Raw genomic sequence first — 72,089 nt, forward strand, 5'->3', positions numbered from 1 at the left:
CAAAAAGCACATTTCAAGATCTAAAGGTAACTCTGCAGTCAGAGACTGCACCTATACAATCTATATGGGATGTGTCCCAGGAAAAGCCCTTGCTGTCCAAGAAAAACATTAGTGTAAGACTACACTTTGCCATTAAACACACTGGCTAAGACCAGGCCTTCAGAAACAATGTGCAGTGGACTGATTTATCAAATATAGAGATGTTTAATCACAGTATGCATTTTTGCTACAAACTGAGAGAGTGTTTTAAGAATTGAACCGCAAACCAACTATAAAGCATGGTGATGGTGGTACTTACACCTGATCTGGCAATATCCTTTTAGCAGACCCATTGCCCCTGATTCATCAAGCAGAATCGGATTATCGCTCGCGCATTCGTATTCGCGATCCGAAATCGTACGCCATCGCGCTATTTAGCAACTAAAAAAGCTTGCGGCCGGAGCCGCGCATCTCCGGCAGCTTTACACTGGCGAGCTTGCATTAAAAAAGTCACTGTTCCCCTAAAAAATCATTCTTTCTAATGGCACACACATTACCCATAGCTCTAAAAAAAAATGTTTGCGCTGTTTAAATGTTTTTAACATTTATGTGCGCTAAGAAAAAAGCATATTTTTAAATCACTTATTTCTTTCCACCATTGAGCTTAACAGATCCTCCTTAATCGCGCAGCTGAAATCTAATCGCCTTAATTGGCAGATCCGCGCCCCCTATTGCTTATTATTGTGAAGGCAGGAATCCGGCTGGCAGTGAGGCGAGTGTACGCGCACACTCGAGTCCGGACCGCGGTAAACCGCGATCGATGGCCGCGCGTAGTTTCGCGCTTTCAGCGAGCGTGGATTTTATTGATGAATCAGGGGCATTGTGTTTTGTTTTTTTTAGGCCAGTGGTATACTTACTTTTTCTACAGTATACTATTAAATTCATTTTTAAAAAAATGAAAGATTAAAAAAGGTAAATTTCTCTTGTGTTTTTATTTCAGTACATAACATGCATCTGAAGTCACTGTTTCCAATTTTTTAAATTAGTTGCAATTTCAATAAGGTGTACTTATTTTTTACACAATCATCACAGGATGATTCCCACAGTTGCATTTATTGATGAGCACAGCCGTGGCTTATCAATGAATGCAGCCGTAGGAATCATCCTGTAATTTACTTAAACTTCCAATGGTTCCGCAAAATCGGTTTGCCGAAAGTTTGCGGACCCATTGGAAGTTCGAGGAAATTTTCGCAAGACTGGCAGAGACCTTCATGCTCATTCCTAAATGCTATTTCCAGTAGTAGAACCGTCTGATAACATGGCTGTTCCTGCACTGATTACACAGCATGTGTTATGACTGTGACCAGAGGGTTGGCAACCTAATGTCCGACTACAGACAAAAGGAGGCAGAGCAGTAAAGTCTGACAGACATGTCAGAGGAGTGTGGCCTCTTTCAATATCAGTCTGGATACTAATGGGGAAGGGATAACAGAAGTCTAACACAAAGAGAGATTAAGGTTTCCTATTTTACACTAATTTGTCAAATGGGATTTTAGGTAAGAAATTGCTATTTGAGGGATACAGGAATCTGATAAGGTATACAACCACATTTAGGAGAATTGAACACTGGTAACTAAAAAACTTGCCAGCATTCTAGTATAACACCTCATATTTTCAGCATGCCTCCGTTACAGAGCAAGCAGTATCCAGAGTACTAGTACCTAGATTATTACTTTGAACTCAGAGGGGTATGAGCAGTGTCCCTTGTTTGTCTCCAGTAAAAAGATTTACCATAATGGTGGGCAAAGCCATATAAACTACTGATATGCTATGGCATACCACTAGAAGGGACTAACAACTGAAGCCGAGAAAAGGAGATAATGCCATCTCATACAAGGCCCAAGTTCCTCAGCATCAACACCCCAAAAATGGCTAAAACCTGCAAGTACAAACTATACCCACAGGGCACCTGAGGACAAAACGGCCTATCCAGTTATGAATTATCATCAACCTTTAACCTCCCTAGCGGTTCATTTCTTTCCGGTTTTATATGTCTAAAAGGGGTACATTGTTTTTCATGAAAATATATTTTATAGTATAATATAATAGTATAAGTATAATAAAGTTTGAAACACAAAATCATGTAGAAACAATAAATTGAATAAATTAAAAAAATCTATATATTTTTGTAAAAAAAAATGTTTTAACTTTTTTTAAATTAAAAAAAAAAAATACATATTATACTCATACTTTTCTATATACAATATAAATGTAAAATTAATGTTCTTGAAATCAATGTACTGCTTTTACACAAATAAATCCAATGTATTGCATTCAATACAGTTATTTTGTATTGAATGCAATACAAATGGATTTAGAATCTCCCGCCCCGTGGGCAACGTACACACGCGCCGCCGTCACTGGGGTGACTCATCGGGTGAACTTTTACTGAAAATTGCATTTGCCTGGATGTCTCTGGTTTTATCTGTTTAAGTAAATAAGTAATAAGCATGCAAAAAATATACTCAATACTCAATGCAAAATAACAACATCCAATCTTTGCCTTTGTTTAGAGGATTTCTCAAAAGATACTAAATCCTTGTAATACACGACTGTGGTATAACAGAGTCTCGCAGACCCCTTCTCAACCACTCCCCTTAGCTACCACAATGAGACAGACATCAGTACATGGTCAAATGGCCCGCAGGCCTTTATTATTATTAACAAAAGCAGCATTTAATAACATAAAAATAGCATAGGAGGCCCACTCTGACATAAAGGTAACACTTTCCAGGTTGCAGGTCCTCGAAGGCGTCTATCACACCAACTTGGGATCTGCGCTATCATGACATTACTGTTCCAAGCTGAATTACATCCTAGCTTGGAAAAAATATAAATTCCCAAACTAAACTTATTGCTTACCTAATCCTTATCAACATCGCTCTGAAACTCCACACCAAGGATGGATCCCCCACCCCATTGTAACCATCATCAAAACAACTGGCTTCAAATACCTCAACCAATTACAAGCCCACTAACCATCTAAAATGCCACCAATCCCTCGGACACCAGAAAATCTCTAAAACCTTGGGGAAAGTTGGTGAAAAGCTCTCACTGCCCAGCCTGAATTTTATATGTCCTCCCCTCTCTGACCCATTGATCTTTATAATCTGCCCTTTGCCCCTCAGCTCCTCCATCCACCAAACTTCCAACCAAACTTTCTGCCACCCAAAAACAACTTCCTTACCCTCATCTGTCTGCTCCCCTGTTCACCCAATCATGTAAGCCTTTCTCTTACACTCTCTCACTTGTTTTGCTCCAGGTCTATCTTTACAACTAGGAAACTAGATTTTTCAAGACAGAAATAATAGCCCTTGCATTTCCTCAAAATACATTTCTTTTACACCTACAAATTTTGCCATCACTGCACATATTACTGCTAAGGGAAAAGATGGATTCTTATTATCACAGGGTTTCACAGTGTTATCACAGGTCATTTTATTAGGAAATGGTTTGCGGTAACAGAGACCAGAATCACCCAAGAATATTTTGTTAAACCTTGCCATACAAAAAAAAACATTTCTATGATTGAAAAACATGACCATAAGCTTATTGTTCTTCAATAACATGTGCTATAATAAGGCTTTGTAACTTAGAAATACCTATGAGTACATATCACAGGATTCTCAAAAAAAAGAAAAATATATGTCACAAAATAAAAGCGACACAATGGCATCTGACTTTCCAGAAAAATATGATTAGCTTTCCAATGCATGGGCAGATTAGATCAATGAAAACAGTATTTCTACAAATCAATTTGTAAGATATTTGCATTACATCAACATAGAAAAAATATATAACAACTTGAATATCTCTGCATATCCTCCTCACTAAATTGTAGTTACATCTGTAAATTCAATTATATTGTAATAAAATAAAGTTTACAGCAGATACATAGAGTAAAACATATTACATAAGTCTATTACCTGTACCTTTGAGCAGTATGCTGTCAGTAGTTTTAATTTATCTAACATTTTATATACAACATTTGATAAGCATTATTTTAGCATCCAATTACACATTCTAAAAGTTGATTGCTAAAAAGCATTAAACGATAATTAGATAGGCTTGATTTACATTTAATGTGTATAGTTTAAAAGAGCAATATAGCTGGTAATTGGCCTTGACCAAAGTAAATAATGTCTTCCTTTTTACTTACATTTGGTTTGCACATAAACTGCCTACTGTGTTACACTGAAGTAAGAGGCAAGCAAAAAGCGCTATCTCCATCCATCAGTATTAATCTCACACTATAGCAAGGCTCCGTCCATTCATCTTTCCGACACAAATTAGAAATTCAAGAGTTTTAACAAATGAGCCTGCAAATGTAAACTTATTAGGCCATATATTTTTACTACACACTGTGCTGTGTCCTCCACAAAGCTGTCCCTTCAGAGAGTGTTTTCTTATTTTGTGTTATTGATGGCAGCTAACTAATCACATTTTTAATGTTGTCTTTGGGGAGGCCCATTTGAATGAACGTGCAAACCAAAGTGCCTAGAATAAATCTACCTTATTAAATGCCTAAAATTATGTGTCTTACACGATAAAGAAACTGGAAAGCATTATTACACTTGCTAACCTCCGTCTGCTGGAATCAAAATAGAGGGATAAATTAAAATAATATGTCAACAGCAGCATGCTGTACAGAATGTGTCTATGGGATGGAAACCTCCAAGAAAAATTGGCTAATTGGCATCTTCACTTCTATTCATTTGACTGAATAGATCTATATACAGTTATTACTATATATTAGTCACTGAGAATCAGGAAATAACAGTTAATTAAAACAATAAAAGATCCCCTTAACAGACAGACTTGAACAATTAGTTACTGCCACACAGAACAATACCTAGAAAAAAGTTTGGCTGAACGTAACCTTTGATAAGTACCTTGCATCCGTTTTGGTAATGACCACTGGTCTAAATGTAATAATACACACCATAATATGTTCATCTGCAAATGACTAGACCTTGGGAAGATAATGTGGGATCAGGGGCAATTTGAACTTTCATGAACCCCTGTCTGAAATAGTAATCTGGGGCTACCAAACCCTCCCCGCCACAATCTTCTCTGCTTGACCCTTGCTTGTATCACAGCAACTGTAATAGCAAAATAAATAAAATATAGAAATATTGTCATTGCGTAATTAAAAACACACAAAGAGGCATATTGTAAAACCTTTTACCGCTTTTGTAAAGAACATAGGGAACATAGGTGCATTTAATATGAAAGTAAAAAGTAAGTTAAAAAACAAATTGTATATTATACAACAGCGAATCAGATTTATGGCCATAAACCTAGATCTCTCTGAACAATACAAAGTCATTGTCACAGTTGTCCGAGTTTGGTGGACTCGCTGTGTCACTGAGTGGAAGTTTGTCACTCTCACCTATCTCCGGACCATTATTCAGGTCTATTCAGGACCCACCGATAGTCCTAAGAATAAGCTGTTTAAACACCAGAGTATAACACATAAGGAGACCCAAATAAGGCAAATACAAATCGGGTAAAATATTGTTGAGCAGGAGAAAGTCAAAAAGAATTATAGCTGAGACAGACTGCAGACACACAATGTCAGTGGACATGCCAAATGTCATGACATGTAGAAGGCAGAGCAGTGTACACACACAGCCCAAATTTTAAACATTTGATCTGCCAAGGATAAAAGTTTTGACCTCATTTTTAACACTGCTTATAAAACCAGGGGTAAAACTGAGTTGGTATAGCACTGAGCTAGAAAATGACCAGCAGATGGTAGAAGTGGGAAGAACCCTCTAAACTCACGTTGTGAAATCAAAGGAAGGCTTTGGCCTTCCCCTCTTGGCTCCTATCCATGGCTGTTATTGAGACCATTCTAAATATTTGGTGGGTAATAACAAGGCACAAAACATCAAGGAGAAGACCAAAATCATCATTGTTAGTTGGTATTTGCATAATAAAATGTCCTTGTTTTAGGTTTCTCAGGGAGCATCAATACCTAGTATGTCACTAACCAGTAACAAAAATCCAAGACATTCAGACATTGACATGGGTTGCATTCAACTCTTGAAGATTTTATTATAAAATGATGTGTGTATAAAGATATGTTAATTTGTGAGAGATCATTAGTTTTTAGTACTTTTCATCTGTAGGTCAGGGGCGTCCTAACAAAATATGAGACCTAAAGTGATTTTTTTTTAAAGCTGGGGCCTAAAAATTACCTTGTTGTAATGCACTATGCAAAGAACACTACATGTACAACATAAGCTGACATGTGGACACAGATATGACTCATGGCCATGTAGCTTGTTTCTAACAAACATACCAAATGTTTCTTAAAATTCAACGTTTGCTATAATATCACATTCACTGCAGGTTTGTACAGCGAAAGTGTAACTTTGAGCTTCTTCTACACCTATCATTTCACCATGAATAACTCCTGAGTGTGTTTCCTTGTTTTAGAAGTGGGAAGAACAAATAATTTCCCACATGTGTAAGAGGTTTATTCACTACAGACAATTATGTAAATAAAGAGGGTACAAAAAATACAGGAATTTAGAAATAATAGCTATGTAATACCAGTTTGGGTGCAATTCAAACAACAGAAATAATTAGTCTGTCCGGGTGTCTAAAAGCTCCTCTTCCTAGAAAAACAATTGGAAAAAAAAAGCAATGCAAAGCAGAACCTTCATACTTTACAGCATGCTGGTAACAATCACACCAAACCAATGAGATGAGTAAAATAAGAGATATGTTATTGCAAATCTATTTCCTGTTTTACTGTACATTTGAATAATTCCAAATTAATTTAAAATGTAACTTGGTGACGATAGTAAAAAAAAAAAGAACGATTACAATGTGTTATATTCATTAAATGCATGCCAAAAGGGGCATATTTATAATAATACCACTTGATGACTCAAAGTGGAAAATGTTTTAGGCAATATTACCTTTTCTGGGGTGTACTTTATTAATATACCAGAGTAAATTTAGTAAAGTGTGGTTAACAATGAGCCAGAAAATACTGTTATATGAAAATCCTGACTTGTATGTGGCCCTATGAAGATTGCAGTTAGACATGCCAGATATGGATTATTCTTACAAAGCAAGGATAAAGTAAACCAGTAATGAAAAAACACCATTTTTATTACATAATTACAGACCCAGATCAAGTGTATCAAACATAAAGGTAAAACAACATTTGTAAAATGGGAGTACAGCAATGACCACCTTTGTATTTTCTTAGACCTTTTTTACATGTTTCAGGTTAGTGAAAGGTTATGTGTCCCTTTGAGGGACAGTTAGTGACATGACTATGGACTTTTCTCTAGATTGTTGCTATAAAAATTATAAAAAAAAACATAAATTCACAATTAAAAAAATCAGATCAACCACTCCCTTCCTTATTCATCTATGAAGAATAAACTTAAACATACCTGAAACTAAAAAAAATTATAGAAAATCTGATTACCAAGTAGAAGAAGGATCAGTCACAACCTTTCTTTACACACAAAATTAGAGATAGCTCCACTTCACATGGTATACATAGAACTGATCACATATGCAGCACAGCCCTGTGAGCCTTGGAAATAGCAATGTTAATACTTGATCACAAGACATCTAACATTTAACTGCTGTGTTTTTTGAAAATCTGGTAGGTCCCTACACTTTATCTTCAATGGGAAATCCATACTACTACTACTACTATACAAAAATGATTTTGCAATAATATGCTAAACAGCTTATAAAACTTTTATTAAAAATTATTGCTGTTAGGTTAAAAATAAACTTTGAAGGTGTTTCCAATAATTAAATCTTCGATCACAACACCTTGACATTTTATGAATGAGGATATGTGATTTTTAGAAGATAGCATTTAATGTGTTTTTTCAATGCTGAAAGTAATAAAAAGGGATATAAGAGTGTTAGAAAAGCTTTTCTGGTCATTATTAAATATAAAACCACTGCATATAAATTCCATGAGAATATTTATTATCAAAAGCATATTTTTTTACATCATGTAGGTCAAACGTTTTCAAACAAATATAACGAATATAGGTGGAATTTTAGCTTTTGTCATGTAGAATATCTAAATACATAAATAATATATACAACTACAGAAAAATATATTGGTGTATTATAAGGTATTATGTCAACTTAAATTTATTAATAAGCTGCAAATTCTAACCATTGTTGCAAATTATGATATAAAATACCTCTGAATTTCTTCCAGAGCTTTTGAAAACATAGTAAATAAATAAATACTTCAAATTATCCATCTTAAAGTAGATTTGTAAAGCTATAAAATACACTTGTGTTGTATTGTTTAGCATTATGTGTATCTGGATAAAAGAACTGTCCTACAATCCAATGTTAGATGTATACACTTCATTATGACTTTAGAACAGTTGTTCTGGATGTAGCATTCATCACTAGGGAGAAAATAATGTAAAAATAACAGTGGAAATAGGTCCCACATTTAAAATGCAATCCCAAAAGAAGACACATTATGGCACCTCGGCTTGTTAGTAAATGCGGCCAATGTACTTTAGCCTCACATCTACTTAGTGTGAATAATTTAAGATGACTCTTACATGAAACATCAATTATATAGATCCAGGGACACACTTATAAGGTAGCTGATGGAGTTACAGCTCCAGGCCCTCTTATCAAAATAGACCCTCCTGCCTCTAAAGGTTCCGTATACCCCAAAAGTGATATTTCAAATTTTTGTAGAAAGTGGAGAGATAAAGTTTCAAACTATTGTCTCTAAGGTGCCAAAATGTTATTCCTGATTACACAAGTCTGCCTTAACAATGAGAGCCCCACATTTCCAGCTGGTTTACAATTTTATATTATACCACTAACAACACAGAACTTGTCTTGGACTAACAAAAACTTCTATTACAGTTGGTTCATTAACTCATCAGAACAATTGGATAATAATATCTTCAAAGGCAGAACCAAGCATGGATAAAACCTCCCTCCTTGCTGGGGCTTACTGCAGAAATCCATTACCAGTTGTCCTTGTGTGCCCTGGAAGTGGCGTCACATGCCACAAGCCTGATCCACAAAGTACTGAAAAAAACATTGTTTGCTTCTCTAAACATTTTTTAAGCTAAGACTAGATGAAGCAGGGCAGTCTAACAAGGGATTGTCTGTGATTACTGTATATTGTTTCAAAAACGCAGCCTATTGAACTATGGCAATCTCTTAGCTGAAATCTTTGTAGATGCAAATATCAATTAATATAAAACATATTTGACTAGGAGACACCAAGATGTTTGCCACAGAATCATCCAACATATTACCATTGATCTGGATAACTTTCAAATGGATCTTCCAAATTTCAGTCCAATGCTACATTGCAGGAGTTAATTAGGTGTACCATGAGTAGATTTACAGAAGTGTGTTCACATTTATCCAGTGGCAGCATTAAATGCTCATCCACTTAGCTGTGACATTGCAGAAAATGTACTGTCTAATAATCACAGATTTGCCCTGGTGTTGTTACCCAAGTCATTGCATAGTTTGTTGCTAAGAAAAATAAACTGAATGCTTGCAGGTTAGTTTGGAGTTGGATCCATATTGTGGAATAGATACGCCTTGGACATCTTTTGAGCTCCACTAACTTTAAATCATATTCTTAAAAGCTTATAAGTAAACTTGTGGATCAAACCACATTTAATTACTCAATAACACAATATCACTATGTTATTGATTGTCTAAGTATAACAGCATATTGCCACAAAATGAACTAGTGCCAGAACTAACTACACTGGAACTCAGAAACCAGATTTCTCTCCTATTTCACTTTTCTAGCAGCCATTGTGCATGATTAAGTCATATGCCATTCAGAAGAAGAATTGTACAAGTGAGTATTAAGTTGCTTACTGTCAGTTCATCTATTACACTGAGCCTTCCTTCTTTATTTACTTATAAACTTCAAGTTTCAATAAGTGAAACTTATTTGTAAAAAAGAGATTCTGTCCCTAAATGTCCCCCAACCCACTATTCATGATACAAACCCTACTTTAGTCCTCCATAGCCATGGTCAGACCAAGGGACTTTTCCTGCAAATGAAGAGGCAGACAGGGACCAGGAGCATGGGCACCAGTATCTCGGTGAAGTAAAAGTTGTCCTCCATGGACAAGGGATGGCAAATTTAGGAAGGAATATTTTTCTTCATGTAGTAATATGTAAAGACATGCAGGTTGAGTTAGGGGTGGGGTGATTTAAAAAATAGATTTATGCCTTGAGATAGGCTTTTTTCTCTTCTGCATTTTTATTTAACTAGAACATTTGTGCTGTTTCTGGATTGAAACATTAAGATTAGCAAGTAAACCATGTCGCACTACATATTTGTAGCTTTTCCATAGATCATCAATACAAAAGACATTAAAACATAATCAAGGATCGATTAACTATAATCATCTAAACAATGTAAACCATTGAATCAACAGCTTAATATTAGAAGCCATAAATATTTAAAAAGCCTGCAATATGTTGTGACTCCTAAAACCACCACATAGGAAAAAAAAGACAAAGTACATGTAATCTATGTACCTCATTATTGTTCAAATTGAACACAACAAAACTCCATTGCGCTGTGCTTTGAACTTAGACTTTAGTGCACCTCTGAAAGGACTAATTTGTGCAATATAAAGGAATACGGAAATGACAATTTTATTGTGTGCTATCCAGCTCACACAGATGGTTCATGTGAATGTTATATTATGGAATTGTAAAATATGACAGCATATGAGGGAAAACAGAAAAATCAGTTTCGGCTGTGCAAGTACACTTGCCTTTTTTCAGGTTTTAATTATGTGTTTGTTTGCCACGGTGGCCTAATTTAGTCAACTAGACGAGCCAACATTAAAAGCTGGTAGGTGAGGTAAGTAATCCCAAGGGTAGGATGCTAAGGCAGAGAGTTTAAAAGCTACATGTTCAGAAGCATAAACCAAGGCAAATTTGAAAAAAGGGTCTACATGATAAACAGTGAAAAGCAAGCAAATCAAATTTTTCACAATTAGTTGAACAACAACTGTGACAGACTCAGCGCTTAACATTTTCATTTGTGTGCTCAAATTTGGTTATCCGTCCTCTTTTATGCAAATGTGATGTGACAGGAGAAGCTGGGAGCACTCAAGCAGGCCGATCACTCACAACAGGGGCTGTGGTCTGTACAGCTGAGAGGACCGGATTAAATGGACTGAGCGCTGATGGATAAATGACAAGAACAGCACTCAAAGCCTCATAAACTGATTTCAGACTTCACAGGGAGGACCTGGAGAATGCAATTATGTTTCTGACCAAGCCCTTAAAGGCGAATTTTAAGCAAGATAAAAAGTACAAGCAAACATGCACATGTCCTTTCTTCTTGTTCTAAGCCGCAGAGGTGTCTGCACTAAAGTTTGCAGTTCCAGATGTTGTTTAGGAAAGTGCAATCAAAATGCACAGGAAATCGGATGTGTCCATTTTTGGTTTAAAAAGCATTAAATCTGATTTCAGGTAAATAGTTAAAACACATACAATGGTTGTATTATTTATCTGAGATTTCTGACATTCATACCGTTCTGCTACACAGCACAGATTGGCTGATGTTGCAATTAACATGTATAAGTCTTGTCTCTCTCTAAGCCTGATACTGAATAGTGAAATGATAAGCAGCACACTAATGAACTCACCAGGCCTTATGTAAAAAAAAAAAAGACTATCATGGGAAAACCTGAGTGATCTATCAAACCTGGAATGGCTTTTTTAAAAATAATTTTCCCTAATTGGCAAATTGTTTCAATCCCGGAACAGATCCATTCCAGGTTTGCTGGAACTCCCATGATAGTCTATCTAGTCTTGGAGATCTTTAATAAATCAAGTCCATAGTGTCACACCGCTCTCTTCTTATCTCAGCATGTTCCTTTAATAACACATGACAAATGCAGCACAATTACCTGGTCCCTATGCCGTATTTCAGATTCCTAGTCCAAGCTTTACTGTACTGATATTGCTTGAAATAAAATGAATGATGTACAAATACAGTGCTTAAATTTTTGCATCTTTTAGATCTACCTAGAATTTATTTTTACATTCTAGTTTGTGTCCACTGATAGTTATTAGTAATGTACGCAGGCTTCTGTTCCGAACACTTGTGGTAGTTCTCATTCTTTTATATAGTACATCCAAAAATAAGAGTAAAGTTACATAAATGTGTACTTCTTAATTATTGTTTTGTATGAAATTCTCTAGCTCTAACTTTCTAGAACATGACTAAAAAATGAATATGATAACTGCAAGCCAAAACCATAACATTATAATGTGCCTGAATTCTGGATTTTATACCCCACATGCTTAAAAATGATGTTAGAAAACCATTGTAGTTTTCTTTATGCAGTAATATTGCACACAGTAGATTTTAGAGGAGGAAGCAAGGAAATTAAAACATAAAATGTTACGGAACAAATAGTAACATCTATGAATAATATCATCCTATGTTTTGGACGCTGAAGATATTTATATACATATATATTTTTATATGTATACATATATCCCAAACTGATGAAACGTCTCGGCACAGAATTGCTGTGGTGCTCCGGAGACCACGTATTCTCTTACTGATTGATAACGCTGAAGTGAGAGACATTCTTCATAAGGCAAATGGGATTTCTCTTAAGCACTTTAGTTTACAAGAGAACAGAAAACCATTTTACAGCTTCTGTTCAAGAGTTCTGGCTTGCATTTAAACATCACGATCAAAACAAGCTACGGATATGAAGGCAGGCCTAAGAAGCCCTTGTTGCAGTTATGGTGTATTATCCATAATACTTTCACAGTGCAGTTCCATGTCCTTTTCGATGTGTAGTATTATGACACTGGCATGTAAAATAAAATCACGTCAGGGTCATTGGCTAATGATTTCAAATATCTTCTCTTTGGTTTAACATAGCATTCCAGGCCAAGATACCTGGGACATTTAAACATCCAGCAGCAAAATATTAAAGCATATTTAATGCTGCAGGCACCATTGCTTTCAGTGAAGCAAAACACTTCCTAAACCTTTAGGTATATACAAAATTGTTTGAAGCAATATGTTCTTTCAGGGGCAAGTTTCTTGTTCCTCAGTACATATGGGCCTAAAATTTTGTTGCCATTATTGCTAATTTAAAATCATGCACAAACTAGCAGTTTAAATTCCTCATTATCAGAAGACTACTGTATATCAAGGACAACATCAGAAGATTGGAGATACTCTCACCTGGATTTGTTTGATGGTTATCTTCACCAAAAGCAAAATATGAAACTCTGTTTACTTTAATTATTTGAGGACTAATCATGTGGAGACCTGGTCACTGGATATTCTCACAGTAAATTATGGAACACAACATGTTTTCAGACAGCACACCTAAACAAAGTCACAAACTGACATAAAGGCACTCACAATACAGTCCCAAAGTTGTGATTGTATTTTCCACTGCCTGAATGCTTTCTAGTCTTGTTCCAAAGTCTTATATCCAAACTCTGAAAGCTGGTTACCACACCTGGACATTAATATCAACTAAAGTATCACACCTGTCCTATCTCCCTGAACACCACCTGTCAGCTCAGTCAACCCCCAGCACACCAGGTCCTGTCTGATTGAAGCTTCAGCCTTAGGCAGGTTCTGGGGCAGAATGAAATGGCCCACCCAACCTTCGTTCCAGAGCCCAGGACCCTGACAGTTTTCATCAAACATGCAACAACGGGTTGTTCTACTAACCCTGATCTCTTTTCCCAATACCCTGCCACCTCTCTAAAGGTGATCGAAGCCAAAAATGGAAGAAATATAACCATCTATCCAGGACCCACCCCTGGATTATTGTAATTGACCTAAAAGATACTATTTATATATGGAACAATTTTTATTACCACAGTATTTTAAAGGATAAATACTTACCATTTATTATTCCTTATGTCACCATTTAATGGGAGATCTTCACCCCACATAAGGAGGGGCAAAGAAAATTACAGTCAGTATTGATAGCAATTTTATCATTCCAGAAAACGATAGGACATTAAAAGCAATAAAAAAACAGGGGCAGTGGAATGCAAAAAAAAAAAAAAAAGAAGTAAAAGATGTACAATTGCTAACTTTGAGAGATCAAACACCTAATCTATAATGTTGAATTAGGGCATTCTAGGAACTCCAGCTGGCAGCATTACAGAATACATCCACTGGCATTCTCATGTAAACATATCAAGATGAGTTCCCCTGGTGGAATGGGCCCTGATCATGGTTGGATGAAGACTTTTGGAAACATATGATGGTCTTCGGTATCCATAAAATAGTTTTAATCTTCAGTGGATGATGGGCTTCCTAGAAAATATGAATGAAAGAACTTACCATGGGAAGCACAGTGGAGACAAGTGGAGCCTCGTGTTATTTGTGAAAACCATAAGCAATGGTTGTTTGTCAGAAAAGTCCTGTAACTCCAAAACTTTTCTGGCTGATATAAAAGTAGTTAGGAAAAACTATTTATAAAGAACATGAGTTTAAATGATGAAAAAATAGTGCAATAAGTTACTGAAGTACCAATGGTAAATCCCAAGAAAAATTAGGTATTTTCAGTGTCAAAGTTTAGAACTGATTTATGCAGGTAGAACCTAAGCTTTTTAAGTATAAGGTATCTTGGGTCTTTGCTAGTGATGTATATGGTGTCATCATGCAAAAATAGAATTTGTTTTTCAGGGGTCTTTAGAAATAAGATTGTGGATGCTTATAAGTATGGCATGTATTAAAAAGGCAAATGTAACCCGTATGGGAGATGTACTGAAAACCCTTACAGTTTGATAAAGAACCCTAGAGCAAGTCCACAGTTTGCTGTAGCCAGCCATATAACCATGGTCCAGACCTTTTGGAACAATATGCTGGGGGCTGATCAATCCTAATATATATAATAAAATTTGATTAGCCACCATAATAATAGATTGCAAATTGCAAAGAGCATTTTAGGGGTATATCCCCAAACTGTAAAGTATAGTGGTTGAAATGTTATGGTTTTGGGTTTCCTTGTTGCTTTAGGGTCTGTGCAGTCAGTGAATATTCAATGATATCTGCATTGTATAAAAATTTGTTTGAAAGTAGCATAGTCCATGTGTCTGCAAGTTGAAGTTGAGGCAGAAATGGTACAGAAATTATGCAAAGCACAGTATACAGTCCACCAAATGTTGGCTTCAAAACAGGAAATCGAGGGGTAGGTACTAGCCTAGTGAAGGTCCTGATCTAAAGTCTATTGAAATATCTTAGTTAATTTTCTTTAAAAAAATGTTTACAACCTCAGTGGAAAAGCCTGTCCCTTGCCAGCATTTTGCAAAGAACAATCCCTGCTCTGTATGTTGAAGAAATATTTTCTCTGCAACCGGAGAGGAGGTAAAACGCCCCTTACCAAATCAAACTTAGGGCTCCTCAATCAGCATGAGCTGGGGAAGGTACAGATCTCTGCTATGGCTATGGTATGCTATGGCTGCTTTAAAAAAAAAAAAAAATAAATAAAAAAACACAAGCTTTAAGACTTTGCACACTTTTTTGTCTTGATGTACCTGGAATATACTTAGCCTATTTAAATCAGAATTTCATTAAGGTTTTAAAATCTGGTGGAAAACTAAATTCACTTCTTAGTAGCGTCAATTCGAATGATCAGATCCTAAATGACAAGCTCAAGTCTCATATTATGCACAATATTTGCATGGTCTATGCTTTCACTATAGTGACCTTGTTATATTAATCAGCTAAGAACCAAAACTCTAAAATATTTTAGAATGACATTGCTAAGCAGCATTTTCTATTACGGTAAACGACATCAATCTGAAAACATAAAATTCAACCTTATATAGCTCTTTAGACAGCAATTGGAAGGAACTTAAATTTATCTTCATAATATTACCGTAAATATTTCAAATACCTGGAGGCCTCATTACATGATTAAAGCGAACAAGGAAAAAAAAAAGGTTTAAACGCAGCACTAAGCTAAGGTAGCTGCTATATTAGGCATTATATGACAAGTTTCACTCTTGGGTACATTAACGGATAGAAATTTCTCTAGTTTTATTTGAGCAATAATGCCTGGTATATCTGATATACAATCTTTGATTCTCTGTCTTAGTTGCAATCCCTGTTTAATTAAAATTGCTTTCAATAATTTAAACTATGCAGAAAAGAAACAATTTTACTAATTTTATTAAAGGAAAACTGTACTGAGGGTTGTGGGTTACCCATCTTCGATTGCTAGTTGTGTGTCAACAGAAACAATATGCAGCTACGATACTCAGAACTTCCTATCTACCTATTCATTTCAGGGCATTGACTTTGAAAGTTGTAAAGTTTTGAGCCCTTTGGATTAACATTACCACAAAATAAGGCATGATTTGGTCATAAAGGGCCCTATTTAAAAAATAGGGAATCTGAAAACCCCTAGTGGGAATTAATTACTGCCATTGGAACACATAGACCTGGGGGAATGTCAGATTCCTTGCTTTATGAATAGAGCCCAAAAAAGTTTGACATGGACATTATTATTTTGTACATTTTGACTCAACTTTTGGGAAGGGTTACAGCTTTGTAATAATACATATATTAGTAATACTGTCAGAAATCTGACCTTGTTTTCTAATATTGTTTACTTAGAGCCACCTCTTGTTATACTCTGCCTGGAGCTACTTAAGTTTGGTCAGCTCACTAATTGGAACAGCCAAAATCTTTCCATTAGAAGAACTTTATTTTGCGTATATTGTCATGTTCCATAGCTTAGGGTATTGTTTCTGCTATTTAGGTTGCAAAATGCTGTTATTTTACTCTGTGTACATATTACGTTTGCCCCTTCTCCCATGCTCTATTAGCTCCAGCTTTCCTCTCCTTTGTGGCAACTATTTTGAAGTGGACTTGCATTGTGCACTGTTAAACAATACCCTTTGTACCAGCAGTTATCAAATTTTCATAGGAATTTATGTCTGAAGGAATAAAGTTCATCTGGAATCATATCATTAGCTTACAGTCCAACACAGACATACTGTACAGAGTAGATGTCTCTGGAGTCTACACTCACAGCCTCGTGATTGTCAAAATATATATATGCATGGCTAAATTAGCTTAGTTTTTTTTTCAATGTACTGCTTTTATGGCATCCTCATTCATCTCGACTGGTGTCTTTTCAATAATTCTGTGGGTCAGAGAAAATAAAAATCACAGAATATAGTGAAGTGCTGCACAGAACAACACAAGAATCTGTTCACCTATTTGAAGAAACATTAATAAAATAGATGACTGACAATGGCAAAATTACTTTTTATTGCTGCTTTAGACCATTTGGGGTATACTAATTTTCTTATCTCCAATTGGAAACATTGATTTTCCTGACCAACAGAAGATTTGACCCCTACCCTCAATGAAAAGCTGTTCTTTAATCACTATCAGGTCTACTAGCATGGAGTTGAAGGTACTCATACAGACCTTATGTATATGGTTCCACCAATAAATTAATGACACCAACATCATTTTTTCCAATGGGTGCAAGATGCATAGGTGTGTTTTTCTAAAGTTGGTGCGGAAGAAACTCTGCCTACAAAGGTAGGTTCTATCTGTGCATTGCATTAAACACCTCTTTTTTTAAGACATTTGTGAATTAAGTCAAGTCTCAGGTACCTGTGTGTTGCTTTAGGGCAGCACATCAATTATAATGTACTGCCAACACAGACATGAACTGTAAAACACAAATAACTTTTTTGTTTTTAACAGTACAACACAATGTAAGGCATAAGTATAGTGATGTGCACTAGTGTGAATGTGTTGCCCACTGTACTACACTGTGGGCTCTATTTATAAATGATTCCCTTGGCAATTCCCTCATACCATTCATTTCCTGTTGTGACAGCTGTACACTTTTGATGATTTGGCCACTAAGTGGCAGAATGAGTCATTGTTTCTATTCTGTATATTACTTTGCCTCAAAAATGTGTTAATTTTTTCATTTTGGTTTTATTATTTCTTCATATTATTTATGCACAGTTCATTAAAAAAAACAAACAAAAAAACAAAAACAAAATACAATCTAGGTAAAAAATAAATCCTTTATTGTTTAATTAGGGGGGAATTGTTAAAGATGCAACAAATGAAATGTTTTAATAGTAACAAATAACCAGTTGCATGGAAATCCTTTGCTTTGGCACCAATTGTTTCCCTGAATTGTGCAGCTTATTCCAAGACAAATAAGACTGGATCAAATGGTATATATATGATTTAGGATGTAGATGAAAAACATTTCTGAACAATCGTTTACAAAATTATTGCATTTCAAACAAGGTCCTTCAATTATTTATTTTTTTAACCATAATTTAATGAATTTGAAACTTCCTGTTGACAGTTACACAAAAAATGTCAGGAAAAATATAAATATATATACAGAATCTACTCAAACCATGACACAGAAAATTTTCTGACAACTACCTTATTATGGCTCTTGCATATTCCTTAGGAAAACCCCAAAGATTTTCTAGAATTAGTATAAAAGACTAGACCTGTATATTATCATCCTAAAACGTGTCCTGTAACATTTAGTTATTTTGGAAATTCATGTATTGCTACTGTCTTTGTAATACATACACTGTCCGTACCCCAGAAAGTGTCTGTAGTTTACAAGAACTATCAGGTCTTTTCTGATAATCTGAAAAATACTCACCAAAAGTACATGGGGTCTGAGCCTGTATTATGCTGGATGCAGTAGGATGATTTTGAATATATATGTGTATCCCACCGACCTCTGGACATTTAGAAGTACATTAACCCTCTAAATATGTTGTACGTGTGTCTTTGGTGCAGGGAAATTTATACACCAGAAGCAGTCTTAAAACTGAACTAATCTCTCCCTGCTTACTTGCTTCTTCGTGCAAGTAAGCATTAAACTAAATCATGTAGCATAAAAAGGTAATCACTTTGCCTGAATTTTACCAAGCCCTTCTCCCTGCCTCTTCAGTGCCTGAGCTGTGTAAGTTAGGACAGACATAAAGCAATGGATGCCAGGATAGTGTAGGAGTGTCCCTGAAAGACACAACTCAACATTTACAAGGGCTGTAAGGTTGCACAGCATGGATTGTTTCCATTGGCTAATAGTAGTTTGAATTCCTGCTGAAAGATGCTCCATGTGCTGCATAATATCACTAGGCCGGCGGAGAAGAGAAGCAATGCAAAAACTGAAAATGGCAGAACAGAAGAGGAAAAAAGAAAACTTCTGAAGAATATTAAGATGCTGTGAGTGGATGAAGAGTATTTTTTTTATATGTTTTCCCTTTTTTATGTGGCATTACTTTTTTGGCTATAGTATATATTATGTGGAAGTTTCTGTGTAAACAAATCCTCCTTTAAGTTTATGTACAATTTGAGAGCACAAAAAAGGAGAGTACCACCTTTCAAAAAAGTCCTAAAAAGACTTAATTTGTCTTTTATAACACTAAAAAAACATAAATATGTAAAAATAACACTTATATCTAAACTAGTTCTGGGCAAACAACCTGTGATTGCTAAATTTAGTGGTATTTGACTATATTTGAATTATATCTGAAGCACAGTTATATATATAAATATATATAAAAATAAAAACTATATAAAAGGTGTAAAGTATTTAATTTCTAAAGTTGACATTTTTCATGTTTATTTTTACCCCCATAATAAATTGAGGGTGTAAAATCAATGTGCATATCCCTCCACATTAAGCACTTTTGAAAAAGCTAAGTATTGCTGGATGCACAACAAATATACCCCATTAGGATAAAAATATGTTTGTATAATGTACAAATACAATAGGAAATTGTTATAAACAGAAATTGATTTTAAAATTAAATGTATGCTTGTGATTAAATAGAAAAATATACCAGCTAGTTTATCCGTAAAGCACACTCCTCAGCCTGCACAATAACCTGAGAACATGATTAAAACTTCTGTGAGCAGAATAGGATAAAAAAAAAAATATATCCATAAACAGACAACCTGCAAACATAAATGAAAAAAAAAACCATTAGGATTTTTTACCACAAGTTTTTCATAGGCATATTCAATGTATAGTGAAATAAACATCCTACAAATTAACATTTGCTATAGAATGCAATATTATTAATAATTTAAAAAAAAAAAAAAAAAGAAGATGTGAATAGAGCAAGCTTGTATTTCTGAATTGCTCGACTCTGTGGAGATCCGAAATGTTTTGCTGATAAAACTGTTACAGTTTTGGTTACTATAATTTTAGCCTAACAACTTGAACACAAATAAATTCTCAATAAGTATATCATTTAAGAGATAATCACATTTTTAAACTTTTCAAATTCTGTTCACAACTATATTTAGATATTAGGGTTTAGCCTAAAATTCAGCCCTTTTTTTATAATATATATATATATATATATATATATAGTTTGAAAATAGAATGAATGCGTACAAAGGGCAAATATATATAAGCACTTCATATATAGTTGCCCTGCTCCTTTCTTTGCAGTATAAAATAAAGGTTGAGATTTTTTTTTTTTCTTCTACACTTTAAGCATTTAAGTTGGTCATCTCAAAACATATCCTCTCCTTAAAGACTTGAAGTCAAGATACACTAATTATAACTAGAAATGTATGTTAGCTGGTTTCAAAGCACTGACTTCTTTTCATATGATACTAAATTTATTACATATATTAAACAAATGTTTAACCCCCTAGCGGTATTCCCCAGTGTAACTCAGGGTGGATTTTACCTGCAAAAAGCGGTATTCCCAAGTCACACTCGGGGTCGCTTTTAAGTTTAAAAAAAAAAAAAAAAAAAAAAAAAACCCACTTACCATGCTTCCCGGTGACGTTGGTACATGCCTCGGTGCAGGCGGGAGGATCAGCAGGAAATTTAAATAATTTTGTATTGGATTCAAAATAGCTGTATTAAGTCCATTACAAAGGAATATTCCGATTTTTGTGTTTTATTTAAAGTTTATTATTAAATTGAATACATTTATTCAGTGAGTTATGTCTAAGAATTACAGTCTACAATGAAAAATACATTTCCATGCAAAAAAATGGACTGCTTTTTGCATGGAAATTTGGATGGAATTAGACAGCCCGGGGGGGGGGGGGGGGTAATCTACTTTACATTCCACACCAACCAAAATAAAACAGTTAATTATTGTTAATGCAATACCTTTATTTAGTAACTCTTGGACCCCTGTCAGATGATATGAAGGTAATAAGTGCAACATCTGTAAATAAAAGAAAACAAATATTTTAGCTTAACACACAAAGTTAAACAAAAAAAACTTTATAAAACAATAACAATTTATTATTAACTCTCTTATGTTACGTTGCAAACATAATTGAGCAACTAGCATATTATTTCAAAAGGGGGAAGTACAAATTATTCATATGCCACATTACATTTCACAGGCTGAAAATGGAAAAAAATGTATGATTTTCTAAATAAGGATGAAGAAAATCTATACATTAATACTGTACATTTCTTTTATGAAAGTATATTATAAAATCTTTGATTGAAGTTAGGTTTATTAGATATTCCCATTTCAAGTTTACAAGCAAGAAGTGGGGAAAATCTCAAAATAAACTTCAGAGAAAAAGATGGGGAAAGGGGGGACATAGAGTTCATGTACACTATAGCAAGTGGGCAAAAAAAATAATTTCAAAAGCAAGACTAAAATTTTATTTAAAAGACTGAATTTTTGGATCCTCAATTAGCTCAGTTTTGTCTAGCACAATTTCATTAACACTGCATAAACTTGGATTTTTCCTAGTATTTGTGGATTCTCCTATTAGAAGTACATATATGGCCTGTTAATATTGGGGTTTTATCTGTGTTATTTTACTAGCAAAAAAAAATGTAATTTGTTGTACATGTTAACTGGGATTGACAGATCATACAAAAGCTTATTATCCCTGTGGAAACATAGAACTTAATTTTGCATATTTGTGTAATTTTATAGTGGTGAAACCAACAACAAATATGTATATCTCATCATCTAATAAATTAAGAATATACTTCACTCACCAATATCATTTAAGACGAGTAGAGTAAGAAACTTCAGTGTCCTCTTTTGCCAGGGTATTTTTGAAATCAACAGTTAGAAAAAATGCACTTTCCATAAAACAGGATTTTGCACTTGTTACGGTAAAGTTTAATTTGGCATGGCAGTATGAAATTTATACCAAGTATTGGGGATGAGACAACCATTGGAATGGTTTTTTTTTTTTTTTTTTTTTAATCCATTCTTTTGCTTTTCTTTTCTTTTTTCTTATTTTTTTATGTGGTTTATTTACCAACAGATCTGCATTGTCATTCTTTTTTATGTTTTCAGGACCATTCCATGTTTATTTCCTTTTCAACATACTAAAGTTGCAAAAACTTATATGCAAAGCAATTGTACAATGTTTTTAAAACCCATACGTAAAATACGTACACAAAATAAAGTGAACAGAAAGGCTACTACATAGTAAAGCCTATACATAACATAACACTATGTATTATGTATATATAACAGCTAAGATTTTTGTTTAGCAGTAATCTAGACTTTTCAAAACATACAGAGAGTATAAAGCAAACTGTTATTAGGAGTATTTCAACTTGCATTTGTCAAGTTTTTTTTTTTTAAATTACAAATTAAACCAAATTTGTACACCCAGCAAAAGTGTGAATAAATGTATTATAATGCATTGAGCAACTATTAACTGAAATGTGACAGAAGGCTTTCAAGCTTTCTAAACCAAGAGTCCGTTATATATGTTCACACAAACATGCGGAAAATGTCCTATGGAAAAGCGCATTAGGTGATCTCAAGGTCAGATGTAACATTTATAGCCGAGTCATGATGAAACCATTTATCTTCTCCACGATCGAGATTCATTGTCGTCTTCTTCTTCTTCTTCATCATCATCCTGCAGTAAAGAGTCATCTACAACTGAGTCTTCATGAAACTGGAAAAACAATGCAAAAACATTTTTAAAAAATGGATTCTTTATCTGAATAATTTTACACATTTAAAGTGAAAGCTTTTTTTTTTTTTTTTTTGCATTTTTGATAAAGAAGGGAAGGGATCGAATCCCCCAAGTGTTAAAAAAGGACTTCTGACAGTTTAAAAATAGACAGTTTAAAATACTTGTTACTGGTCTGATATTACGAATTGTAAAGCTTGATTATAGTAAATTATGCTGCACTAACATCTGCAACTTTAGGGGCCATATAAGGATACCATAATAAAAATAAAATTATATTCCACAGAATTCATTTCCAAAATTTAGGCCTCCTTGGGAGTGCTTCTAAACTAAATCAAATAACTTCTAACTACAAGTCAATGGGAATGCTGCTGATCATTCACCCCAATAAGCTTATAGCTGATAATTACACTAGCAGTGGTAAACCTGTTGATATGTAACTATGCTTGTCCACTTTGGAATCCAGAATTTTAGCAACCCTAATGATATTTACTAAATATACCGGATTAAAACAGATATGGGGAGATACCATTGAGTGATCTGTGTCTCATACCATTTCTCCAGAGAATGGAAGGGCTAAACAAGACAGCTATTTTTATTAACAATTCGAACAATGCCTCCTACCAGTAGCCTATAAGCATATATGCATTCAAACACAGGTAAAGGTAAAATCTAGGAACACTCACTTCTTCTTCCTCTTGTTCTGCATCTTCCGCCTCTGTATTGCAGGCATTAGGTACCGGTTTATGCCAGCCTAACTTTAAGTCCTGCCCTTTGAAATGTGCTCCATGGACTGCAGCCTAGAACAAACAATATGGTTCAGAGTTTAATTTAGGAAAATTATAAATAGGGTACAACTAAAAAAAACAAAAAACAAATACATGTATGCATTCCATTTTTCAAGTAATTAAACAGGACCTGACATTTTACCAAATGATTGAAATATATATTAGACAAAACTGATATCTGTAAACTACAGATAAGAAGCATACAAATTTTTATCACTTATCTCAATTGTGAGACTGGGTGATGTAAGCAGAAAAAAAGAAGATAACAGCTGGAAGATGGAGTTGCCTTCTGGAACCTCTATGTCAGAAAGAAGAACTCCAAGACAGCGCAGGACCGATTGGAATTTGATAGTGGAGGGAAAGAGGGCTCTTGAAAAAGTTTTTTTTTCCGCATTAATTTATGCTGGCCATTAAATTTAATATAGACTGGTAAACGTTACAATTTTGGTATAATCTCTTTTTAGAGATTACCAGAACTATATATTTTGTGATCTTTCAAAATAATCAAATAATATTATCAATCCAACCCCAGCACTAGATCTTTGTTTCTAAAAACAAATGCACAACCATAATTGTAACACTAATTGATCAGCTTTAAACCTCTTTAACAGTCAGTTTAGACCCCGACAAACGCACCTCAAGTAATAGGTGTGAATGTGTTGCCGAGGAGTTCACAACAACTCACATAGCAGATGCCAGGCAGGATGGTGCAGAAACACATACATTGGGCTGAGACTGTCTATATTTTCTACTGTTACTCCCGAGAAAGCACTAGCACAGGAAAAGGCTGTACAAAGCCTCAGAAGCATAGCCATATCTGACCACAGGATCTAATGGTTCAATGAAAGCATTTCCAATGCTGCCAAACATTAAAATAAAATGGTCAGCTATTGATATTTAAACATTTATCCTCAAAGTTTACAGCAGAACGAATTTTCAATTGAATTTTAAAAGCTCAATTCATTGTGCTTTGCCAGCAGTGACATGCAAGACATCTATTCTTCAATGTCAAAGTGCTGAGGCTGAACAGTAAGATGTCTCCAAAGAGCTTGTAGCTACAGAGGTCAGTGAAGGCTTGTGTTAAAGAGAATACACTGCTTTGTTGGACTGATGTAAATATTTGTCTCTAGCCTGCTTACACTTTTACTATAAAAGAGACTTCTCTCAAAAAAGCAAACATTTTTAGTAATATAGCAAATAGTAATATTGCACACTACTTACCTGTAATGCCTTCCCGTTTTCTCTGCACGTTCTGTGTTGTACTTGGCACAACATCAGTGTAAAGCAGTGAACAAACTTTTATTAGGAAGGAACTACCTTATTACTGTGCCATTACTCCTTCAATGTCTAGTCAGCAGAGACAGGAAGGAAAACCCTAGCAGGTATTGTAACTACCATCACCCATAGGATGAGATCCATTACCAAGATTTCTGCAGTCATAAGAGTAAGAAAGAATACATATGGCATGTGGAGAACATTACTGAGCTTTTATTTTGGTGTTCTCTCAGCAGTTAAGTAGCAAAGCAGGTGCAAGCATATGCATAAGAGCTTTTAGGAGTATCTACAACAGTTGTACCTACTCTGTTTAAAGTGTTTTTAAACCTCAACCTCTTATTTGCCTTTTTGGACTGCTGAACATACTATTAGGGCTTAACTTAAAAGATCAACAACTTGAAACACTAGCTTAAAAATACAATGTCAAATTTCTGAATTCTATTCAACTTTTTTTTTAGAAACATTACAATGAATATTTATACAGATTAATCTGGAGATATTACAACTGCCTATAGCTCTGTTTTAATGAACTGTTGCATACGTACACCTCAATTACAGATTCTAGCTTCTGTACCACGAAAGGTAGTTTATAATTTACTCTGTTATTCTATCATTTCCTTCTAAAACTCTTACAAAAGCTCTAAATGCTACTATGACAACAATACCATATTAATCAAAACTAAATTCATCAATAAGTAAATGCCGTATTCAGAACAAAAAGTATTTGCAATGCTTATTGTGACAAGAACAGGGAAGGAATTATAATCAAGAAGGTAAAGTAGCCAAAAAGACAAATAACCTTTGATGAACTGCCATAGTAATTGAAAATGGAAAAGATCTAGTATTAAAATACTGATGTCCTGCCTGGTGCCAGCTGAACAGTGGCTGCTTTGGAAATTGTATGCTCAAAATTAAAGTAACATGAAGCGGCATAAATCAGAGTTAGCAACATGCCCAAATAACTGGCAGAGTCACACAAGATTTATAGTACAATACTCAAGTACAGAATAATGTGAAGTGTAGAAACAATTACATGTTCAATGACATCTGAACATGAATTGTGTGATATTCAAGTCCTCGGGTATAAATTTTAAATCCGAACATATAAATTTATGATATCTTTCAAGCATTCAAAACTTATTACCATGCAGCATGAGTCTTCTGTTCATGGTCTAATCATAATGTCATGGAAGTCAAATTTGTAAAGAAGTATTTTTAGGTGACATTTAGGATCAGAAACAGTTTTTAATCTTTCAATGGAAAAAGGCATCTTATTACAATGTAAGTTTAGATTTTTCAACTGGCAAACACGGGAGGTGGACTGGTCTGACCTGACCAAAAGACAAAACAAAGTCATGGCATTTATTTTGGACAAATGTTCTTACTTGCCGAGTTGAAAGTTTATTAAGAGGACTAAACCTGCATTGTCAAAACCTAATCCTTTATTATAGAGATGCATATTTCTGCTCTGTGACACCAAATTTAGTTTATTCAACATTTGGTAATGACAGAGGTTGTCAAACCCCTTCACACATTCATGCATAGTTCAACCACATAAAAACAATAGGGATTTTGGGAACAGCTTGTGCTACCATTTATGGGTAATAAATGCAGACCAATGTTAGAGGATTCAAGGTAAAATGGATGAAAAAAATAAATGAAATGAGCAAAACACAAACAAGGTCAGTGCATTGTTTGAAAGCAATATGGTACGTATATGTATCTGTTGACTGCTTACAAATCACACCAAGCCTGCCATTTTATCATGATTTAGCAAAGGTTACAAAAGCAAACAAGGACATCATGCAAAGGATAATATATCATCTAAAAACATTGTGAAATGCTCCAAAAACTGGAAATATTGAACACCTTTTTTAAAGCTTAGAAACTTAATTGTTTGCTTACCACTCACATTGTTGGTAGCAGATAAAGTGAGCACAAGTAGCTATGGTAAGATGAACCAGGGAACACTGCAAGCAGTGCTTTAAATGATTGCCTGAAGCGAGTTGATTCTTGGCAAACTTTTGAGCTCAACAGTTGCCAAGCTGCTGACACATGCTTGCTGCTCAGCCAAATTATTAGCAATTTCCCATTCTCACTTTTTTCTGAGAACCTTGTCAGCCAAATGAGGACTACCTGTCTATGCTTTTATGAAAGTATTTTACCCTTTCTTCATTTTTCAATAACTTATCTTATAAAGACTATTTAAATTTTTACACTAAGTAATTTAAGCTAAGTATGGGTTAGATATCTCTATTAGTAAAAAAAACAAAAACAAAACGAATAGAAGCATTACTGTATGCATGAGGACAGCACAAGAAATGAAATAAGACAATCACAAACACAGAACTTCAACTTACTGCCTCTGCTTCTGCTCTGGTTTTGAAGGTAATTATTGCATGACGAGAGGAGTCATCTATTTGACAGTCTTCAATTTCTCCATATTGCTGTCACAAAACAAATACAATGTAATTTTATGATGATAAATGTCAGAGTAACAGCATTGCTCTCTACATGGAAATATACTTGGGAAAACACATTTGAAGACAAACTACTGATTGATGGACTGTAACAGCATCAATGACAAGCAGAAGATGCAAGAGCAAATACAATAACATACAAATAAAAGGAAACCAAAATCACATGATAGCAAAGGACAATCTAGTATGGTGTGGTAGGTGCACAGAAAGCTGGCAAAGGGAACTTGGCAACAAAATTTACTACAAGCCTGTAGTACATTCTCTCAGCATCCTATGGCACCGATCACCAAGCTGAATGCAAACTGATCATGCCAGCACAAGACTGGTCGGAATGCAACAGGAAGTGGGAGGAACTGGCAGGATCACAAGTGAAGTAGGATGCTAACAGGCCATTTAGCATCAAATCTGTTGTATTTTGGGAGACTGGAATCAAACACCAATCTTTTTCTTAAAGCCTAAATAACTGAGCCAAAACCACAAATTACAGGTGAGATTCTGGATGTTTCATCATTATACATCTTTTCTTTGCGTGTAGTCATGTAATTTAGGTCCCGCATTACAATTATCCATCAAGTGTAATGCAATCTGTTTGAGGATCAATTTACTGTTGGATTAGGAAATTAGTGATAAATATAAGCAATTCCCCGATCATGTAAGCTGCTCTTCTGATTAGGTCAATCACGCAAAGCACTGATTGTTTCAATACCTGTCAAGTAACAATGATGAAGAGTACCAAGATCGGCAAATATAAACTATTAAACTTAACGTTTTGCCTATTTTTTTCCTTAAAATAGATTTAATTTCATGTTTTTAATGATCAGTGCTCAATCCAGAAACTTCTTTTTGAGCCGAGTGGCAGCACCTGTAATGTGACCCAAAAACAACCGGGTGGTTAATGAAAAGGTCCCAGTGCTGCCCCCGGCTAAAACGGGCTGGGGAGAACACTGATGATGTATGACTTCCAAGACTTTCTGGATAAACCCAACAAACCATCATCACCACCCTGTACATTAAATCAGATCATCATGACCACCCAGGCTCCCCAAAACTCCATCACTTTTTTATATATTTATGTATTTCATCAGAAGACTCCAACTTTAACTTACTGCAAAGTGAGGCAGGAGATCTTCTCTGTCACCTTCAGAAAACCCAGATATCTCTAGAGCTCTTGGACGGTGGTCTAAGACAGCATGAACTGGTATGCCTCGGCCTCTTCCCCTTCCACGCGCCATTCCTCTTCCCCTTATATGTGCCCCTCTTCCACGGCCAGATGACAAGATACCGCGTTTTGCAGCCTACAAAAATGAAACCGACATAAAAAACATGGCAACACTCCCATCTGCAAGACTGTGACTGAATTGTATTCTGCACTTTCCACATCATTTGTAAATGTAAGAATAATGTAAGAACTTAACTATCTGAACAAACTATTGAGAGAAGGAAAGACAGAATTTTTCAGATTTAGATAGAGTACAAAGGATAACAACCCAGTTTCAGTTCAATGCCACAAAGAAAAAGTAAGAGGAAGTATCTCACAAAGTGAAGAAAAATTCCTTTTAGATTGTGGTCACCAGAACAGGGATGCCCTACCTACACCTCCTGCTTTGTGACAACCACAAGTCAAAGACAAAAAAAAAAGAAGACTTTCCTAAACAACAGCAGCAATCAATCTTTTCCCCCTCAGTGTAGGAAAATGCCCGAAGGAACAGCCAGAAGCCGCCTCCTGTAGGTATCCGGGGAGGCTCTGCACTCGCACACCATTCGCCACGGCGATCAGGACATGAAGGGGCGGGAAAAAAGGTGTGTTGCATAATAAATATAAATATATATATATATTTTTTTTTTTTTTATATATATTGTCTACCCGTTTATGTGTAGTAATAACTGAGTTTAGGTCCACGTAAACAAGTTAATAGTACACTACTATATATATTGAATTTATTCTGTTGTGGTAAGCCCTGACAGATAATCACTAGCGATTTCCCCCCCAAAAATGACAGTGTTTATACTTTTGTAGGAAGAGTTTAGAATTGAAGCAAGAAAACAAAGGAAGTCACTAAAGAAAGATCGACTTGATCTGTACTGTTGTAGTGCCACCTACTGTCTAAACTTGATAACACATTTCAAGTTCTTTTTTTAAATCCATGCTCTTTAAGTAAAACACATCAACTGATCCTATCCTTAAATGTAACAATACAACCTAGAAAAGAATAAACAATACACCTACCTCAAGCTGTAACTCTGTATATTTTCTTCTTAACTCGGCAACATCTTCACCTGCCTGAAGTTTCTTGTACAAGTCAAGTTCAGTGTCGAGCAGCTCTTTTTGCATCTGAAAGACATTCAAGAAAGTAAAAAGTACCGTCTAGAACAATATCTGGAAACAAGCATGAAAGCTAAACAAAGACCCTGCATGAAAATCTTGAGGAATGGAAGACCTGGAAACCTGGCATGAGACAGTAGTAGTAAAAGCCATTAATAGAACAAATTGATAATATTTTAACCAACATAACAGCAAAGTCAATATCATCTAGGGTATCAACTTCTAAAATTAGATTCAACAAAATAATGCTCAGTACATTTCCTGGAGGTAGTGGAGATATTACTGGGAGTCCCAACACTCACTAAGTTGTTCCAGTCTAAGCCTGGACCTATAAAGGGCTAGAGTTACCCCATGGATACATTTTCTTTACACCTTGACCAAAAGCCAAGCAGACATGGAACTACCCTATTTCCAGAGTGACATTGTTACCAAACACATCTAGACACTCTGATATGTAATGGGATTTAACCTGATAGATATTGCAAACAGAAACTAGACACAGGGAATTCTTTTTTTTTTTTCATCAACATTTCTAACACAGGAAGATCGGATCTGCAATCTGAAGCTAAAATCTCAAAACGGTTTAGGACAGGTCTGAATCTTGGTGGCTATGCAAGAGTACACACCATTGTTCTTGTAGAGGCACAGATCAATATAAACTAGATCATACCAAGAAAACAAATGTCTGTTTTAAAAAACTATACACAGGTTTCCGGTAGATGATGGATAATGATAAAATGTGAACAGAAATATAATTTGAATGCCTAATGTACATTATCTTTTGTCCTGGACACAACTCCATATTAGAGTGTTTTGTAAGATTTCAATATGAAACAGTAGCACAATAAAGCATCAACTTTCACATATACATTTACATAAGTATGCTAACAAAACTGCAGGGAGAAAAAAAAAAGGAAAAAATTGTACCTGAGCTTTACTTTTGCTACTCCTAAGAGCAGCTCCTGTTGATGACACAGCCTTCAGTTCATCTCTTAATTTTGTAATGTTATTAGTCAACAATCCCAGAGTTTTCAGGATTTCTGCTTTGTCTTCTGCCTTCATGTTCTTATTTTTCTCAAGTTTTGAGATGAGCATCTGGAGACAAAATATACTATGGGTTTATCAACCATTAAAAGAGAGAGGAAGGTGATGAGAATGGAATCTGCTATTGACGACTTGTTTGTAAAGGTGCCGGCACTATGACATTATACTGAAGGACCAGATAAGCATATACATATTTCAATAGCTGCCCAGCTGTAAGACAACAGCTTAACGCCCAGTGTACAAGCATGAATACCGGTGGGACACCAGCAGTTGCCAATGTGCCCCTGAAGGAGGGGAGTGGGAGTCCAGCAGTCTTGTTATTGCCTGCTAAATGTGGCTTCTCCCCTATAAAGTGTGATGGCTCTTTGTTGGCCACCTCAAACAATTTTTGCATCGCTGCAACCGTTCTCAAAATAATGAAGGCTGGGTCTGGGCTTTGGGTACAAGGCAATTGAGTCTTCAGTGAGAGGGGGCAGTCTGTCAACTCTGTTTGCAGGAGATCTGCATGATCTTACACTCATGGTCCTCTGCAAGCATAAGGGTCAGGCTGCCCTGTTTCACCCAAAGCTTCATGGAGAGTTCAGTGCTATTGATTATCATGAAGATGAAAGGAGCGTTACAGATCTAAAATTTTAAGGATCAAAAAGATTTCTCAGTTGGCAGTGCAACTCAAGAGTGAATATAGAGCTTTACTTTAAGTGCAAGGCCACACAGTGTAATCACTTACTTTCTGTGTCTCTATGTGCTTTTCCAAAATCTCCTGCTTTTTCCTTCTTACATCTTGCTGAAGTTTGAGTGCTTCCTGTAAACGCAAGAAAAAAGGAAAAAAAAAAAAAAAACTTTATTCAGCAAAGCAACAGGATAATTCTTAAGGTCATTCTGCAGTAGGGATATGGACTTTATATTATGTTTATGTGTATATTAACAAGTATGGATTTAAAATTGACTTTACAGGCAAAAATTTCTGGCATCAGATACTGGTAACAATTTCCTTCCAATAGAATAAACACACACAACAAAAAAAGTCATACCACTGGGACGGGAACTCTAATGTTCTCAGCACATCTTACAGAGTAGCACTTGAAAGGTTAAGCAAGAATTTAGCAGATTAGCAGTGGGGAAAATCTGGAGAATTATCGTCCAAAACGAGTGGCAAAAACCATTACAGATAACCCCAGGTATATGAAATGCTTGGTACATTGGATTTTTTTTTTTTAACTGATAAGAATAAATAAAAAAAAGGTTTTGATGACTAATGACTATATAAAGCCTTGTGTGGTAGCTAAAAATGTAGACCTCAGTAGAACATGAAGTGGTGACAAAATACATCAAAACCTCATATAGCAAAACACAGCAACTACCAAACTACCATAACCTATAAATCCTTAAGTGCGTGTCACATAAGCTTTATGCTTTGTTACATAAATAAGATTGTTTAAAGAACTCATCTTCACCCACTGTAAGAACAAACCCACAAGGACCAAGCAGTAAGATGCTGGTCTACCAAGAACATAATCTCAAAAAAAGTTCTAGGAACAAACAAAAATCCTTTGGCTTTCATTTCAGCACCTGCAGCTATTAGGCAATGGTGGTATTACTGTGCATTAAGCTATTACATAGATAGTTGGACAAAAAATGAATGCTCTAAGGCCTGCAATAAAAGGCAACTAAAGTGTAACAGACTATGAGAAGGAATTACAGTCAAAAAAATAAAACATGACATAAAATAACTAGATGAATCAGGACTTAGATACTTGGATGTCATGCAAATGAATTAGAGTTGTAATTTTAATAGTGCACAAGCATTGCTGCAGTGTACACACTGGATATTACATAAGTCTTAGATCTCCTCAACAACATAGAAACACATGTAAAATGGGGTACAAAAGAGTAAAAGGTTCAACATGTTATGAAAAAGTGATGTACTGTTCTTAGTAATACTGCACAAAACAAATGCAGCAATATGTGAGGCATTACCTCTGCGCTAACAGACTATCCTTGTATTATGAGAGGTCACATCACAATTTTCACACTGTGGTACATGATAAAAAGTGTAAGTACAACACCTGACCTAAAAAGGACTCATTGTCCTAGAACTGACTGTCTGCAACACTTCATAGACAAGTTCTGCAAGATCAGCATTATACATAAGTCTTCTACCTCTGCATACGACTATCACCATCTACAGAGGAAGTCATGTAATAGGTTTATTGTGGTATTAGATGAAAAGAATCCCTCAAAAAGTGTTTATGTATAACTAATATAATGTATGAGGCTGTTATAACATAGGCAGACATTACCTAATAATGTCATCAAGGAACTCCTGTTGTCAAACATTACGCTGGTATTGACTGAACACAATTGACTCCACAAAAAACAGTGTAACCAAACAAGAAACTTTGCTCCAGTGAGAGAGAAAAACAAAGAGGATAGGTAAAGGGCTGCAAATAAAATTTTAAAGCTACCACCAAGTTTCAGGCAACAGGTCTTCTTCAGTCACAGAAAACAAAGTACAGAATTACAAAGTACAAACAGTAATTACAGAAATCAGGGACAGAACTGACAGTCTGAGAAATATTAAAGAAAAGTAATTTCCAGAGCCAATTTAAATCTAGCGACTGCACCTGGAAATCAGGTATGATCTGTGATCTACTGGGCTGCAGGAATAAACAAGAACAATGTATATAAAAAAGGGATGAAATGACTTTAATAAACACAAGGAAATTAAGGAGCTTTTCCCATTGTTAATTATTGCGCTACATGTTAAGGTCACTGCAGCGACACCAACACATAAAAATGTCCATTTTCATTCACTTCAATGTTTAATGCACCACTAAGAAACACAAAATTACCTGTTTCTTTTTCTGTGCTTCACTGCTGTCAACTGGCGTATAGACCACAGATTTCTGAATAGCTTTTAAAGCGTCTGGGTTGTAAACAGTTTTTGTAAGTCCAGTTGAAGTGGATAACACCTGGAAAGTGAAATGTACAATAAATAAAAACAAATTATATATTACAACAAAATATGGATTTTCATTTTGGGCATGAAAGCTCCTGTTTTTTATTTGCAATATGGACAGTTGAGGACATTTCAGCAATACATTTCTATGCATCCCTAACAAAGTGATGAAGCCAAAACAGTCCTGTTATTGGGTGCATTGGTGGGAGAAGTCAGCCATTCATTACACTGCATCACAAAAAAATAAATATTGCCTGCTACTTGGTCTAATCCATGTGTCCTATACTAAATTAAGTGCGCTGAATCCAAATCTGAAGTCTGATTCTGCCTAGGACGTCAGGATCTTAAGTTAATTATGTGTATAGATGCGATTAGCTACATTCTCTTGTTCCGCAGTTACTATATAATCTCTTTACATAACTAACTTTTGCCTCATAGTTCCATAACATTACAAAAACGTAGTTTTATGTTGCAACAACATATACAGTTACACATATCAAATTCAAATACAGATAATAGGTCCTTGCTGAACACACATATACACTTCAGAAGTGTTTCAGGCACTTGTTTTTGTGCTTGTGGCTCTTCGTTGTATCCCGTTGCAGAAACCAGCAGTAGTCGCCCATCATGTTTAGGTTGCAGCGGCACTGATATCTTGTTTCCATAACAGAAATGTCCTGGTGGAACCTCTCCCCTTATTTATCACTCACATCACCCAAATTTTTGTGGGAAGAACTCCAGATGGGAATGTAAGAAATACATTTTATGTGACATTCGGCAGCCAAGTTGATGGTATAATGTTAGCATGTTGTTCACAAGTATGTTTTGGTTTTCATGTATGCATGGTTTTCAGCTCGCTGGTTGCCCAGAAAGTTTTGTGCAGCTAGCACAAATGAATCCAAAGCAGCAGGTTCAAGTGGGTTGAGTTTGTCTCTGAATGTGGCATCACGCATCAAATTGTGGATTTGGGGACCAACAAAAATGCCTGCTTTCAGTTTAGCATCTGTTATAACTTTTCCAAACTTTTCCTTCAGATACTGAGAACCCATACCATCACGACCCATCACGATCCATTGCAACGACAAAGTTTTTCATTAATCCAAGTTTAATATGAAGGGGTGGAAGGTAAACTTTCTTTGGATCAATGAGTGATTTATGCTTCACGTTGTACTGGCCAACAGTGTGTTCAGGTCTGGGTGGCCATTCTTTCACTTTGTAATGGTTGCCCTCATCACGACTGTTCAACGGGCACAGAAAGCACATATATTTTGTATATCCCAATTGCAGGCCAAAAATGAGTGCCACCACGTTCAGGTCACCACAAACGTTCCACTTGTGTTCTGAATAGGTAATCAATTTCAAAATGACCTCCATGGATTTGTATGTCTCTTTTATTCCCTCGGCATGAGCAAGAGAAACAGAAGATTTTACGTTACCTTTATGCAGCAATACAGCTTTCAAACTTGCTTTGCTCGAGTCAATTAACAATCTCCACAGCTCTGGTATGTATTTGCAACCTAACTCCATCATCAGACCACTCACGTCGGTATAGAAGCAAATGTCGTTTTCCAGCTTGTACTAACCTGCCTTTTTATAGCAAATTCCACTCCTTTAATCTAGAGGCTAAAAGTTCAGACTTTTCTTTTGACAAAGACAGGTCCCTTACTAGATCATCTAAATCTGACTGGACTATAAAATGTGGCTTACCGTCTTCAAATTGTGGTTCATAACATTCCTTAACATTGACATCATCCTCCTGTTCCTCATCTGACATGTCACTGTCAGTAACAGATGTAGGAGGGACTGGCACTGGATTCTCTGCATCATGTGGCCCTGACTTCAGAGCAGATTTACAATCAACATGAAGGGTTTTTGATTTGATCTTCTTTAAAAACCCAGCAATTTTACTAATACAGAAGTAGCAGTCTAAGTGATGGTCTTTTGGGTCACGCCAAACCATAGGCACATCAAAAGCCATTTTATTCTTTTTCCCATTCAACCATTGTGTTAGGCCAACGTAAAACATCTGACAGCAGATATGAAGAGCCCAGGTTTTGTCCTGATCCCCAATTCACATCCAAAGTTATAAGCTTTGGATGTAAGCAAATCTCACACTCATGGTTACGGTCTTGCGTTGATCACATGGGGTATATTTGCCACAAATGTAGCAAAAATTGTCCGGTTTAACACAGCTGTGCCTACTAATCTTTAGCTCAAAAACAGACTTACTATGGCCTGGCAATAAGATGGTTTCGCACTAGAGTCCTTGGTCCATCTCACCCTATATACCTATTTCTGACAACTTCCAGACAGCCCAGCCGCTGCTGGAACATGCATGCCACCAGGGGACATGATTCAGCTGAGGTGGCAGCAGGCATAGTGGTAGCTTTAACTGGTATAATGTTCCCAAGTAAAAATACATTACCCAAATAAATACAGACCATTTGAACAGCTATAACATGCCTATAATTTAAAATCTGTACGTGATAGGCATATTCTGAGTTCAGATTTGGAATCAGCACACTCAATATCTAAATCACGTGTTATTCCCAGTAGCAAAATCGTTGTTGTGCAGTTTTAACTGATACATGGGAACACTACACAAAAAAAGAAAAGGATGGTGCAGCTTAATGCTGAGATTTCTTATTTTTGTTTTGACTCTGCAGGAGATGGATACACCACCATCACCGTTACCAAGATTTCCCATGGCTGTCTGTCAATCATTCCTGAGCGTAGATTCAGACATGTTGCAGCTGACAATAATGGTAAATCTCTAAATTTGCACAGGTACCCCTGTAACTTAAGCTAGCGAATACTGGGCTCAAGATCAGCGTGTCAAGAGCCACTGTAGCTGTGGGTGGCAGGCACCACTGAAGGGAGGCAGGAGGGAGTGAACATGAGTCTGGTGTGTGTATGTGTCTAAGCTGCAGCAGTGGGAAAGAGATGAGCTTCTTAAGAGTATGGTGAAAAAGAATGTGGCGTGTATAAACATCAACACCCATTTCTGCTAAATAAACCCTTTTCTTGGTGCTGCCAAAAACAAAGAATAAAGGGCACGAACATTGAGGGAACCAATGGATTTAGGAAGGGTTTTAGAGTCAAGTATCCAGTCTTTCAAGAAATGGGTGTCACAGTTATTTCTCCCCCAAGGTCAGATCATGCAAATCTTACAGAAATTGCAAAAAAATCAGACGCCATCTCAAACATCACAGGTCTCTGCATGATAAGTGTTAAAGTTCATGAAAGCACAATAAAAAAAATTGAACAAGTATGGCTTGCTTGGAAGGGCTACCAGAAAACTGCCTTTGCCTACTAAAAAGAACATGGCAGAATAAATGGAGAAAATTCAAGACATTGCAACCCTACCAAGAAGTGTTTGTCCATCAAAAAGAAATGCAAGGAGTATATTAGGTTACAAAGAAACCATGGGTAACCTTTAAGCAACTGAGGGCTTGTTTCACATTGGCAAATGTTCATGTGTCCACTATAAGGAGATCATTGAACAGCAAAATGGTGTGTATGGCAGGGTGCCAAAAAAAAAAAAAAAAATAAGCTTTTTCTCAAGCTTTTAACGTGAGGGAACCCCACGCAATATTGCAATAATTTTGAGGTTCCTCTGGAAACCCCTGCTATGATTACTATATTCACAGCTAACAGTGCATTAGTGAGGAGGTCAGTAGGAAGAAGTTATTGCTGCACAAGGTGGGGCCCCACACAAAATACTGATTCACTTTTGCCAAATGCAAATATGTTATTGGATCATTTTTTTCAATAACTATTTGACCAAATGTATTTTTTTATTAAAATTTGTATATTAATTTAACTCAGTTTTCTTAATCTTTTACATTCTACATCTAACCATACCAAACCTAATTCAAAGGCTATTTACTGACCTTATCAGTGGTTATAGTTGTGTGCTTTGCAATAAACCCCAGTCTCTCCTTTATTGGTACTTTTGGTACAGCCTAAAATAGCAAAATAAGAAGTAAATGTAATGAAAGAAGATCAAATATAATATCTAACACTAGTAAATCTGCAAAAGTAGGACACAAAATTTTAAGAATTGTATTTCTAAATAAAAGTGTATGCTCATTAAGCTGAAAGGACATTTTGCATTATTAATACATGTAATCTGCCTTCCACCCAATGAATCCTTTATTAGTGATCAATTTAAAAATATTGAAGTACACTGTAAATGACATCAATATTACCTGTACTGCCTCCACGTTAGCACTGTGGCCCTCTGCTGGTTCAGCATCATTGGAACGAACAGGTCCTAGGCGCTCTTTCACAGACTGCTTAAGTGCCAGATTGGTGGGCTGAACATTCAGATGATCAACCTTAAAATCAATAAGAAAGTCAGGATACCATTACACAACCAAACACTGTTATACTTTTACTTTGATACTAACTGCAGCTTTGTGCCAAACATAAGTACTTATTTAATAGGAAAGTTTGAAATAGTTGTTAAAAGCATGTTATTGGTAAGAGGATCTGAGCTCTTTATTGACACAAGCAAATACAATAGCTGTCTGCAACAAGTAAGCACCCACTGGACCACCTCAGTATACATGTTAAAGAATTAGGATATGTGTTTATGAATAATAATGGCCTGGAAAGTAAGTGAAAACTACGAGCAGGAATACTTGTTAGGAGCTTCCAAATTTAAATTTTTTTTTTTTTTTTTTAAACTTGCTGAGGAAATATGAAAGTCAGCACACCGTTTTACTCATTAAACGACCATACAGCCAATAGGACAAAATGACATGGTGATAAGGAAATGAGACAGAGGGGAGGCAATTGTGATGGAAGGCAACTATAAAAGCATTCTGTGTGGTAATAATCTTGTAGCAAAGGCGACAATTGATAGGCAGGCTGTTTACACTATATCAGCTGGCTAAGCCACAAAAAATATAGAAAGGAGAATGGAAAAAAAAAAGCAATAGCATTGACAACACAATCATGTTCTGAATTGTTTACTGGTCCATCACACATTACACAGTAAAATGTTTTATAATTTTATAATCATTGCGCAAATACCTTTGAAGATGCTGGAGTTAGAGTTTGCTGAGAAAGTCCTTCTCTGTGCCAATACATCTTAATAAATCGGTTGTTTAAAACTGCTTCTGTGCTTGAGATAGCTGCCTTTGCCTCAGCATGTGTTGCAAACTGAATAAGAGCAGCCTCTGGATCTCCCTCATAAGCAACCTGGTAAAATGAAAAAAAAAAAAAAAAGTGCATGGACATTGTAATCAACAGTGCTTCTGACCAAAAGCAAGTAGCATATGATTAACAAACACAGTAACAACGCAGAATTTCAAATCTCACAGTTTAACTTTTTTTTCTTTCTCTATTTTAAGTGTAAATAATAAATCTATCGGTCTGGGTAACCCAGTTAGTATAACAAACAAGCCCAAGGTCTAAAGAGGAGGAGGGTGTATAGCTCTGCCTGCAATAGCAACCTTTCTATTCAAAACTGTTGAGCAGATGTACCCACTTTACTTACATTACAATCCTTAACACATTACTTGTGAGCTTTAGATGCACTTTTATATGTTCTAGTCATAAATTCAGAACAAAAAAAAAATATAACATATGACAGAAATTCATATCAAAGTAACCATTTCATTTTACATATTGGCTAACATCTCGTATAAAGAGGCTACACAGACATGAGCTTCGATTCAAGTTCATTATTTCAGAAGGAAAAAACAAAAAACTTTGGAAACAAACAATACCTGCAAATTAACCAGTGTTCCAAATTTACTAAAATGTTCATTTAATTTGCTAATGTTGTTCATCTCTGAAGGAATTCTTCTTAACTCCAACTTGGTATTCTCACTCAGAAAAGGGGCCTTTTTTTGGAAGTTGGAAGGGTTTCCTCTATTGAAGTTTGGTCTACAGAAACAAAATGTTTATACATGTTTATGGCAATACTACAATGTGTTGAAAAGCAATACTTCAGACGTACTTTACACCCCTTATGGATCTAGTTATGTTTTTACATATTTTACAAATTAAATTGAATAACAAAAGTGTAGAATTCTTGTGTAAGTGGTTTAATAACCAAACATACTTGTCAAACCAGGGTTTTTTCAGAGGTATTCCAGATTGTCCAGTTGGAAGATTCCTTTTCCTGGATTCAGACTCCACAACAATCCTTATATTACCATTGGATGGTTTATCTGTAAAAAGTAAAATATTTGTTATGACACAATATTTATAAGCACAAAATCAACACAAGGTAATTAAGAAAAAACAGAAAAAGCCACATGAGCATTATATCACACAAATTTTTTTTCTTTTTTTTTTTTTTGGGGGGAGGGGGAATTAAAAAGAATCTTCTTTCTATAATATAAACACAATGGTTTCTAATGTACTTGTAAATCCAATAAGGAGACTGTCACAAGAAAATTAAAAATAAGTTTTGTTTTTCCTGGCTCAGATATCTTTTCTTGCAAGCAGTTAGGAGCTATATATATGTGTATATTTTGGTTTGTACCTCTAGGTGGTAAATCCATGTCTCCCGAAGTTAAGCCTATTAAATTAGGCCTCTGGGCATGTACACGATGTCTATACACAGGTCGAGAAGTGCTTGTCATGCTTGGGGCTTCTGGATTGTAACCATCAGCTTCATATGTTTCTGGGAACAAAGGAATTGGTGCACCTGCAAAAGATGAAAAAAACAAATTGTCAGACCAAGTCGTAAACAGCTATCCAGTATTCTTTAATACTGTTTTACTGTAGTAGTAGGAAACAAAGGAGTATAACAAAGCTTTATCGAATCAACCACTGAGTTAAGCGTATATCGAGAGGATATCTGATTATTTTTCCAGTTTTACCAACTTGTTAAACCAGGCTGTAATCTTCCCAAAACATTATTGTTTCCAAATTAGCACAATAAGCAGTTTAAATATTTACAAACATTTTTGTAGGTTCAGCTTTTTCTTACTCAGCATGCTCTGGTACAAGACCTTCATACTATCAACATTAAGAACATTAGACAGAACAGTAGGGGTGGACAGAAAACTGGTTAATTAGTAAGATGATTTAGCATACTTATAGACCTTGTTAAGCAAAAAGACCAAACAGAGGTCAGAAAAAAGTATGTACACTAGTTTATGGGGTAGGAGGAAAAAAAAAAAAACTACCAGATTTCGGCCACCCAGAACAAATCCACAAGAATCAAAATCTAAAAAGTCAAAGCACACATACCTGGTGAGAAAAGGGAGGGTGGGGGAGGAGGATGGTGAATGCCAGTAGTCACGACAGTAGGAACCGAGCTGGTTGCAGAATTCGGGGGAGCATCCATGCCAGCAGGTTGCAATGGTGGAAGTGGAGGTGGTGGGCCTGCCAAGAGAAATTTATTAAAAAAAGAAAAATAATAATAAAAAAACACTTTTAAAAGTAAAAAAAAAAAAAAAAAAAGCTGTGCATGGACCTTTAAAATGTCAATTTCATGGATAAAAGGTACTAGGTTCTAGTTGGAGCCCAAAGTCTCTGCTTAAACATGTCTTAGTAACAAGGCAAGTTCAGAGAAAACTCCCAAAGAGAAAGACATTTGTAAGATTCATGACGGTCAGTGTTGGGAGCTTGCATCATGCCCAAGACCTTTCTTCTAATGCTAAGAGAAGCCGGTCCTAGCCTTTAGAAAACAGTGCCCTGGCCTGGCAAATACAACTGAGATAACATGCACTGCATAGAGGGACAAAGGGGAGAAAGTCATGTTTGCCAATATTTCGAAGTACCAGGTGGATTACAAGGGTGGTACTGTCAAGGGAGTAAAGCCATAAGGAGAGTTTATTACTTTTACCCAAATAAACATAGTGATAGGTTTACTTTTAGAACAATACTTTTATCCTAATTTAAAAAAAAAATTATAATGTGCTTAATACACAAAGTAATACCTGACACCGGTGGAAGGCTTGGTGGAAGTGGACCTGGTGGAGGAACTGGAGGTCGCAAGTTTACTGGAGGAGGAGTAAGAAGCGTGGGTGGGGGAGGAAGTCCTGGAGGGGGTGGTCCATCTACAACAGGTGGCTGCGCTGGGAATGGCAATATTCCAGGAAGGTTAACATCTTCAACAACCACAGGGTCACTACCATGATCAAATGGACACATATCTCCTCTCATACAAAATCCTTTTTCTGAAAATAGAAAAAAGTACATTGAGATAATGGATAATTATAAAAGGTGAGCTGTTATCTGAACAACTAATATTTTACAAATGACAATTCAGCAAATGACAGCCTACATTTTTTCTCAGTATATTTCTTTTAAAGCCCAACAGATGTCACAGAAGTTGATATTACCTAAGACTTGCACAGGGGAAAAAAAAAAAAAAAAAAAAATTCACATTTTCCTAATTAACATGAATGTTTTAAATCAGGGGTCGGCCAGATACAGCCTAGCCGGTAGTTCATTCGCGCCCAACTTCCCCTCGCTGATTCGGCCTAATGCCATCCGGGAACCTGCGGCGCCAGAGCTCCGATGTCGCGCCTCCTTGCTGTGGCTCCCCTGTTTATCGCGGCTGGCATTAATACTTGCCCCGCCCCAGTAAATAGGGAATGCTCTCTGAAGGAAAATCCCTCTCCTCCGCAATTCATATGGAGGAGAGGGATTTTACTTCAGAGGGCGTTCCCTGGTGGTGGGCGGGATTAGAGTCTGGCCTAGTGTGCTCCCACCCACCTCTGAAATGGCCTGGTGGCCATAAAAGTTTGCCGAACCCTGTTTTAAATAGATTAAATATTAATATATGAATTTAAAGATAATGATAAAGTTCTGCTTTGCAAAACGCTATCAACATGAGCCCTAAATGTGTGCACCTAAATGGTTAGACCCAGTACAAGAGAATTTAAATGGGTTTTAACGTGTCTCAAGCTCATAAGCCTCTGGTTCTCAACAAAAGACAAGAGAACGAAGTAAGAAATTTAATCCAAATCTCCATATGGACAGCCTGAGACATTAAACCACACAGACTAAAAACAACATCTACCGTCATAATCTCTGCAGCGCTTTTTGGGAATGGGGGGTCTTCCGTAACTACTATGGTCCACTTGGTCTTCATGGAATTCAGGCCAGTTTTCAGCTGCGTTGTTCCCATGATGTGATGGTGCAATTACTGTGATTGTGCTACTAAGGGCTGGAACAGGGTAATGAGCTGATCCAATGTGAGGAATGGAAGAGGCAGCCTGATAGTTACTTTCTGATGCTTCTGGTCGATCGAGATCATATTTAGGTTTTCCAGATTCCTTATCTGTAAAATAACAGTTTTGAAAGTTTTAAGCAAAAAAGCCACAGACATAAATCGTACACATACATACATGAAGACCTGGAAGAAAAACTTGACTAATAAACCGTGCCTAATAATTTGAAAAATGCCTAATTCCACATAAAAAAAGAATATAAAAGATAAAAGGATTTTTTAAAGAGTCTTTTAAAGTTTGGACAAAAGTATGTTTCTGACCTCTGCTCCTAGTCCTACTCCTTGATCTGCTGCGGCTTCTGTCCCTATCACGTGGCCTTTCTTTACTCCAACTGCGACTACGACTTCGGCTGTAACTGCGGCTTCTACCTCTTCTTCTGTTATACCGATCCCTGTAGGAGTCTCGACGAGGCATATTTCGGTCATACTCCCGCTTGCGAGAACGGTCATCTTTTTTACGGTCATCTCTGCTCCTAAATGTAACATCAAATACATATTTTTTTAAAAAAAAAAAACCTTCTGCGAATCTCCAAAATTACCAACAAATTAACCTTCTATATACTCAACATGTATTTAAAAACCTCTACAAAACTCTCTGTACGTTATTTTTGTTGCACCCTACTTAGTAAAAGAAAAAAGCCATATAAAAGATTAGTAAAGCAACCATACTATATTAAACCTTTACCATTCTGGGTGAACTGGGGCAGAGTACCAATTCTATCACGTGCCGGTACAACACCGGATGCAAAAAAAGATGTTACTGAGCTGAGTTTTCCGTATTTCCCAACTAACAGGGTTACACGTAAAATTGCATATCAATTCCATATCAATTCTTGAACTGTCCCCAATTAATGCTATAATACAGCATAAGGTTTTACCTTGTAGCTTTTGAACTCTGTACTTTGCTACCACCTAAACGTGATGTGGTATCAACATCTTGTTTTGCCTCCTGTACTCCAGATCTGAAGGAGTTTTGAGTGGAGTTGCTCTCTCTATCAGAATTGCTTCTTCTTCGGTTGTTTTCCCTGTTCAAAAGCAATATTAAAACAAAGATTAAAAAAATATTAAAACACATTATATATACCTGAGCTATAATACCAACATGAAATCATTCCAAGCGATAAAAGTATTAATTTGTACATTAGTTACACCTGCTAGTTTGTTTCTAAACAACCCAACAGAGGCAGTGCTTCTTCAACATTCTTCACCAAAGCCTCAGATAAGTCACATAATTTTCTCTCTTGAGAGAAAGCTCATTCATTCAGTCCTGAGCTCAGTGTACTCAGGTAAGCATGTTTTATTGTAGAAAGACATCACCTGTCTCTTTCGCAATAATTAACCCGTCTGATTGAGGTTTTGCTTTGCAGAACTATAGCTCTGTTTTATTCCCAAAGCAAAGGAGCATTTTATTATGACTATTCTCTATGAATTAGGACATTTTAACATCTGGGATTACTTCATTACAATTTAATGAGTCTGTACATTCAACCCTGACTGGTAGTACCCAAAACTGCTTCCAACAATGACTTACACCCCAGCCCTAAAAAAAAAAAAAACAATAGCAAAAGTGCATATTTTAAAAGACAAACATAAAAAAAAAATATTTACAGATGCTATAAAGACAAAGTTACCTGCTATCTCTATGGCGAGTACTCGAAGGCTGAGGACTATGATTCGTTCTCCTCGATCCTCTTCTCTCTCTTTCTTCATCTCTAGGCTTTAAGTAAAAAGAACAAGGGAAACAAACCAAGAGTAAGATAGACACAAAGGCTTATCAGATATTTGCGCTTAACAAACTTTCAGCTAAATTCCTACTAAATGAAGGGGAAAAAACACCACAACAATTGGGAGTAAAGGTAGGGGAGGCAAATCTTATTACGATCTCCCATAATGCATAATGTTCCATGTCCAAGTGGGCAATTGTAAACTGGGAGCATAAATAGGGTCTTTAAATCATATATAATGCAGACAACAGACATCTTGTGGAGACATCTAAAGGAAGTATTACACAGCAGAATTAGGGCTATGGATCAAGGTCTTGTTCACAAGATGTTGATCAGGAAATATATTTTCAACATTTGTTAAAATTCATTGCAAGTGGGTTTTGATAGCTTGAAATAAAGATCCACCCGATCCACAATGCAAACTCTTGTTCTGCACACCTATATGAATGAGGCCTAAGGGAGTGCTGTCTACCACACACAGACCCCATCTCATCTTCCCCAAACTATTAGCTTTGACTGTAGTCTATAAGATGGAAATGTAAAAGCATTACCTGTGTATATAATAAAACAGTACTTGCATACACAGGCTACAGGTAATATACATTTTATAGAACACTTCTTTTATCATGTATACTGGCCAGCAACAAACGCAGCAAGTTGCTATTTTAGAAGAATATCAAAAGTTATAACATTGAAATAAATACCTCTTCTCTCCTCACTTCTCTGTCCTGGTGTTCCAATGGATCTTCTCTTACAGTGACTGTTGACGTAGGCTCAGGGGGTGGGAGGTAACTCTTGGTGTTCACAGCTTCAAATAATTTATCTACAAACCCTTGGGTTTCTAAAATATGTTAAGAAATCAACATTATGAACAGAAACAAAAGAAGAAAAATTCAACTAAAAAGAACTTGCATATTTATTATTTAGAAAACCTGGGGCCAAAAATGCCTTAAAAGTCCAAATTGTTGAATGAAAATACAGATACAATACCTAGAGGTAGCAGGGAATCTGACACATAGACACAAAACACAAGGACCTAGAATCTTCTAGGTCCTTGTGTTTCAATGGCAGTAATTGATGCTCCACCAGGGTATGTTTCAGTAAACAACATATTCACAGCTTTATAAATAGGTCCAAAGATCTAACAAATGAACGCTTATACTATAGTTAAAGGAAACAACAGTAGGGCCTCGTCCCCACTATAAAGAAGTGCTTTGCCACATGGTATACACATTAAATAGAATGAGACGGCACACAAAACCGATAGAAATGTGTGTAGAAGCACCTTGACAAAACGCACTGCAACACCTACATGGGAACATCAGACATTGCTCACCATTTATTGTCTGATGTCCTTGCTTATCACAATTATGTAAAACACATGATGAGCAATGTACATAGTGGGAACCAGGCCTCAAAAATTAAAAGTAGGGGGAGCCACTTATAATTTGAATCCTTTAGGAGCATCAGTAACTTCCCTGAACTTTGCTTAATAGTAAACAATTCTGCCTTTACTCTTCTTAATGCTGCAATTCCACCACATGTATATGGGGTTTTCAGATAAAATGATCATTATCTTCACTAATTGGCATATTATTGGCACTTATTATAATATATCTATCTTAGTTCAGCTAAACTATTATACAACCTGACATTCACATTATTGTAATCTGGATTATTTACATTACAAAAAGTGTTTTTATTTTATTTCAGATATAAAGTGTTTAGCAAGTTCATTTAAGTGTAAACAAGTGCAACGATGTAGGTGTAGGTGAGTACTATGGTCTGATGTGTGTTTAGGTGTCCTGTCTGCACTCTAAACATATGCTCCCATCCAGGGCTGAACTTTAACATCATTTTGCACACCACTTAATACTAGGAAGTAAAGCTGCGTACACACTTGCAATTTTTGTCGTTGGAAAGGATCTTTCACGAACCTTTCCAACGACAAGGGGCTGCAAGATGCATGAACGATGCTGTACATACAGCACCGTTCATGCTCTATGGAGAGGGGAGAGGGGAGGGGGGAGAGCGACGGAGCGGCACCCTGCTGCGCGCTCTCCCCTTCCCTTTCATTACGATCGGCTGTCGTCCATCGTCCATCGTCCGTGGATCCGGCAGGTCGGTCGTCCGGACGATGGACGACACCGACTGTACACACGGAAGATTTTCGCCCGATAATTGGCCGATGCCGATTATCGGGCGATAAAAATCTGCCGTGTGTACGTAGCTTTAGTTAAGTGGACCCCCTGTCCCTGGAGCCTCTCACTGCCCTGTCTTCATCAGAAGATCAGCAAACAAAGATAAAGGCAGTAGGTCTGCTCAACTTCCTCTGTCTGCTAAAAGAGCTTAGAAGAACTTGGAGGAAAAGATTTTTGGATTCAACTGTAAAGCTACGTACACACGGCAGATTTTTATCGCCCGATAATCGGCATCGGCCAATTATCGGGCGAAAATCTTCCGTGTGTACAGTTGGTGTCGTCCATCGTCCGGACGACCGACCTGCCGGATCCACGGACGATGGACGACAGCCGATCGTAATGAAAGGGAAGGGGAGAGCGCGCAGCAGGGTGCCGCTCCGTCGCTCTCCCCCCTCCCCTCTCCATAGAGCATGAACGGTGCTGTATGTACAGCATCGTTCATGCATCTTGCAGCCCCTTGTCGTTGGAAAGGATCGTGAAAGATCCTTTCCAACGACAAAAATTGCAAGTGTGTACGCAGCTTAAGAGTTCATTTTTTTTAAACTGCATGTCTGCTTGTGTGTACTATGATGAAAGGCTGCAAACATGTTTCTGGATAAAACTGCAGGGCTATGTGTATGTTTCTGTGTATGGTGCAGGAATGTATGAATGTTTATGTATAGTGCATATTGAGTGGATGTTTTTCTGTACAGGGCAAATTATGTCTAAGGTTAGTGCAAGGTTATAGCTTATTTGTGTGTATAGTGCCATGTCGTATGTATGTATGTTCGCAATAGTGTAGGACTATGTGTATGTTTGTATTTAATGCAAAGAATATGCTAGTTAGTACAACATGTTTTAGTCTTATATTTTAGTGAAAGCGGCACCCCATTCACAATGGCAAAAAGTCTGTCAACATACACGATAAAGTCTGTTTATTAGCACTTTAAATGATCAAGTGATGGGAAACATTACGTGTGCCAATGTATTCTTGAAAAATGGATGCATGCACACGTCACAGAGTCAATATTTTGCTATTAATGTTAGATTTGTTGATGAAAATATTAAAACAATAACACGAACCTTAGAAGTAAACCTGGGTACACATGAGCAATAATTGTCGTTAGAAAGGATCCTTCACAATCCTTTCCAATGACTAAGGACTGCACAATGCATGAACGAGTGCTGTACATACAGCACCATTCTGCTCCATGGTGAGATGAGGGGGAGAATGAGATGAGGGGGAGAGTGAAGGAGGGGGAGAACGACGAAGCGGCTCCCTGCTGTGCACTCTCCCCCTTTACTTCCATTACGATCGTTCGTCATCTGTGGATCCGCCAGAAAGGTCGATCGAATGATGGATGACGAGCGTTGTACACACACCAGATTCTCGTGCGATATTGGCCCTGAGCCGACTATCGCACAAGAAACATTGTGTGTTTATAGCTTAAAAGGACACCCAGGCACATCACACCAGTGACTATCCTCAGAAGTTAGTGGAGGATGTTCTAGAAGATTTTGAAATTAAAAAGGAACAGGTTCTATGTATTGTGACAGAAAATGCTTCTAATATGTTGAGCAGAATTGAGAAAATTATTAAAGTAGATGAAGAAAGTGACAGACAGATATTTAAGGAAGATAGTTCTGCAAGTATTGGAGAATGTGAAAGTGAAGAGAATAGTGACATTTTGGATAACACTGTTGAAGAAGCATCTAGGCCTACTGCTATTCAACATATGCGTTGTGCTGTTCACACTCTGCAACTTGCAATTAGAGATGGATTGAAAGATCGTCATGCAGCTACTCTAATTGGCAAATTGAGGCAAGTTAACTGTTGCAGCCAGGGCCCCTAAAACAGATGCCATTTTGAAAAGACGTGCAGGAAAAGGAGCCATTTTGGATCAAACAACACGCTGGGGAAGCACCTTTTTGATGGTAAAGCGTTTGCTTGAACTAAAAGACTTTCTTAAAGAAATGGACAATGAAAATGTTTTATTAACTGAAAGCCAGTGGACAGAAGTAAAAGCACTGGAAATCTACTTTCTAACCCATTTACTGTCACCAAGAGTTTGCAATTGAAGATTTACCACCTGGTAAATTCTTGAAATTGATGGGCTCGATATATTGCCTGAACAAAAGTGGATGGTTAATAGCTGATGGCATTGTATATTCAATGAAGAAAAGAGAGAATCTCTTACTGGATAATCAGATCTTGTTAGCTGCTATTTATGTTGATCCAATGAGCCGAACTTTTGTTGAGCAATGACTGATACTTCAAAAAAGGCCGTCTATGAAATAGCAGTTCACATGAAGGGATTACTACCTGAAACACCACCACTGGATGAAGCTATAAGCACTGGTAACTCAGGATCATCCTCTTCAAATGAAGAATTAGACTTTGATTCCTACTTGAACAAAATTGAACTGTCAGCAGTAAAGCGACGTCACATAAGCGTGAAAGATAAACGACCAGAAAATGTCCAAATAAAGGGATTCCAGCTGGAGTAGAAGAAGTAGAAAAGTATGATCGCTCATCAAACCTGACTGTAGAAGAAGCCACCCTTGTTTATCCCAAAATTACTAGTGATGTGGCTTTTTAAACTGGTAAAGTTCCTGTTCCTGATTTTTATGCATGCTATGCTACTACTTTATAGCTACTTGATAAAAACAATAAATAAAACCTTATTGTTTTATTTTTTGTCTTTTAAATAAACTGGCCAATACATTAGAGCGTCAGCTTCCTAGCCAGTAGTTCTGTGGTTAAATAGTATGTTGCCTACCTTCAATCAACGGGGAAAATACATTAGCATATTAAATACAGAAAAGTCGAAGAATCAGAGCTACCAGAAACTGAGGAGTCAGAATCGAAGGATTTATCTACCGACTCAACAGCCCTGGTCATATGTATGGCAAGTTTGGTTGAAATGTCTCCATGCGCTTTCGAGTAATGGTGGAACATACACACATACATTTTAGGAGTTGATTTTAGGGGGGGTGCTTGTACGATCAAATGAGCTCTCAATGCAGGTGAAACAAGCCATCCTTATGCTGCAAAAACAGAAAAACCCATCTGAGAAACTGCTACAATATTAGGGGTGGCAAAATCTACAGTTTGGTACATCATGGGAAAGAAAAAAACCACTGGTGAACCCAGCAACGCCAAAAGACCTGGAAGTCCACGGAAGACAACAGTGGTGGATGATCGCAGAATAATTTCCATGGTGAAAAGAAACCCCTTCACAACAGCCAACCAAGTGAACAACACTCTCCAGGAAGTGGGCGTATTGATATCCAAGTCTACCATAAAGAGAAGACTGCAAGAAAGTAAATACAGAGGGTGCACTGCAAGGTGCAAGCCATTCATAAGCCTCAAGAATAGAAAGGCTAGATTAGACTTTGCTCAAAAACACCTAAAAAAGCCAGCACAGTTCTGGAAAAACATTCTTTGGACAGATGAAACCAAGATCAACCTTTACCAGAATGATGGCAAGAAAAAAGTATGGAGAAGGCGTGGAACAGCTCATGATCCAAAGCATACCACATGATCTGTAAAACATGGCGGATGCAGTGTGATGGCTTGGGCGTGCATGGCTGCCATTGGCACTGGGACACTAGTGTTTATCCATGATGTGACACAGGACAGAAGCAGCCGAATGAATTCTGAGGTGTTCAGGGACATACTGTCTGCTCAAATCCAGCTAAATGCAGTCACATTGATTGGGAAGCGTTTCATAATACAGATGGACAATGACTCAAAACATACAGCCAACGCAACCCAGGAGTTTAATAAAGTAAAGAATTGGAATATTCTTGAATGGCCAAGTCAGTCACCTGATCTGAACCCAATTGAGCATGCATGTCACTTGTTCAAGACTAAACTTCGGACAGAAAGGCCCACAAACAAACAGCAACTGAAAGCCACTGCAGTAAAGGCCGTGCATTAACCCCCTAGCAGTAATACCGAGTGTGATGCGGGGTGGATTTTACATGCACAAAAAGAAATATTCATATAATATATATATATTTCTATTACATAATAATTATATATGCTACTATACAGTTACATTACATATGTAAATTTTTTTTTAACAGATTTTTGTGTTTTGTTATTTAAAGTTTATTATGAAATGTATTAAATATCAGTGAGTTATGCTTAAGAATTACAGCCTACAATGAAAAATCAATTTCCCTGCAAAAAATTGTACCGCTTTTTGTATGGAAATTTGGACGAAATTAGACTGCTAGGGAGGTTAAAAAGGAGGAAACCCAGCATCTGGTGATGTCCATGAGTTCAAGACTACAGACTGTCATTGCCAGTTTGGTTTTCAACCAAGTATTAGAAATAAACATTTTATTTTCAGCTTTTTAATTTGTCCAATCACTTTTGAGCCCCTGAAATTAAGTGATTGTGTGAAAAAAAGGCTTTAGTTCCTCATATTGTTATGCAATCTTTTTGCTTAACCCACTGAATTAAAGCTGAAAGTCTGCAGTTCAACTGCATCCGATTGTTTAATTTAAAACTAATTGTGGTAATGTACAGAACCAAATTTAGAAAAAAGTTGTCTCTGTCCAAATATTTATGGACCTAACTGAATAGATATAGATATATATACTACACATACATATAACAAGCAGATTTGTACAAGGAAAAGGTACCTCTTTGAAGAAAAACATCAAGTTGATCTATGCAGAGTGCCTTTAGTTCTCGATCATTTTTATCCTTTTTCACCAATGCAAGTACATATTTCGCAAGAGCCGAAGGATCGGCATCACAGCTGCAATCCAAAAACAAAGTACAAATAAAATCACTGAAAAGAAAACTGCATTTATCTAAACATAAAACAAAGTCCAAATGCATGCAAACATTTAAGAAAAAATTGAGAAATATACAATTTTTACTGCTGTCCCAGTGCTAACACAATGGGGTTTCTTCCTATCTATCCAGGGACAAAACGAAAGTCTCCACAACTAGGTCAGACACAGCACTACACATCTGTTGGCAAGGTTTGCTGGGACAATATGAGGAATGCAGGATGCGAATTGTAGGAGTGCAAAAGTTGCAAGGGATGTGCAAGGGATGACATGGATATTGTAAGTAAATAAAACCAATTATTATTATTGATTTATAGCTATTGCTACAATAAATGCCATGAAAGCACTGGGAGCTTCCACAGATGTTGACCATGTAAAATGGTATTCGCCTGCCTGTTATCCTGACTTGACCAGTCCCAATACTTTGAGTCAATCTCATGCAGTGCTCAAAACAGACATTTTTTGGTGAGATGGGTGGAAGAAATTGTAGGTGGGGGGCAGCCTGTATTGTTACCCAACTCTTCAGTAACCTCCCAAAAGCCGGGTGGTTGCTGAAAAGTGTCGGGTTGTGAGCCCAGCTAAAGAGGGCTGGGGAGAACCCTGCACATGAACATATTCATAGAACTTTTCATTCTATTGCTTTGCTTGTCATTGTAACATTTTTAAAGATAACTTATTTTTTTAATAACCCTCTTCCCCCACACACCATCTTAGTAGCACAGTCTTAGTAGCATCTAATGAATGTTATGGAAAGCAATGAAAGAAGCCACAACCTGGTTACAAATTCGATGCCAGTCATTACAGTAAGCCTGACCAACATTGCCATGCACTGGGTGCTGATCCTGGCTGCAGCTCCCCCTTCAGGCAGTCTTTGGAAATGCTTGGAAGGGGTGCAGAGTCACCTAATGCTTTCTTGACAGAAAGTATAATAATGACAAATACGACGCATGCATATCATCTACCTTCATACGCAATGTTATGTCAGAGTTCAGGTATTTTATATATATATACAGGTATATTTTACTTATTTATGTATGCTTGAACAAATAAATGATTGCATGGTAGCTTAGGTTTCCAGCTTCACAACTGTTGTTTGTGCCCTAAACTCAGAATTTTCACTTTACATAAAAGTGTAGACAACCTTTATATGTAAGGTAAAACTTCTGTTTTTATATATATATATATATATATATATATATATATATATATATATATATATATATATATATATATAAAAAGGGTGCAGCATCCAGGCGATCAAGAATGAATGGGAGCGCAAAGCCTCCCGGGATACCTACGTCACCAATTACAGGAGGCTCTTGGCTGCTCCTGCCCGAGCATATCCGGCATGTGCAGAGGGAGCCCTTTCACCAAAAGGAAAAGAAATTGCCAATATCATGCATGCACAGTGAGATCGGCAAGTTTTTTCCCTATCTAAATCACCTGATCTTGCGCCTACGTCGGGTGACGTTAGAAGAAGGACCTGGAAGAAGAGAGAAGATGGCATTCTGCAGAAAGGTGACAATGCTATATATAAAGTTTGGGCCGGTAAGTACTGCAGAAATGACCAGATGTCTTTTCTGCAATAATCCCTCCGGGTATAGCTGTTATGAATATGGAGCTGCACAGCTTGGGTTTGCTTGTCAGGATACCCAGCAATCCCGGCTTCCCCTGGGAATTAATAAAAGAGTAATGTCACCCCAGCCTGGCCAATCAAGATCTTCTCCAGAAAGATGATGGTGCCCTTGGAACGGGAACATTATTCCTCTATAGCATCCTATTATAGGGGAGCTCTGCATGGTAATGGTCAGACACACTCCTGTGACATACAAGGCAATCGGTGTCTGGGGTCAGCCACTCATCATGGAAGGGACGGTGGCCATAAGCCCCAGTGCTGGAATGTAACAGATAGTTGGGTCATAAAGTTCTCCTTGCACGGACGAAGTTCCATGCTTTATTATTACATAGTATTTTTATAGCGCCGACATATTACCCAGCCCTGTACAAAATCCATAGTCATATGTCACTAGCTGTCCCTCAAAGGAGCTCACAATCTAATGTCCCTACCACAGTCATATGTCATTATTACAGTCTAAGGTCAATGTTAGGGGGAAACCAATTAACCTAACTGCACGTTTTTGTAATGTGGGAGGAAAGCCACGTAAACACTGGGAGAACCTGCAAACTCCATGCAGATAGAGTCCTAGCCAAGATTCAAACCTGGTACCCAGCGCTGAGCCACCGTGCTGCCCTAATCTGCTGTAAAGAGACCCTGTCACCACCTGAAAACAGATACCTGTACCCATCCCAGCAATCCCTCATGTTGGGTGATGAGATTTTGGGGGGCCGGCACCTCCACACTAAAGCTCAGTGCAGCCATCATGTGTGATCATTGTGCGGCCACATACAGCGCCAACCTTGTGAAATAGCGCTGATAACACTGGGCCGGGTTCTGGCACTAATCTGCCTGTGCTTAGTACTCAGGATAGAAGACAGGTTCTCTTTCCAGCAGGCGAATATTATATGTTAGGCCGGGCTCCCATACATGCTGGAGGTTCTAAGCCAGCATTCATTATTGGGGTGAGCAGAGCCCAGGCTGCAGCCCTCTCACCACACAGCTCGGGTCACTTACATGGGTTCCAAGGTCTTAGACAGCCAGTTTTTCAGCGCCTCGAAGTCCTCTATGATCATGTTCGTGCCTCTCCTGTGGTCGGAGAGCAGATGGGAGCACTACAAGCACGGCTTGGTCCCTGACTTGCTCGCCTCCTATTCCAGATGCAGGGATTACTGTACAATTTACGGACAGACCGGCTCCTAACTCCCGTCGGCTCGGCTACACGACAATCCTAAAATCTCCAAACCATTGATGAAGCAGAAGCTGTAAGATGGCGGCCACCATCAATCGCGACACAACAGGACGTTCTACGTCAGCACGTAAACCCGCGCATGCGCGCTCCCATCGGCAGAGGACGGGATGATGTGAAAGTTCCAGAGTTCGCTGCAGGTGGTCACGTGACTGCTGGTAGTGCAAAGGTGTGCATGTTGTGTACCTGCAGCAATCAGAAAACCAGAGAACGGCTATTATATAAATGAACAATTGTGGGTTCACATATTATATCAGGGCTGAGCAACTAATAAACCCCTTCTATAACGTGAAAGGACCATTGCCTTTTTATAAAAAAACAGTACGAAATGAGTAAGGCTAAATACACAGCTAGATAACTGTCACCCAAAATAATCACAGGCATACAGCGCGTTAACAGCAGTCCCCAGATGTGGCCTTATGAGTAGGGGTGACTGCTGTAGTTTCCTATGGAGGAAGATGCAGCACTGTGCCTCCTGTTTGCCCCTCTCCCCTTTCTCCCCACAGACTTGCATGCACAGCGCTTGTAGTGTCACTAAAGCAGAAATTTGTTTGCACGGATACTTGAAGCATACCTAAACTTTACATAAAAGGGTAGACAACACTGTGTGGGTTTTTTCAAGTCCAACACCCTTTTTTTTTTAAATGATAGGAGTGCAAAGCCTCCAAGGATACCTACGTCAGGCATCCCGGGAGGCTTTTGGGCGCTCCCACTGCTCATGCCCGAGCATCTCGTGCATACACAGAAGCAGCCTTTTTGCACAAAAAGAAAAATTTGCCAATCTCACGCATGCTCAGTTTTTTTTTTTTATCTTGCATCACCCAATCTCGCGCCTGGGTGACGTAGGAAGTAGAACAGGAAGAAGAAGAGAAGATGGCAGTGCCCGCAGCACCGGGACAAATGCTGGGATGACGCGGGACCCAATTCAGGACACCCCCAGAGTGATCGGACTGCCATGCGGGATTAAAGGTAAGTTAATTTTTTTTTTTGCAGTTTTGGGTTTAGTTCCTATTTGAGGACTTACCTGGCAGGTGTGGGCGATGCCACTACTGCAACCTTGGCACAAAATTTCAAACCCAACCACTGAATGATATAACCATTGCAACCTGGGCATGAATTCTTGTGAAAATACATGCCTGGATCACAGCAGGGTTATCACTCACACTTGCTGCAAGTATTACAATATACTAAGTATTATATTGGAGGGGGTCAGGGTTGTACACCTTTAATTTACAGAGAAGATCTACTAAAAAAAGGAACACAAAAGCAATTCAACACATTAAAAATAATATGGCACACCCTGTAAAATAATCCATATTTTCAATATGGATTATTTTGCAAACCACACCTAATATCCCAAGCTGCTTGCATTGAGGAGTAATTCATTTTCATTTAATTTAGAAATACCCGCTGTGTGTTTCTATTAGAAGAAGGGCAGGCTACCAAGACTCTGTTCTAATAGACAGTTTAGGTAAGGTAAAGTTTCAGTACCATTGTACTGTTTGTTTAAAGTATACATTCTAGGCACAGGTTCACTCTAAAGGTGTCCATCTTTGTCATCCCTAATTGTTGGGAGATATGCCTATTGCCAGTAATATAAAGTCAGCAGCCATTGGAGAACATAGGTACACATGATATAAAGCAGAGCACAAAAGTATGCAGTATGGAAAGTAAAGAACAGTGTTGCAGAGCTGTGGGTATCAATTGTATAAAGCAAACAGTACAGCCCGGTGACCGTGGGAACTGAACTGCAGATGAACTCTCAATAGAGAAACTCCATTGAGAGTTCATCTGCAGTTCCACTGTGATCCCCGGGCACTGTAGGTTAATTAAACTCTAGTGCTGGGGATCGCAAACACGAGGATTGCCAGGGCTGCAAGAATGAATGCAGTCCTGAGAATCCTTCTGTAATGATTTCCTTGATCTTCCAATGGTTTTGCGAAATCAGTTCGCCAATTTTGCGGGCCCATCGAAAGTTTGAGGAAATTTTCGCGGAGGTCATTAGAGTTGCTGACAAGGGTCTAAGAGGGAATATTCCTTTACAGTACTTTAACAAGACCTCTTCTTGTCTTCTGCTGTGTCACTGGGACAAACAAGGGGAAGCGAGATTTCCCCTATAAGACAGAAACAACAGCAACTATAAAAAAAACTGACGGGGTCAAAAACATTTCCTACCCTATCAAAAATTTAAAAAAAAAAGTTCTGGTCTTACTTATACAAAACAAACAGTTATTTTGACTGTTGGTCAAAGAACACTTTGTTAAAGTTAAAAGTAACATCTTAATAGCCAATGCAGATGTTGTTGAATACCTTCATGCCAAAGCCTCCTGTGTAATGCAAAGCAGATAGCTTCCGTGGCAGTGAATACAATAATAGTGCTTACAATTAATTCCTAATCTTTTCAATTATTTGTTGGATTTGCTGAATAGGTAAAAAAAACTGAGATGACTGATATGTAATGTGTGTCCTTTTTTTGTTTGTGTGTGTATATATATATATATATATATATATATATATATATATATATTAGATATCCTATTAGCTCATTAGATATGCAGGGTAAACTTCCTGCATTGCAATGGTTATGTGTACTGCTTCACTTTATAATTCAAGACTATTGTCTCTATTTATTAAACAAAATCAGACATTTCCTTGTGGGAATCTTCCAGGTCCATCTGTTTCAATGGCAGTAATTGATTCCCACCAGGGAATGTTTGAGGGATTTCTCTGATTTATAAACCAAGCCCCATGAGTCTAATAAAAAATACTGCCTCTATGACTGATATCTCAGAATTTGACAAAAAGTAATTGTAGTGGCTAATCCACTCTAATCACAATGAACGAATCTGTAAACTGTTGCAAATAGTCACACAAGTATAGGGGAGTAAGTATAGAAGAATTTGAATGTAAACATAAAAGTTCCACAACAAATTAAGATCAGGTAAATGCTATTATAATATTATTGTTATTATTATTATTATTATTATTAATAATAATAAATCAAAGTATGGCTTACTGCAAATAGAGTATGTTTTCTATTTACTTTTTATATTTGAAATATAGGTCCAGTTAGTTTTAGATCTGTCAGCTGCTTGTAATATTGATATTTGTCCTACGCACTGGAATGTAATGGGTACGTACAGTATATGCTATGAATAATGTGCTGGGAAAGGAGGGGAAAGGAGTAGTGGGGTCTAAAAGGATAAGTGTAATAAAGGTGCACTAATCCCCTCATATAAAAGTTTAAAAAAATCACAAAAAAGCCACACACTGTAATGTTCCGTCTGGCTGCATTAAGCTTTGATTGTGACATGTATTCACAATAGTAGCATTTTGATACGCTTATACTATGCCACAACATGTATGTCTGTCTAGAGTTGCATTAATTTGTTGCCAAGATTTTGTATTGATGATGGAAGAGTAAAGCTGCGTACACACTTCCAATTTTTATCGTTGGAAATGAACGACGAACGAACGTCGAACGATCGATTGGTCAAAAATCGTTCGTAAAAAAAGTAACCAACGACGCCGACGAACGAGAATAGTCGCTGGAAATGAACGACCGGACCGGCGGATCGGATTGGACGACGATCGTTTACCATCTATCGTGTGTACGGTCGTTCATTGATCGTCCATGGTCTGAGCATGCGTGATGAACGAACATTCGTTCACTTCCTGTGGTGCACGTCACTTCCTGTATCGTTCAAACGATCGCATCTATTGTGTGTACAATATCTGCAAACGATCGTGTCGTTATCTGCATGTACAGGATTGGTGCTATACGATCGTTCGCCGATATCGTGCAGGATAGTTCGTCGTTCGTTTACCAACGATAATTATTGGAAGTGTGTACGTAGCTTTAAGGTCTGCTGATGGGCCATTCATGTGTAAAAATGATGTTTAACTCAATGAATTGTCATCTTGGAATATGCTAATGTCAAAAAGCTAATGCCATCAGAGAAGAAAAATAACTGATACAAGCACCTGGTCATTCAGTATATTCAGGTAGTCTGCTGACTTGAATATGAACCTGAAAATGTTTTGGGCATTTAACATTACTAAACCTAGACCTGAGCAACCCAAGATCATAACACTGCCCACACAGCCCAATCACTTTGTTTTTTTTTCCAGGCAGTATATATTTTTATGTATGCATTTGAAATGGTTCGGGTCATTCTGCTGCTTAGGGAAGAGTATGCTGAAAATGCAAACACCTACATTTTTACAGTTCATTCTCCTGGTATAAAAGTACCTGAAAATTGACTTGCAGTAAAGTGCAGCTTCACCATAGCAACATTTGCAGTAGCCTTTTGCAACCATTTTAACATAAATGAAATAGCAGGGAACCCCGGCTAATTATTATATCCACAGCTCATACATTAGCATGGTGGCCAGTGGGAAGAATGCCACAGATAGCCAAAAAGATTATTGGGAGGCACAAATTGCTCAAGGAACCCCCTCTGGTGGATCCCTAATAACAAAAGCTGACCTAGAGGAACTTGTTAATGACACTTTCTTGATGTTTGTATAGTTGAAACTTCTTTATGTGACACCCAGCATTTGTATACATAGGAGACATAGATGGACTAAACAGAATTCTTTTCTACTAATTCTTGAGTATAGGAGGACACGTATTAAATGTATGCTCATTTTTTGTATTAGGCATTTGATAAAATTTGTGCTTTTTGAATCAGAACCAGAAGTTGTCAGTGTAGTATTTCTATCAGCTAATTGTAGTTGTCCAGGACCAGGTGGATAAAATGGTATATAAATATAGCAACATATTACTTGGCCAGTATGCTCTTGCACAAGTGATATATAATCTGAACAAGATGGATCCAATGTGAAGCCATGGGAATCTGTTCAAAATGTCATAAGGAAGTTCAAATGTTACTTGAAACCAGCTGTCATGATTTGATTTCAGACTTGCTTCCATGAGTTGTAAACAAATGTCAGAGGTGCTGATCTTTTATTATCACTGTAGTTGCAAGCCATAGAAACTTTTTCATTTAATAGCAATGTTCAAAGAATTATGGAAGGGGGGGGGGGGGGGTTAATGTGTAGATACTTTACATAGATATAATATTCTTGTTAGCTTTACATTTCTGCTGGGAGTCCCATGAAATGTTGCTTCATTCAGGATACATTGAAGTACTGCTACATGTTTATCACTGAAACCTGAACTCCAGAAAAAAAAAGCTTTGCAATGGTGTTATCTTCTCCACATTGCATGGGCAGCACGATGGCTCAGAGGTTACCAATCTGGTCTTTGCAGTGCTGGGTCCCAGGTTTGAATCTCGGCCAGAACACTATCTGCAAGGAGTTTGCAGTTTCTCCCCGTGTTTGCATGGGTTTCCTCTGGGTACTCCAATTGCCTCCCTTATTCCAAAAACATGCAGTTACAATAAATGGCTCCCCCCCCCAAAATTGACCTTTTGTGTGAATGATACTAATAATTGCGAGGGTTAAAAGCCTATTTTGGTCTAATGAACAGATGAGACACTTTACGTATCTTAACGCTCGCTCCCCACAGTGTGGCCAGTGTACCCCTTGGAGTGTCCTCCAGTATATGACTGCAGGTTATAGAAGAGGCTGTGGGGTAGCAGTCATACAAAGGAAGAGCCTGGGAATTAGATAAGTAAAAGTGCTTTTTCTGTTGTCCTTAGACCTAAATGAGCATTTAAAACAGGGGCTTGTAGACCACTACAAAGCTGTTTTTTTTTATATTAAAAACTCCAAGAATTTCCCATTCAATTTATGAAGTAGCCCAGTTTTTTTCCAGGTGATAACACATTTAAGGGTCTCTGTTGACAAACTTGTTAACTGCTATAACTGCTGTCAGTGGGAACAAAGAAATAAAGCTTGAAGCAGGATGATACAGCTTAGAAGGTGGTCAAATGCATGTCAGATGCACCATCAATGAACTCCAAATGGTCACAGAATTATCGTATGCACCTAAAAGCAAATTGCATGTGACTATAAATATATAATCCCAAAGGTTATGGGAGAGAGAGGGATGATGTGTCAGGATGGTGATAATTCTTGTTGGTCAATAAGTCACCAGATGGTGAGTAAAGGATAAAAGTGACAGTCCCAGACCATGGTTCTAAAACAAAGCAATGGAATCTTTATTTGTTGCAGGTGAGGGAAAGTATCTGAGAATGGAGACCGTTTAACCAGAATGAATAAACAACCCCTTATTCTGTTTGGGTGGCATTGCTATCTGACACACACAGGTGTATTAGACTGTGGCTTTTCTAATCCTAAATACTCATACCTAGGCCATGCACCTATGCACTAATGTTCCAAAGTCTTAAATATTATGTGTTATAGATCAAAGAAGTTGTCCAAGCTGAACATACTGGTTTGAGATTGTACAGGCTTCCTATGTCCAGCCTGAAGTCAGCAGGCCAACCCACCCTTGAATTAAACCACCACCAAGCTGTAGGATCCAGCCTACAGACTCCATTCCCAGAAAGTTCTTGTCAGGCTGACAATACTTGGGTCCTTTCCACATCCTCCTATTGAAGCCCCTGCATAATCCTCCCTTGCTGCTTAGGCAGAGGTGTAAACCAGAGGTTCATGCCATTAATAGTTTACAGGAAACTTCTTTAATAAAGGAAATAAACTTATGAAATTCTAGAATATGGTCCAGCACTTGTCAGCATAATTATTGCAAAATTGAAATAAAATCCAACAGAACAGAGGTACTCCTTCCATACAATGAACAAGCCTGATATTTCTATGTATAGCCATGCTTCTTGCTCTGGGTTGAACTCCCAGGGCAGTGCAGCAGGAACACTGTAGTCCCTCAGGAATGGAGATTGCCCTTACATAGGAAAGGTTCATTCTCCCCAGAAGCAAAGTGACACAGATCCCACCCCTTCTAAAACTTTCCAAATTTACACCCTTCTAGTCAAAGCACTGTTATTCACACCCTGGGGACCTAACCACAAAACCTCATTTCCTGTCAGAAGTTCAACCCTGCCTTAAAAGAAAACTCTAAAACGAAGCTTGCTCATTAAGTTTCCATAAGGATTACCAGAAATGTCACCCTCTTCCAGCCCATATAGAGCAGCCTCATTACAAAGTGCCATCCAGACTGCTACTGACTGTCCCTGTGAACTTATCCTAGCAGACACCACCCTACCGCAGGACAAAGTCCCATTTAGGTCTATGGAACCTTTGTGCCGTCTGCTTGTAGACTTGTACCAGCTAGGATTTAAACACTGTGCTCCACATTGAGGAGGGGGAATTATTAAAATGGTCACCTTGCCGCTCAAGGTGGGGGTCATGACACATGGGGTGACTTGTCCTTTAAGGCTGAGGGTTATGACACATGGGGTGACCGGTCCTTTAAGGCTGAGGGTTATGACAAGAGGGGTGACTTGTCCTTTAAGGCTGAGGGTTATGACAAGAGGGGTGACTTGTCCTTTAAGGCTGAGGGTCCTTTAAGGCTGAGGGTATGACATGAGGGGTGACTTGTCCTTATTTAATGGTTATAAGAATGAGGTCATTGTAAGCCATGTAAGTTCTACCACCAGCCACAATCATTCATCTCCGGGTTCACCAATATCACGTGATCCAGGTGTGCCGACGTCACCCATACCGATATGGTTGCGTCCCTGTGAAACCATGGCAACTATGAAGCAGCTGAGGCCACACACCCCGTCGGTAGTCACGCCCACGTGGGCGGGGGGCGGTGCCGTCAGTGGCGGAGGTTAGCAGTGTGTTGTGTATACAGGCTCTGCACACCGTTACACTGTATAGAGAAAAGAATCGGCACAGCGACTCACACAGGAAACCACAGTCCACGTACAGGAAATAGGGAGCTACACAACCTAGGACACCCAGGTCCGGGGAACGCAGATCAGACTGTGCTGGGTGCGATCCCTGTAGGTCATGGATCATCAGTACCTCCAGGCCGCCAGCCGGTACCAAGTGGTGAGTAGTGTGTGCTATGACGTCACGGGGAGTGTGATGTCACCGGTGTGTGTGCTGCAATGGGCCTGTCCTGCCAGCTGCAATGCGTTGCTTCTATTGTGTGTAGGATCAGGTGTGACCCCGTGACATCTCTTTGTGTTATCACCCCATTCTATCAGCACTATACATGAGCAGGCCTGCATTGTGTGTGCTGTCATTGGATCAGCTCCCAATATGTCACCACCCAATGATATATTTCTGCCTCCAATCATACATATGTGTACAATCACACATCATCACACCCGCTTGTTATAGCTTTGTAAGAATATTGGAGACCCCTTTGTAAAACAATCTTCCCTTTGTTAACATTATTAAATCCATTTCCTGGCTCATAGCTTGCCCTCTCCGTGACACCGTGTGTTTGCTTTGCATTGTATGGGGTCACCATGTGGTCACATGTCGGGTACCAGGAGGGTCGTCACATTGGCTGAGGATTGAAAGATCCCATAGGATTCCTCAGTGTGTGGAATGAGGGATTTCTTGTTGATTGTTCATTTCATAATCATCCAGAGTTTCAAGTCCAGTCATGGAATGTATTTATGGGCTGTGAGATGATAAAGGAATGCTAATTACCAGGATTAGTCATTGCGTTATATTTCTTTTCCTTTGAGCCGTGTGTTACCTGCGTCCATACACAGGGTGTATCCTTCATGTGATTGTACACTGTGATGTCACAAGATCTCATAGATTGCTATGTCATGTATATTGTTGTTGTATGAAAGGATTGGGAGCCTTGTTATTGCATTCAAGCTACAGTGTGTGCCCAGACAAAACTTTGTTTAGTTTTGAGGAGGGAGGAAGGGTTGGAACTCCTGATTTCTAATTTTAATTCTACTGCTGTCTGAAAATTGACAAGGTATTTGCCAGACAGGAAGTGTAATAAAATCTTCTAAAGGGAACAGACAGAAATACAAATCTGCCAGGGGTTCTAACCATTTGCCAATATATCCAAAACGAGGGAAAAAGTTTTGGCTAAAAATACTCCTATATAAACCCATAGCAGCCAACCAAGGTATAAACACTCCTATATAAACCCATAGCAGCCAAAGTATAAATTTACACGCCCATAGCAGCCAATCAAATTATAAATACACCTATACAGGCCCATAGCAACCAATCAAACTATAAATACACCCAAATAAGCCCATAGCACCTAATCAGATTATAAATACACCCATACAATCCAATAGCAGCCAATCAAATTATAAATAAACCCATACAAGCCCATAGCAGCCAATCAAAGTTCATCTGGTATGTTTCTGACTTTGAAGCAACTGAGAGACGTCTGACTGGCAGCACCCTGTAAAAGAAAAGGCAGGAGGGAGAAGAAGAGAGATGTCTGCCTTCCCTGGCTCATTCTCCCCCTCACCACAAATGACCTTCACATTTTTATTTCATACCTTGTTTTAGATTCAATGATGTTATCACTGTGTTTGTGTGCTTCTCTGTGCAATACAGACAGATCATAGCTGGTGTGATGGGCATCAGGGTGATGTGCACCTTGTCTATGTACAGATCCGCTTAGGGAACCCAGCTACACCCATGGGGAGACCAGGGACAGTAAGATTGTGGAGGAATGAGCTAGATGATGCTGGAAGCCCATTAGCTGCAGTTTCTAATGCACACTGTGAGAAGCTGTGGTGCAGGGCATGTACAGTGCTTCAGGACTGAAGGTAAGGCCAGAATTAAACTTTTGAATGGGGGGTTTCCTCTGATTTTGTCTGACACTACAGACGTGTCAGATGTTTAGTTTCTCCTTGTAATCTTATACATCATTACAGAGAAATGGTGACATAGATATCAGCTGGAGGAATGACAGCTCACAGCAGAAGACGAGACATCTCACCTACCTAGAGCCCCATCTCAAAAACAGACATTGCCCATACTAGCAACAGTGTTACGACACTTAGGAATTCCTCCGGGATTATTTCCTGGCCACCAATGAATTGCTGCTATTGTCTTTTATAGAGAACATACTAGGCAATCCAGGACATTCTGATTTTTTAAGTTCTGTAATATTTATGTGTTTAACTCTGGGAGATATTCTATAATTAACAGTTTGGGAGGCCAGTGGTTCAGATCAACAAAATGTACCTTACATTGCATCCATTTACATTATAACTAGTCAGGCAGATGGTAAAGTTTGTTCTTTTGGTAGAAGTGGATCTGGCTTTCTGTGATGTGCCCAAAACAGAACTTTACCTACAAAATATATCCGTAAGCTCATGGTTGTGTGTTAGTCACAGACTGTTCCTTGATTTTAGCAAAAAAGTAAATAAGCTCCCTGTATATATTATTATTATTATTATTATTATTATTAATAGAATTTATATAGCGCCAACATATTATGCAGTGCTGTACATTAAAAAGGGGTTGGAAATGACAGACGAATACAGACAGTGACACAGGAGGAGAAGACCCTGCCCCAAAGAGCTTACAATCTAGGAGGTGGGGAAAGTAACATACAAAAGGGGGGGGGGGATATGTAGTGGTGGCAAGTGGTGAGGGTTTAGAGACAGAAGAAGATGGGTAGACTTTTTGGAAATATGGGTTTTGAGTTCTCTTTTAAATGGGAAGAAAGTAGGGGCAAGCTGAATAGGAGAAGGAAGACCATTGCAGAGAGTCGGGGCAGCTCTAGAAAAGTCATATATACATGTCAGATGGAAAATGACCAGGTATCTGCCCTCTCTGACAATTCTAGTCATTATTAAGATACAGAAATAAGGAGTGCATACTGCCAGGTACCATCACAGTCCCTGCTTTGTCATTGGCACGCTATGCTTTGTGTGCAGGTGTAAAGGTTTATGTGCGCTGTATATTATGCTTTTATAATTGGTGGTATGGGGTCTGTTTGCCATTGAAGATGACTTATAGACACTCATGAAAATGTCTCCAGTTTACATACTGAGGGAATTCTTGTCTGCTGTACTCAGTGGTTCGCTTCTTCACCATGGAGGAACCATACCGTGCAGTGGCGGACCAGAAACTCCACTTTCCTGAAAATATATTCCATGTCTTTAAGTCAAATAGGCCTATAGCAAGGCTAAAAAACTTGCATCCCACAGTATAATATCAGAGAATAAACCTTTGATCAATTGTAGAAAACATTATCATGGCTGAATTATGGATTGGATTGGAGTTCTTTATTGACCTATGAGCTAATAAGAGGACACATCACAATACTGGGCCAATAGTAAGGCTCAAGAAATGGGAAAAGGCATTGTCAAGCTTCTAACACAAAATAACCCTGGAAATAAAAAAATATTAAAAACCTGCTGGCATTCCAGATATCTGAAGTGTATAAATTAAGAAAGGAGGAGCAGGCTTGTGGAGGTTGGATTGAGTTAGCACATACCACTTCAGGTTTGCCTTACTCCTGCTAATAAACCAAGCAGCCACCGGCACAACTACAGCTGAAACTATAACAACTAAACAGACAAAACATAAAATAAACCAGCTTCTGCTGCATTGTTTCACCTTTAATCCAGGGGTTTCTCTGCGCTACAAATGTTTCTGTTGTACTGTTCTACCCTGCCTGATGGGTAGAATCAATCAGCCAACATGTTATGAGTTTAGGACATCCTGCCCCAGCTTGTAACTTGGAAGGTGTAAGAAGTGGCAGCACAGTGATGCGCTCATCCCTTCTGCTCTCTGCTGTATCTTCCTATGACCACACATTTTTTTTAGCTCTAGTTGAGGCTAGGACAGGGTCTAGGGTGGTATTTGACATCTGAAGGACAAAGGTCAGGGCTTGGTGATAATTTTGGATGAGGCAGAAGCTGGGGCCTCGTCTTTGACCTAGAATCCAAGAGGTAACACATGGGCTCCTTTAAAGACCAGCATAGGATTAGCTCTAAAGCAGTGCAGATCATCTTCTTTTTCTAAAACCTTGTACAAATGTTCAGTCACTGGAAATGACCACTACCCACAACCTTACAGGACCTGGGGGTAAAAGAAGAACTGGTTGCAATACTATATAATAGCCAAATACAAACCTACACTGTGGGGTATCAATGCTATCCATTATTGATTCTATCAAAATATTACATTGATGTGGTTAACATATTTCTGTGGAATTTTATAGTTATTCTTATTTTTTTTTATAGTCTCTGGAAAAGCCCTTTTATTTATTTATACCAACGTGTAGATTACTGCTGAATGGAGAAAATTAGAGCATAAGTGCTGTGTAACCACAAGATTCTTTTTATAACCGTTCTTCCTGCTGAGATGTCTGCACGTGAGACCAGACACATATAAAAATAGAATACTTTCTCTAGTCTGACATAAAGCTCTATATTACAATGTTTGTTAAACAACAGATTCATGTACTGCATGGAAGATTCCTTTCTTTCAAATTTACTAATTTTTATTTTTGTAGTAATTTCTAATATTTTTTTCTGGTATGTAAAGCCGTGGAAAGTGCCACACTTCAGGAAATGAGTCGGCCCCACTTCAGTGTTAATGCTTTAAATGTCATACGGTAATTACTTTACATCCTTTTCTTGATAACTGAGTTCTTGATATTTAAGAAGATAACAAATGAAGCACAACAGTGCTCTTTTCTGGTATTATCTACCACCAACATAGTCATGTACAGTACATCATTTTTCTCAAGTACCTTGTCTGCCTGAATTCTCGGCAAGTAACTGCTGGCAAAGAGGTGGCCAGTCATATTGATATATGACCATATATTTTATTGTTGTGGTGCTGATGTGTATTTTCCCCAAAGTGTGTCCATAGTCTGTTTAAAATGAATGGGCTGCCTTTATTATCATTATCTCGTAAAAAAAATGCTGAATAATGCATCTTAACGTGAATCCAGTCTATAGATAAATGGAAGCTCCTCTAGGTATGTGTGTTGCCACGTAGCTAGTTAAGATGTTTTAAAATATTTAAAGATAACCCATTGTGACAGGGTTAGCTGCTCCACAACCACTCATTGCATAGATGTATTTGGAAGAATGGTTTATATGTATTATATTGTTTTTCTTCCAACACTCAGGAACAGTAAAACAAATAGCAAACCACAATTTGTCTGCACAGTTCCACTAGGAAGCTAAGGGACTGATTTATTAAAGCTCTTCAAGACTGTAGAAGATAGACTATCATGGGAGAACCTCGGTGATCCAGCAAAGTTGCAATGAATTTGTTACAGGATTGAAACGTTTGCCAAATAATATCAAATGATTTCATGAAATCTATTCCAATTTGGCTGGATCACCCAGGTTCTCGCACCATGATCTATCTTCTCCAGTCTTGAAAAAACTTTAATAACTCAGGCCCTAAGTATCTTCATCCCAGGAAACATACCATCTTCACCTTAAGCATGCTAAAGAAAACGTGGGAGCCACGTATCTCCCATCCACTACTTTCTCAGTCCTCATGAAGGGTTTACAAACACCATATCACACCATAAGGAGGTGCTATGATTGGAAAATGTAGATTATATATGTAACATGCGTGCATGGACTATTTGAAAGTAAAACAGTACTGTGCACTTTACAGGAGAACATAACATGGTGCATTTACATTTTCTATCCAGACAGATGATAGACTTTACCTGACTTCAAGGTTGAATTTCACTCATTGCACATCATTGTAATGCATAGTAAGGCTATGTCCACATTGGCGGTGAGCTTGTGGTTCACTTACTGCTCCCTCATGCTAGGGAACCACTAGGATGACACTACAAGTAGCCACCCCTGGCGGCAGCTCTATAGAGAATGAATAGGGGCGGCAGTGAGCATTCCTAGTCACCTATTCTTCCAGAGAAAATCATCTTCCATGTGTAGGGGAATGCTAATGAAACTCTGCATGCTGGCTGGCCCCCAACTGTACCCTTACACTGATGTCACCGCTGGATCCTTAGAGGGCCCCACTACTGGACAGTCAATAGGGAAGCGTCCAAGTCACTACTACAGATCTCTAGTGTTGAGTTTGTTTTCAGGCATACAAAGACTATTACCACACTTTTCATGGACTGACCATAGTGTAGCAGAATCCCTAGCCAGGGATCATAATGTCCTACCAAAAGAACAGTTACGGCAGACAGCTCTTTAATGCAGAGGAGACATGCAATGTCCCTTCTGCATTTTAATAAATTTAGCTACCTGTTCACATACTTCTGTTGAATGTACACTCAGCTACTCATGTGTAGCTCAGTGTATGATCCTTGCATACCCAGCTTCCAGGAATAAGTGATGCATGCATGGGCTTTGTATACAAACTTCCCTTTATATTTTATGTGATGGAAAATCTGTATAACTGTTACTGCCAATTTTTGTATTTTTTACATTACCTCATTATTCTCAGCACAGCAAAATTGGACTAAATGCATGTTTACCAATACTAAACACATTCCTTTTTTGTACTGGTATTATATACATGTGTTTGATAACGGAGAATTAAAACTTAATAAAAAAATCCTTTTGCAACTATGGCCGCAAATAAAACACAATGAACCTGGTTTATTAATGCTCTCCAAGGCTGGAGAGGATACATTTTAATGAGTGAAGCTGGGTCATCCAGCAAACCTGGAATGGATTTCTTCAGTCATTTGCTATTTGATAACAAATGTTTTGAATCCTGGACCATATCAATTCCAGGTTTTCTGGATGACCCAGCTTCACTGATGAAAGTGTATCCTCTCCAGCCTTGGAGAGCTTTATTAAATCAGACCCAATGAATGCAGCATTCCTCTGATGTGTTACCCACTAGTGTTATCACATTTGCCTTTGTTCAGGTAGAGGTAACTGTGGCAAATTAAGAGTAAATTTCTGATTCAGAATATTGAATCCTACCAAAGATTATCTGAACAACTGTGAGCTTTGTAACTGTACACTCTACTAGATTGTAAGCTCTTCGGGGCAGGGTCCTCTCCTCCTGTATCACTGTCTGTATTAGTATGTCATTTGCAATCCCTATTTAATGTACAGCGCTGCGTAATATGTTGGCGCTATATAAATCCTGTTTAATAATAATAATAATATTAATAATAAAATAAATACACATCACACCGCCATTGTTCACTGTGTACTATAAACATGGGCTCACTGATGGTTTTAAGTAATGTAAAAATCACGTTTTAAGTCTATTGTTAAGGTATAGAGCAGTCAGTGTTTCCAGTGGCTGGTGGTTGTTGGGGGATTCTGATGTTAGCTTGAACATATTCATTTAGTTCTAAGAGAATCAGATCAATCTTCAGACTAATATTGCATTTCGACTAAATATTATCAGTGTTTAACACAGAATTTTATTTAGGCTGGGTGGTAAGAAATTGTAGGTGGGTGGCAGCCCCTGTATTGTGACCCAAATCTTCAGTAATCACCCAAAAACACCCGGATGGTCACTGAAAAGTGCTGGGTGGTACACCCAGGGAAAAGGGGCTGGGGAGAACAGTGTATTATACCAGCAACATCAGTAAGTACTGTGTACAACGTTGTCTGGGTTCTTTCATAGCTCTCAACTGTCTCTCATTTGGATTAGGTACACACATCAGATGATCCTTGCTCGATACAAACGTCCATGTTCATCTTGAGTGAGAATCTGACATGTATGCAGCGATCACCCAACGTTGTTTGAAGATCCACCTTGACGCATTCATGAACAACCAATGGAAAACATCTGCTATACTTGTCAATCGAGAAGAGCACAGCGCTCATGCTGCTCACGCCTCATCTTCCCTCTCCATAGAACAGAACAGTGCTGTGTGTACAGCGCTCGTTCCTTCTTCTGTCACTCTTTTTTTTGCCATTATGTATGCAAGTCAATAGGCATATGAACTCTTCTCTAGAAAGTTAACAATCCAACAACATCATTCATATTGGTGCTTTGAGATATGAGTCCCTATTATTGTAATTCAGGTAAAGACACAAGTTATATCTGCGTAATTGGGTTTGTTTAAAACTTGAATTGTCCATTGCCAGTGTTTGATGAAAGCAAATATAGGACCTGGCCATGTTGTCATCAAGGTGTTATCTGGGCCCAATAATTAACAAAGCTTGGACTAGCCTTTTTGTCACTTGGGTGTTGCTCTTGTACATTCCTTACTAATTGCACAGTGAGTGAATATTGATTTAGGCATAAACATCATTAACACACAGTCAGTTCACAAGAACTTATAAATATGCAGCACACACTAAAAGAACAGATTCCATGCTTCACAGACTACTCAAGAATGTTATATATGATACTGTTATGTGTGCACACTCCTACACATTGAGATTGTGGTTATAGATGGGTTTCCAGTGTATTTTACTGATGAGTTTATTACACTTGGATGCACCGGTTGCCACATAGATGCTAAATATTTCACTTGCTATATGCTATTATGTTTTACATACCTTGTAGAAGTTTTACATTTTATGATTATTGTTTCTTAGTTTTAAGTTTATGCTATGAAAGTTGTCTTACACGACATAGATTACTATGCAGTTATAAAACTGCTTTTATCTGTTTTTTTTTCTTCAATAATTTTGTTTCAACAACAAAAAATGTTTCAATGGTAGGATTGGTGTTTGTTGTAAAACATTGATTCTGTGTAACAGATAACCTCAGTGACTGGTTTAACAGGTAAAAGGCACGACAGTGCCTTACATTCCAAGATTAAAGAGGACTGTGTACCTACTCTTTTCAGCTCAAGTTATGGCATTCCAGGAATGATTAAAAAAAAACTCTGTATCTACACTTCCAGCTGAAGCTACTGCTTGATGTCTCAGAAATAAGAAAGACTGTCTACCTACGCTTTCCATCTCAAAGCAATGGCATTTCCTGAAATCTCAGAAATAAAGCATACCGTGTACATTCACTACTTTCCAGATCAAGCCATGGCATTGCCTGACATCTCAGGAACAAAGCATACCGTGTACATTCACTACTTTCCAGGAATAAAGCATACCGTGTACATTCACTTTTGAGATCAAGCCATGGCATTGCCTGACATCTCAGGAATAAAGCATACCGTGTACATTCACTTTCGAGTTCAAGCCATGGCATTTCCTGACATCCCAGGAATAAAGCATACTGTGTACATTCACTTTTCAGATCAAGCCATGGCATTGCCCGACAACTCAGGAATAAAGTAGGCTGTGCACCTACACTTTCCAGTTTAAGCCATGGCATTGCCTGACATCTCAGGAATAAAGCATACCGTGTACATTCACTTTCGAGTTCAAGCCATGGCATTGCCAGACATCTCAGGAATAAAGCATACCGTGTACATTCACTTTCGAGTTCAAGCCATGGCATTGCCAGACATCTCAGGAATAAAGCATACCGTGTACCTACATTTTCTGATTTAAGCCACAACATTGCCTGTTTCAGAAGTAAAGAGGACCTTGTACATGCGTGTTCCAGCTGAAGCCAACCTATCTAGTATTTTCTAGTTATCAATGGAAAACGTGCCTAGCTCACAAATATCTGTATTTTTTTAACCTAAAGCAA

At 37.6% G+C, this 72,089-nt stretch overlaps 2 protein-coding genes across 4 annotated transcripts in view; one reads left to right on the forward strand and one right to left on the reverse strand.

The window, feature by feature from the left end:
• Positions 1-18,100: 18,100 nt before the first annotated feature.
• Positions 18,101-54,726, reverse strand: RBM26 (RNA binding motif protein 26). Of its 2 annotated transcripts, XR_011920779.1 has the most exons (25): positions 54,434-54,726; positions 51,646-51,764; positions 45,514-45,650; positions 44,717-44,802; positions 43,964-44,110; positions 43,347-43,558; positions 42,876-43,136; positions 41,788-42,027; positions 41,096-41,230; positions 40,383-40,547; positions 39,957-40,065; positions 39,619-39,778; positions 38,921-39,088; positions 38,092-38,220; positions 37,774-37,845; positions 33,774-33,893; positions 31,649-31,723; positions 30,805-30,972; positions 29,782-29,886; positions 28,661-28,849; positions 27,435-27,521; positions 23,698-23,811; positions 22,071-22,993; positions 21,213-21,270; positions 18,101-20,032 (listed from the first exon to the last, which is right to left on the reverse strand). XR_011920779.1 is itself a non-coding variant. In XM_072410957.1 (23 exons), the coding sequence occupies exons 1-23, from the start codon at positions 54,490-54,492 to the stop codon at positions 22,898-22,900; spliced, it is 3,153 nt and encodes a 1,050-aa protein (XP_072267058.1). In that variant the 5' UTR covers positions 54,493-54,726; the 3' UTR covers positions 18,101-22,897. The 2 variants fall into 2 exon arrangements, 1 of the variants encoding a protein (XP_072267058.1); XM_072410957.1 differs by having other exon boundaries at positions 18,101-22,993.
• A 7,608-nt stretch (positions 54,727-62,334) lies between these two features.
• Positions 62,335-72,089, forward strand: part of NDFIP2 (Nedd4 family interacting protein 2) — a 69,169-nt gene continuing 59,414 nt past the window's right edge. Inside the window, exon 1 of one of the 2 annotated variants that reach the window (XM_072410969.1) lies at positions 62,335-62,609. In XM_072410969.1, the coding sequence (XP_072267070.1) occupies positions 62,568-62,609 (42 nt within the window). In that variant the 5' untranslated portion in view covers positions 62,335-62,567. The remainder of the gene's footprint in view (positions 62,610-72,089) is intronic. The other variant, XM_072410978.1, reaches the window with a different exon arrangement.

Source organism: Pyxicephalus adspersus, chromosome 1 (genome assembly GCF_032062135.1).
Source record: "Pyxicephalus adspersus chromosome 1, UCB_Pads_2.0, whole genome shotgun sequence".
Classification (NCBI taxonomy): domain Eukaryota; kingdom Metazoa; phylum Chordata; class Amphibia; order Anura; family Pyxicephalidae; genus Pyxicephalus; species Pyxicephalus adspersus.

Bases quoted from the DNA above. Each gene is read 5' to 3' on its own strand.
- RBM26 (XM_072410957.1), bottom strand. From the start codon at position 54,492: ATGATCATAGAGGACTTCGAGGCGCTGAAAAACTGGCTGTCTAAGACC. The intron at 42,028-42,875 runs GTAGATGTTGTT...TTCTATTTTCAG, and splicing joins GCGCTGCAGAGATTATGACG to AAAAAGGATTTTGTATGAGA. The intron at 37,846-38,091 runs GTAATATTGATG...TTGCTATTTTAG, and splicing joins CTAACGTGGAGGCAGTACAG to GCTGTACCAAAAGTACCAAT.